Raw genomic sequence first — 60948 nt, forward strand, 5'->3', positions numbered from 1 at the left:
AATATATAATTTGTGTTTATCGAACTACTCATCGCATATAATAGCAATTTATGTTTTTTTTAAAATTACCTTCAATTATGTGAGATTTATAATTCTTACATAACTATCTCATGATTGACCTATAAGTTAATTTTTAAAATTATATATATGATTTCTTGCTAAAGTAATGATCTTTGCTTAAAATTTCTTAACTCTCATATGAACCCTAATTTGATTTGAGTTCCTCTTTTTATTTTTTATTTTAGTGCATTTTTTGAAAAATTTGATATAATCCTTATATGAAAATCTCTCACATCTAAAAATCTTTGTTGAGTCCTAAAGTAGTTCTTGTTAATGATAACTTATAAGAACTCCTAAAAGTTTTTCAATGTTTCTTTTTTGAAAAATTGTTTATGATAAACCATTAGGAAAGATTTTTTAAAAGGAATTTCTCACACTACATAGAGTGCATAGTTCATCTTTTGCATTCTTTTGGTATAAATGATTTCATTTTTCATCTTTATAAACTTGTTGGTTTGTATTTTTCATAAGGTTTCGAAACCTCTTAATAATATCTTTTAAAAATGCCTACATTGGCCATAATATGGTTTTCTTTGTCCTCAATTGCAAGTGTTAAAGTTTGAGAATTTCAAGCATTGCTCTTTTTATAAAGTGCATACTTGCTCACTTTTGTGTATTTTTGTGCTTTGTGCACATTTGTTTCTCAAATATTTGCGCTTGTATGCATTCCCTATTTTTTATGAAATACATGCCTTAGTGCATGTTTGTTTACACCTTGGTGTGTATTTGTTCAAGTATTGTATGAGTGCCTTCGTGCACATCTTTTATAAAGCCTTTTGTGCTCACATGTGTATTGTCTCTTCGTAGACATTTTTGCATTATGGAGCCTTTATGCACATTTATTTTTGTGAAAAATATAATGAATTTAGATATTGAGTCCTTTTTAAATCATTGTAAGTGCTTTTAGCACTTTGAATGTTTCCGCATATCTCATCACAATCAAAGGTTTTTTAAAAATTGTTGTATGGGATTTAATCCCAAATTTATAAATTTTCAAGTGTTTTAAATATTCATTCCTTGAGTATTGTGTTAAAGCCTTCTTTGTGAACCATTACGGTTCTTATGATTTCTTTGATTAAAAGCTTGATTGTCTTGATGAATTCTTTATGTTGTTGTGTTTATTGCTTAATAAGTCCTTTTTGGTATAAATGACTTGTTTGAAGATTAAGCATAATTTGTGTTTATGCAAAATTGTTGTTATAAAGCACATTATTGATTATTAGACCTTTTGATTCAATTTTTTAATCGGTCTTCTTTTCTTTGAAAAATGATTCCTTAAGTGTTTATTGCCTTTTTGTGGCATTTATATTTGTCCATCACATGTTATTTAATGCATCTTTTATTTGGCCTTATTATTGTTATATTAGAGATGTTTGTTGAGGTGAGTTATGGGCACCTCGTGTTATATCATTTTAGTTTGTCCACCTTCCATATTATAGATGGTTGTTGAGGTGAGTTATGGGCACCTTGGGACTCTAAAATGATTTGTTGTATGATCTCTAATTATGAGTGTGTCACTCATTTTTTCTCTTGTGGCCATTGATATTATGAATGCTTCTATGTAAATGTGATGGACATATGGTGTTTTAAAACCTTAAATGTTTTAAGGTATATTAAAAATCAAGGGTTTTGGGATTATTGCCCAACCTTTTCTTGTTTATGAATCTTATGAGTGCATTTGCACATTTATGATTTTGTGTTCTTGTGATTTTGCACAAGTATTCTAAGTGTTCTTGGTGTGTGTATGTTCACACATTTGTTCTCAAGGATTTTATTTTATCGATTATAGTATCTTGTTGAAGATATTTTTTACATGCATGTTATTGTTATGAGAATTCATTTTAAAAGGAGTATTGTTTTATTCGAGGTTTATTTTCATTACAAGTTTATTGCCTCAAAAATCTTTTCCTTTTATGCCCATTATCTAAGTGTCATCATATGTAGACAAGAATTTTATTACACCTTCGTGTGTTTTTAGCCCTTTGTTGGCTTTTGCTCTCTTGGTCTAGTAGCTGAACACACTTGTCTTGAGTGTTTTTATATGTAGACAAGGCACGTTGATTCACACCATGGTGTGTGATTTTTAGCCTATGTTGGCGTTTGTGTCATTGTTCTAGTCGCTTAAGATGTATGCCCATGGTTGGCTTATTTCACTAATTTCAAGTGCTATCATATGTAGACAAGAGATGTATTATGTTTTAGCCCATGGTTGGCTTATTACTCTTGTTCTAGTAGCTGAACATACTTGGTTTTAAGTGTATTTTTTACGTAGACAAGAGATACTTTTTAGTCTATGTTGGCATGTATTCTCTTGTTCTTATCGTAGATGCACTTATTTCAAGTATTATTATATGTAGACAAGAGGTTCTTTTACACACCTTTGTGTGTGTCTTTGGCCTTTAATGGCTTTATATTCTTGATCTAGTAGCTTATACACTTGATTTATGGGTTTTGGAGGACTAATGAGGAAGATGTTTGTAATGGATAAACTATTGTTGAAATTTGCCAAATTTCATTCATGACTTGTGTTTTTCAAGCAAATCATATTTTTGATATGCATATCAAGTTGATTTCTTAGCATTTAATCTATATATTAAGTGCTTATGGTTTTTGCCACCCTTATATGCAAAATGTGTATTAAGTATGTCTTTCATAAATGATTTTAAAACCTTGTGAACTCTTGGGTTTATTTTGCCTAAAGTATGCTTGGAGACTTTGTTTCTCTTGTTTGGCACTTCATTACATGTTTGAAGCATGTTTATTAATGAGTTCTTTGAGTATTAATTCATTTCATGATAAGTATATGCATATGCTCTTTATGGCCTTTTTGGGCTCTCATTCAATAATATTTATGTATATCATGCCTCTTCGTAGGCTTATTGTGGTGTCCCTTAGTGGACCATTTTGTTATTCCCCACTATGGGGTTATATTTGTCAAACGCTGGACCTTATGAATGCATTATGCATTCTTGCAATTTATTTCTGCATAATTTGCTTCCGCTCATTTTGTTTTAAACATGATATATGATTTTGAAACTTTGGGGTCATTTTTGCATAATTTGCATCTCTTCTAACCTGTGCTAGTTAGAAATGTTCCATTTGAATAAAAGTACAAAGATTTGTTTTACTTGTTTCTTTGTTGTTATTTCACAGGATCTTGGAGATAGGACAAAGAGAAGTACCCTGGATAGTTCGGGAAATTTGAAGACAATAGGAGGAAGGCCTTTTCAAGTTCCATTGCATCCTTGCCGGAGCCTCTTGGAGTCTTGCCCTTTGTTCAATCTTTTCGTTTCCCCGCAAAGATTGAGGGGGGGTGTTAAAATATGTTGATCCTTAAATGTACATATATATATTTATATATATATAAAGATACGTATACATATATATATGTATACATATCTCTATTTATATATATATATAAATATATATATTTTATCTTCCTAAAATACCCTCAAGGGTATTCTTGTAAATTAGCATTTTACGCATATTCCAATTGGAATATGCATTGTAATTTTTTGTTTTATTTTTATTTTCTGTTTTTTATATTTTTGGGTTTCGTACCACATTGGGGGCCTCCCAAAAGTGACGTTGGGAGCCCCCAACGGTCACAAATGTGACCGTTGGGGGCTCTCCAACGTCCCCTTTGGGAGCCCCCAAGGTGGTCCCTTTTCATGCTTATAAATAGGGGATTTCCCCTTTGTATTTTGTATTCTTGAGGGAGCTTATGCTCCATTGTAATGGGGTTTTTACCCCTTCTCCATTATTCTTCAATGATATGCAACTTATGACTTTATGTCATATTTTTCCCTTTTTATGGGTTTTATGTGTTTCCCTTTAATGGGTATATTTGCACTCCACGTGCATAAGTATGGGTTCATTATGGAACCCAATGTATTCCAAGTCACTTTCTAACATGTGCCACATGATCTCCAGTCTTTGTCAGGTCCTTGGCTGTTTTCTCCATATTGGCATTATAAGTAGGTCCATCTCTTTAAGCCTCATCTTCAACAAACCTTACTACAAAAAAGAAATAAGATACACTGCATCACCCTAACTCACTCAGGCTTATACCCCTAACCTCGTATGTGAAATGGCTGGGATTTTTTCTCGTATCTAAATTGACACTACTTATATAAGTAGTCAAATGAACTCATCCTGTAATCAAAATTGCTAAATACCAAAATAAAATCTTACATAACTCACAGTTGCGTGCATTATCAAAGCAACAGTTCATTGAACATCATCAAGGTTTATTCAAATATTCATGGTTTTCATCAAAAGTTATGCAAGGTCATACAAAGTATCCAACATAATCAAAGGCCAGTGGAAGGAAATGGTGAAAGATATTAATGGTGGTTTCCTAAGGCTTTGCGGATTCCTGGACGTAGGAACAAAATCCAATAGATTCTAGATTTTGAATGACAGCCCCAGTTTGGCTATCTAAAAGGCAAAAATGCGCTGCATAACCTTTTTGGTCTCTCCATTTTGCATTTTTAAGGTTTTATGTTATTTTTCTACTATAGTACATGGTGTTGTGTTGTTATCTAGTGAATCCTTTTTTTTCTTTTAATCTCTCTCTCCCTTGATTTAGTGTTGTAAATCATACCTGCAGAAAAGTGGTAATAGAATATAGTAATCAAATGAAGTTGCTTGCACAAAGACTGCTTCATTTGATCTCAGAAAGTCTTGGCCTGCCATCCTCATACATTGTAGAAGCAGTTGGAGAAGCATATCAGAATATCACAATCAGCTACTACCCACCTTGTCCCCAGCCAGATCTTGTTCTTGGTTTGCAGGCTCATTCTGATATGGGTGCAGTCACTCTCTTGATACAAGATAATGTTGGGGGGCTCCAAGCTCTAAAGGACGGGGAATGGATCACTGTGCAGCCATTATCTGATGCCATTGTTGTCATTCTAGGTGACCAAACGGAGGTAACTTTCATGTCTTCTGTACTTTTGTTGCACTATTTATTCATTGTGTTATAGGGCTGCCAATAGGGAAACTATCAATTTGTGATGTGGTTGCTTGTTTCCTTGGTTAATAGTTGGGATTTTATGATTTTTTTTTCATCATATATGGGCCTGCTGTTCAGGCTATGTAACATGGGTATTTCTACCAGGTCCCCATACTGGTGTCATAGCCATGCTGGTATTGGGTATTCTTCAGTGCGGGTGAACTTGGTTTTGAACCTAGCTCAATCCATTTTATCCATCTTATGATCCGATCAATGTGTAGTCTATTGGCGACACTACAATTGTCTACTGCTAACTACATGTTTATTAATGATTATTTTTTAGTTAGCTACACATCTTTGACATGCTTTAGACTTTTATTTTCATTTCATCTTGCCTGGTGTAACGGGCGACACTTTTGTGGTCTGGGAATACAAAGGATGAGTTTAGAATTAAGGAGAAGCAGCCCCAGATGATTTTTAATGTGTGAGGTGGCACATCATTAGTTGTGTCTATATTGTAAGACCATATTAGGATTTCATACAACAGCCATTAATACATTTTAAAGTTTTAAACTTACAATATGCTGCTAGCCTGCTACTTGAAAATGTGTTCGAACTTCGAAGTTGAAAGACCAAAAACAATAGATACCCAGATGATCCAAATAGACCCTAGATATGCCTAAATTAGCAACCCCTATTTGGATGATTTAGCTTCTGCTCAATAAAAAATAATTTAGAAAACCTTGTATAGCATCCACTGACTGGTTAGTATCTTCGCCGTCTTCTTCCTTGTCAAGTTTCTGCTCTTCCACAGAAAATGCTGCCTTCAACATCAATGCTACATAGGTTCATTATCAATCTACAGAAATTGATTATTTTCTGTCTTCCCAATTCACATATGACTGTAAAAAATTATTTTTTAACATTCTTTATGCTGTAAAAGGAAAAATAGAAAAAAGTACTTGGATGTGCATTGTCTAGAAAAATTATAAAATGGGTCTGGAAACCACTTTATCCACAGGCCAAGTAATCTTAGTTCTGACTCTGCTTAATTTCGTCTTGTATTGATTTTGGGATAAAGTTTGTTTTCTTACTTGGTGAGCACTTTACTTGCCACTCTTTTCTATTTCCAGGTCATGACTAATGGATTATATATAAGTGCTGTGCATCGTGCTATTGTCAATTCCAACCAAGCGCGTCTTTCTGTTGCAACCTTCTATGATCCCTCGAAGCAGAAGAGAATATCTGCTGCACCAATGCTTGTCACTGAAAGCTCTCCCCTCCGGTATTGTGACGTCTTGTATGGGGATTATGTTTCTGCATGGTATGGGAAAGGCCCTGATGGAAAACGCAATATTGACGTGCTCCGAATTAACCAATGATCCTGTCTTAAATAACTTTCTGATCATGTTCCATATGTCTTGCCATCTTCACTCTAGATGCCTGTCCACTCGATTTGTTTCTGCATGTAATTTTGATGTCGAGGGTGTGACCTATCCAGTATGAGGTTATTGCTGTCAGAGAAGATATATTCAAGCGGGGCATTACAGTGAAACCGCAGGATGAAGATGTATACTCGGGTCATCAATCCATGAACAGAAGCTTTAATGTGATTTTTTAAACATTTGTTTCCTTGTCATTTGTTGCATATCTAAAGGAAATTGGTATCTTGACCCAATTGTGAGCTAGGAGAACAAGTCTTTCAACTTTTTTTTTTGGACAGCCAAGCTGGGGTTTGGCGGACCCCTACCAGTTTATTTGATCAAAATTTAAACAAAAACTGTACATCACTTATGTACACGTAACTACGAAATTGGAGGTATCCAATCTGGAGGCTTGTCCTTCCAGAAGCATCCTTGCTACATCGGTGGCAGGAAGACAAGCGATTAAGCATAACCATTCTCAGCTTTAGAAATCGTTTGAACTGTGAAATGTTCAAACCGAAACAGAAGTCCAGACATTTCCTTCAGATCAGGATCATATCTCCCTCTGCCTTCCATTACCTCTAAAATGGCTCGTTTAATGTCATGCCTTGACTCCTCAATGCATACTTTGGATGTAGTTGGACAAATCCAGCTCCTCCATTCTCTGTCCTGTATAGTGCCTTCATGGCAGTTACACCGTGCAAAGAGAAATGCACCCATATGATTTCGAATTGTAAAGCCGACCCTCCGCTTGTCTGGAAGGAGCAGTTAGTGCAAGTCACCTTGTGTTGGGACGTTGCAAGTTCGAATCCCAATGGTATGATTGTACAACTGGTAGGGGGTCTGCCTAACCCCAGCTTTCTCTGTCGAAAAAAAGAAATAATACCATTCCTTCCTTCACCTCCATATGGCCCAGATTGTGGTTTGGAAGGTCACCAACCATGCTTGCTGAACTCGCTGGTCTTGGAACCTACTCTTTCCCCATTATACAATTGACTCTTGAGTGCCCTCTTTCGGGATTCATCGACGACCAAATCAGTTCACTATTCTTCGCCAGATTAGCTCAGAAACTGGGCACTGGATAAACAAATGATTCACTGACTCTTATCTCTCCAGCATAAAGGGCATATGCTGGGCAATGCATATCCCATTAGTGCTAGACGATCCTAAGTTAGTATCTTCTTGAAAACTGCCATATGGGTTGTGAAAGCGGCTATAGGAAATGCCCCTTCACACCACAAACAACTTGGCCCAAGGAACCTTACTGTTATGCTTTCTAATTAGATCCCAAGCTGCTGTCAAAGAAAAACTGTAAGGAAGCCTTCCAACTGAACACATCTGGCTTGCTAGGATTGAGGTGGACTTCGTCCAATGCTGCCAGAATATGAAGAGGCAAACAGAGGCACTGTCCCACCATAGAGTCCATGTGCTCCCTATTGGAATCAAGCACCTTGGCTACTGTCTTTAACACTAATGTTCTATTTTGACGACAAGTCAAGTTTTTTTTTTTTTTAACAGAGAAAACTGGTGTTAGGCTGACCCCTACCAATTATACAACCATATACCATTAAGATTCGAATTTGCAATGTCCCAACACAATGTGACATGCACTAACTGCTCCCCCCCCCCCCCCCCCCCGTTGGTGACAAGTCAAGTTCCCTAGTGTGTAACTCACCAGCTGTATATGATCCATTCAGGGATCATGCCACCGTATTGATTTTTAGACCACACTGAATCCCTGTGGAGGTATTTTGCCTCCAATAGTTGAGTCCAAGGGTTGTCTTTCCCATTTTGCAATGGCCCATCCTATCTTTAGAGAGACAAGCCACATTCATATCCCTTATTCATCTGATTCCTAGACCACCCTCTTCATGTGGTCGACAAACATCTTCCCGGTTCATCAAATGTATAATATGACGGTTCTCCATCGTATCATGCTGCAAGAAACCTCTTATTATCGTCTCTATCTGATTTATCACCTTCATTGGCAGCATGAAGGTCCACATCCGGTATAAAAGGATAAGAAGATATCACTGATCTTATACAGTGAATCGGTTTCATCAGTCCTGCAAACAAGGGAAAACCCAAATATTTAATGGGAAGAGAAGTAAGTTGCCATGAACAACTGTTACTAATCAAGTGATGTCCAACTTCTCCATTAATCATCACTGCAAACTTTGTTGTTGCGACACAGTCCATGATAAGAATATCCTCTAGGAACTTCCAATCAATTCTATCATATGCTTTCGCTAATTCAGTTTTAAACAAAATTGATGGTCTCGAACTGTGCATTTGGGAATCCACCGATTCATGGGCAATCAAAATACTCTCTTGGATGGTTTTGCTTTCAAGAAAGCCCTTTGATTCTTAGAAATCATACATTGAAGAATACTTCTCATTCTGCTAACCATGCATAAACTAATAGGGCAAAAATGTATCAAAGAAGAAGCCTTCTCAAGCTTCGGTATAAGCACAATGTGTGTACAAACACGCCTTAGCAATATGCTATTAGAGAGAAAAAAAAAACTCGCAACTTTACACACATCTGAGCTAGGGGCACTTTACTACAAAATTTCTGGTAAAAGTTTTCCAGAAAACCATCTGAGCTAGGGGCACTTTCCTTGTACAGCTCAAAGTTTAATTTTCTCATCTGTGACTAGCCACACAAGTTGATCATTTTCTACATCATTGACGGACAGAGACCTAATATCTTCAAAATGTGACCCATCAATCTGCTCCCTAGTGAATAAATTTTTGAAATACATAGTCGCCTCTTGAAAAATCTCACTTTTGGGGAACACAATTGTAACTTCATCCCTAGGAAGTAATATGCATTTTCAGAATAGGAAATGACCATCCTGTACATGTAATTTGACACATTTCTCATAATGCACTATAATTTTTGATATTTTTTTCATGTTCAAAATCACAAATATTTAGATTTAAAAAAACCTTTTTACCCTTCGTATATGCAAACTTCTTTCTATACATACGTACTTCCTCTCAAATATGACTGTTTTTTGCAAAACAGTATCTGTCATCAGATCTGTATCTAACTTCAAAAATGTGTGTATTTATAGTCGTTGGAAAGCTAAGACATAGGCTTATAACTTTATGTTTTGAGTCAAAACGAAAAAATCCTTTAGGATTCTTATTTATAAGTTTCAAAACTGGAATAAAAACATGATTTGCAAACTAGAACAATCAAATAATATATCTTTTAGAGGACGTTTTGACTTAGAAAATGAAGAATTCTGAAAAAAAACAAAAAAACTAAACAAAAATACCTTTCCACTGCCACCAAGATAACCTTGATCTGATGAGCGGTTGGAAAAAAACATCCTCTAGAAGATAGATTGTTCCTCCTAAACATGTGAACAATGAACACTATAGGCGAGGATAAGAAAATTCATATAAAATATATACGGACTTGAGAAAGTTCATATAAAATATAAGTGGACTTAAGGAAGTCCACATAAAATATAGGCGAACTTCCTCATTTTATTCGAGTTTGACAGGATGTTCGCAAATATTATTATGCAAACTTTGAGAAGTCCAAAAAAAATGTTTAGACCTTATTTTAAGTGAGAGTTTGCGGCACTCGATGAACGAGGCGATATTTCACACAAACTTCATAAGTTCTGTGCATGCAAAGGGTAAAAAGGACATTCTGTTATTTATGAGTTTGGACATGGGAAGCATATAAAAAATTATAGTGCATTTCAAAAAATATGTCAAATTACCCTTACAGAATGGTCATTTCTCATTCTCAGAATATTGTGGTTCACCATCAAGTGAAAATAAGTGAAAGTCTTGACAACTTTGGTGCCACTTGTAAGGTTATCAAAGTGGTTTCTCCAAGATCTTTCTTTAAATCCAAATATATCATTGATTCTCATGAAACTACCCCTAAACATGATGGGAACTTAGCACTTATACTATTGCATGTTATCATATCACAGAGACTTTATAAGCATCAACAACATACACGCACACGCAGAGACACACACGAACATGAAGCAACTTAAATTAACCTCGTATTTTTTCCAACATTCTCACGTGAAACGGAAGGAAAGAAGATATATAATTGCATGTAATATTTTACAAAAAAATCCATCCATTTTGGCTTTCTTTGAAGAATAAGAACGAGTCTTTCCTATAACAATGTACTTTAACTATTTCATAGAACATCATTAACTGTCGACACCAACCACACAATATATCATTCATCTAATAAAATAACATGTGAGAAAACACCATTCATATTAAAAAAATAATGAATTCATGCCAAAATTTAAAAAACTAATTGTTTTAACTGTTAATGATCTACTTATCGGAGTATCTTTTCGTCGATGATGTCCCTAACACTCAAAAAGTCGTTGATGAAGTGCCATAGAAAATAGTCACAGGAAGAAGGCCAAAAAAAATTGCCAAGGAAAGCACGGTGGGGCAAAAGCGATTGAGGACCACAAATAAAGCCCTGAAATACAAAAAAAAAACCTAAAACATGAACTATCATTTTTTTAATAAATATCAAAGCATCACATTTAATGTCAGTACAAACATTCACAAAAAGTGAGAGATTCACATTTAAGTCTTCAAAAAATTTGCGAATCTCATGTCCAATGTGCAAATGCTTAGAAAGTCCGCAAATAAGACACAAGATCCGCATATATGCAAATTTAGTGAAATATTTACAAAGTTATGATAAATTTCAGTTATAGGAAGTTCACAAATTTAGTTATAAAAACTTAGTGCTATATATACACATTTAATGGAATATTTACAAAGTTATGACATATTTCAATTACAGGAAGTTTGAAAATTTGGTTGTTCGAATTTTGTACTATGTATGAGAAGTTAGTTTGCGAAATTTTGAGAGGTTTTAGTTATAGAAAATTTGCAGATTTGGTCATGCGAACTTTGTATAATATATGTGAATTTAGTGAAATATTTGAGAAGTTATAATAGGTTTCAATTACATGAAGTTCACAAGTTTGGTCATGCGGAACATCATGAAGTTGGCAAAAAAAATGTGAATCTACCTTTTAGTGAGAGTTTGCGATACTTGAAGATCGTAATGCTATATCGCACAAACTTGAGAAAGTTTGCTTGTGCGAAAGTTAAAATGACCATTTTAAAGTTGGATATTTGCAATCTTGGACATCAGGCTTATTTTAAAAATTATAGGGCATTTCGAGAAACATGTCATTTTTACAATTAGGTATTATCATTTTTATTTAATGGGAAGCGAAGTAAGTTGCCATGAACACGTGTTACTAATCAATTGAGCTCGATGAGGCCTGATATGAAATGGAATAATTTAGGATTTTGCTGGACTAACTGCCCCGCCCAGATTTCCTTTCAAAGTCCTTGAAGATGTAGAAAAAGGACATGATGAAGCTTTCTGGATCTCGAAGAAAGAACTAGGCATCATCGGCAAAAAAAAATGAGACCAAGAAAAGTTTCACATTGTGACAGAACCATTCTGCCTTGAACAAACACCTACTCAATCTTTCCATTACCATAAAAAAGAGGTATGGAGATATGGGATCACTGTGTCTAAGACTTCAGGAGCTACAACTTTTCCATTGATCAATACTACAAACTTTTTAGTTACTACACATTCCATGACAAGTTTGATCAAATTATGATGAAATAGTTTTAAACAAAATTGATGGCCTCCAATTGTGCATTTTCCTACTCATTCGTTACTACTCAATCTTTCAACAAGTTTCCTTACCCCACAACACTGAATGTTGTGAACTTCATGTCCCTAAAGCTGATGCACACCAACTACTTTGGAGGACACAACTACTAGGTCTGATAGAAAGTCAAGATCTTCAGGGGTTTCATAAGCATGACTCGCCCGCCCCGGAGCAGTTTATCATTGACTCAAATGGTGTCCACAATGAAAATTTGGATCTCACTGCTTGGCAAAAATCAGATCGCCTTCTGAGGTACCTTGTCTGAAGAAGTTCTCAGATTTATTGTTGAACTTGACACCACAGCATAAGTCTAGTCAACACTTGAAGAAGCATTCACGTTTGATTCTCAAGAGCACGAATGTTATTTCCTGCAAAAGCTTCAAACATTCCATAAAGGTACCCTCTCACTTTCAAAGTATATAGACGCCTTTAAGAATACATGTGATGATGAGCTTGTCGTCATTGAAAAACTTGTCGACAACAGGACTAAAGTCATCTCTCTCCTCAATGGCTTGAGACAAGGATATGAAGCTTTCGTCATCTCGATGATGAAGCCTCCAGTCCCAAGTTATAAGAAGTTTATTTCTTTGCTCCAGTTCTATGAAACGTTCAAGACCCTTTAGGCCCTTGAATAGGAGCAACATCCCAACCAAAATGTGGCCTTTATGTGCCAACGCCAGAACTGAAATCAAAATCATAGAAGAGGGGGGTTTCAAAATTGCTTCTCATCTAGAGGCCAAGGTTTCTCACAAATGGGAAACCAATCATCTTGTCAGATGAATCAAAACTCTAATGAACAACCCTAGAATAACCAAAACATGCAGAACAAGCAGGGAAATCAACAAAAGGATAAAAATGTGGTCTCTCAAATCTACTTCAAGCCAAATCATACTGTGTTAAAATGCTACCCCATGTTTAATCAAATGTACCAAGCAGGTGACATCCTCAAGCATTGGTAGCAATGACCATCCCAGATAATCAGGATCATGCTTGGTTCTTAGATACCTACCGACACTAGCTCACATGTCACGACCGATTCAGGTGGTTGGAAATGGAGAAAAACTCTCAATTTCTCATATTGGCACTGCTAATCTTCAGATTGGTCAAGAAAAACTTCGACTAGATAATGTCCTAGTTATTCCTGACATGAAAAAGAATTTACTACATGTTAGTCAACTGACTTTTGATAAGCCATTATTTTTTGAGTTCTGTAATGATCAGTTTTTTATAAAGAAAATGGCAACCAAGAGACAGATAGCTTCGAGGCATAGGAGCAGTGACCTCTATATTTTGGAGCCCGTTCAGAAGAGGGTGTTGTTTTTCAATAGACAACGTAGTGTGAGCAGGGATGATTGGTATCACTAGTTGGAGCATCCAAGCATGGATTTAGTAGATTTCTTGCATAATAAAAAGTTGATATTATTTTCTGGTAGTAAAATAAAACTCTTTGTGATAATTGTCTCATGGCTAAATCGAGTCGCCTTCCTTTTACAGTTCATAAAATACTTGTAGCGAACTACTTGAAAAAGTGCATTGTGATATTTGGGGACCAGTCCTGGAGGCCTCCCATTAGGGTTTTAAATATTATGTTATATGGTTGATGATTTTTCAAGATACATTTGGATATGTTTGTTGAAATTAAAATTCATTTTTTTTGTTTTATGAATATCACAAGTTGATATGGAACAAATTTCAAAAGGCCATTAAAAGTTTTCAATCTAATGGTGGTGGAGAATTCATGAGTAATGAATTTCAAAAATACCTATGTGATCATGGGATTCATCACTAAGGTTTGGAATGATGTTTTTCTTACATCAACTTGGTTAATCAACCATCTTCCTGGCTCCATGTTAAACATGATATCACCTTATGAAAAAGCTTTTCAAAAAAGGCCGACATATGATATCACTTGTTCAAACCGTCAACCATAATGCCCCACCGCCACCTCTACCTTCCCTGCCTGGCATCCTATCTCACAATACCCATAGCATGGTAACTTGTGCAAAAGCCTGTGTCATCAAACCCAGCCCAAAATTTTTCCTAGCCAAGTTGGACATCCCTCTTGAACCCAAAAGTGTAAAAGCTGTCCTTGCACACCCTAGATGGTTCCATGAGAAACTCTAGCCCCGAGCCGTGATGATAGAGAAATAGGGGCGACGATGACCAGAGAAATCATGGCCTCCATTTGCAAATGATTGTAAAAACCCTAGCCCCAATCTCTAACTTAGGAAAACCTTAGCCCTAAGACACACAAAGAGAGAGAGAGAGAGAGAGTAGCTTGGGTGAAAGAAGTTTATGATTGGGGTTTACTTATAGGCAAAGTCTTGTCTTGTCTCGTCTTGTGTGTTTCTTGGTTGGACCTTGCTTAAAAAGGTTCATTGGACTGAAAGATGTCACTCTATAACGACAATAATTATATCTATAAAGTAAAACCCTATAACGACGATAGCTAGATCTCACCGTTAATGATTTATAATGGCGAGAGCCAAATCTTGCCATTAAATAAGCCATTAAATATCAATAATGGTGAGATGGAGCCCAACACTGATCACTTTATAACGACGATATAATTGTCGTCGTTATAGAGCCTCATCTTTGTAGTGAGTGATCTAATTCTCATCTTGTGTGTGGGAATGAATCGAAGAAGAGTTCATCTCTTGTGATCAGATCTGGGTAGACGAGCATCATGGAAGAACTTACCTCACTTTGTTTCATCCAATCTACTCATGAAAATGGGGGTTTACCTATGAAACCTTTCATTTTTATATACAGATCAAACAAACATGCAAACTCCATTTTCTTGTGGGACCCACAGTCATGATGAGTTTAAATCCATACATACCACTCCCCTCTAAATGGATTTATATATGCATTTTTTCACGTATGTGATGGCCTTCCATCATGGAGTCTTTTCTTATGGGTGGGAATTAGGGGTTGGGTTTATCTGGATTTGAACCGAACCAAACCCTATAGGGTTCTTGTATGGTGATAAACAAGAAAACCCGATTAAGACCTAAGTCCGGACCTGAAGGTCTGATTAATACATGAACCTGAGTATAGTTTGTGAAATTTTATACCAGACCCGGACCTCACCTGAGTTCCAATTAAGACCTGCAAATTTTCAATGTAAAAATGATAAAAAAATGGTTTTATCTAGTATGGTCTGGGTCTGGTTCATGTAGTTTTTATCGGGTCTATGTATGGTTTTTATTATAGTGGACCCAATTAGACCCGGGTTCAGACCCAGTACCATATCCGAAAATCGGTTCCAAGTCTGGTTCCACCTGGGTCCGAACCAAACCGGATCCGTTGACACACCTAGTGGGAAACAAACGAATCCTAAATAAAAAGTTTTGAGGGTAAATTAGTAAATTTACCTTCAAAACTCAGCGTAGAGTTAAATTGACGGAAACGTGAGTTTGATTAACAGAGCATAATTAAAAAACTTGTGTGTTTTTTATTATTGTTAATAAACTTAGTCGTGTTTTTGAAAATTTCCCTAAAATTAAAATCCCTCCGACTGTGTTTGCATGAATCTGAAATCCGGTTTTCAGGGATCCGCACACCCGTGACTGCCCTCCTTTCCCTCAAACGCCACCGATCTCCGACGCTCCTGGCCTTCCTCCGGCGACCTTCTGCACATATCTGGCAACTGCGTCCGGTACTCCTCTCTCTCTCTCTCCCCCCTTTTCCCTTGCATGCTTCCATTCTTCTTCTTGCCTTCGTCACGTTTTTTTTTATCGGGCATTAGTGGGGCTGCACACCAAGTACTTGATGGGATTGCTGACAAAGATATGGAGATTAGAAACGTCGGGTGTGTGGTGCATTGTGATATTGATGGTAAATAAGAAGTGTTTGATGAAATGCCTAAGAGGGATGTGGTAGCTTGGAATGCTACATATCAGGGTACATCCAATGTGAATCATCTTCAGATGCTCTTGGCCTCTTTGGTAAAATGAAACTGAGGCCCTATGTCATACTTGTTGATGCTACGGTCAGTCTTTCAGCTTACTGGGTCTAACATGATTTATCTACAACACCAAGTTTTTTTGCACAACAGCAATAAGGGATGTAATAAGATTTTTTGATGTAGTAATCTGATCTCCATAATTTTTGTATTGTTCTTTATATGAAGCAATGAAACTTGAAGTTGTGCAGTGTAGAAAACCACATTGTCTATCATTCGTTGTTTTTCTAGCTATGCAATATGGATGCCAAATAATCTCTCAATCTAACGTTTTCATGTTAAAGTTCTATTTCTCTTTGGGTGACTGGAATTTGCAGCACTAGTGGAGATAAAGGACAGATAATGGTTTTTTTTTCTGTGGACTGTAACAGAGTGCCACACAGAAGATCTAGTTAAGGCCTTCCCTGTTATGGGTCAATGATTTGAAGTATTTGTTTACTCACTTTGGATATTCCAACTCTTAAGTTAGTCTCATCTTTTTTTTTATGGCAACTATTATATGTGCCTATTGATGATGTCAGTTCTTTATTTTTGAAGTGGTTGAGTTTTTCTTCACATTAGTATTACTCATGACATGCAGCAAAACTGTGCGAAACTTTGAATGGCATTGTTTCTTAATCAAGGCCATCAACTTCATTAAGGTAACAAAAATAGCAACATATACCAGTATGGCTTATTGAATGTTTGGATGTTTCAAAAGATCGAGTTTATGTGTCACATCAGTCGTCATGCTATTTTTGATGATGCTGTTTTTCTTTATGCTGAAAATGTTTCTCCTTAATCTAGTGTCTCTCATTCTAGTTCATCTACCTTTCTTTCTCCTATCTTGTTTCCCTTTGAATTGTCTCAACCTACACCCCTAGTTCTGTCATAGCACCATTGAGTCCTGTTATAGACTCGAGGGAGGCCTCTTCTCCACCCTCTTCTACTGCTGTCCCTGAACCTCCTCCCACGACTCCTCCTCCCCCACCACCTTTTCGTACTCATACCATCCATAGATGGTACTGTATTCCTAAAGCCTAGCTTGCTATGACCTATCCTATTCCTGAAGTCTTTCTTGCTCAAGCACTTCCCTATGAACCCTCTACCTTCAAGCAAGCCGTTAAGTTTCTTGAGTGGCGTGCTGCTTGGCAGATGGGTTCAATGCTCTTCTAAAGAATAATTCATGGGTGCTAGTCCCTTCCTCTTAAGCCAACAATATTGTTGATTGTAAGTGGGTGTTCAAAATTAAGCACCGGTCAGATGGTTCTATCGAACGGCATAAAGCCAAGCTGGTTGCTCGCGGGTTCAATCAACGTGAAGAATTTGACTATGATGAAACATTCAGCCTGGTTATTAGACTTACCATTGTCCGTTTGCTGTTATCAGTTGCCTTTTCTTGGAATTGGTGCACTAGGAAACTCGATGTTAAAAAAGCCTTTGTACATTTATTTTTTTTGGATCAAGAAGTCTATATGACCAAACCTCATGGCTTTGAACCAAGGTTGTAAGTATTGTATCGTTACCCGTATCGGTCAGGCCCAAAGTAAGTATCATATCGTTACTTGTATCGGTCGGGCTCAAAGTAACACACTATATCGTATCGTAAACATATAGTAAATTTTTAATAAAATTTTTTCAAAAAGTCCAAAAAATTAAGAAAAATCAGAAAAAATAGCAAAATATATAAAAAAATCATATCACATGAAACAATGATGAATTGCATAAAATACAATCATAAAATCACATATGAAGCATTTGTGTCTCTATGAGCTGCATACAACATCATCAAACATCAACTAATATAGAATCATAGATAATATTGCATGCATATCTCACAAGAATAATGCAAAATATTAAATACCTTGCAATTAAGAACATGCCACAAGACTCATACTTTCATACTACATAAAAAATATATTATGGCAATAGTTGCACTCGATTTTCAATCGGTTTTTACTCATTACTTGAGTGCCCTATTGCCATGCCGGATCATCTTATGCCATCTTTGTTGGAAGAGTGTGGATCCTGATGTCTACCTTGATATAAATATTTAATGTTGTTGGATCCAACTTTGTAATTTTACTCGTAATAAAGATTTTTTACCTTAACCCATTTTCTTGAGTGAAAAAATAGTGAAAATGCATTTTTTTACCTTAACCCATTGCTTTGGATGAAAAAATGGTGGACATGCATTTTTAATAGCTTTTAGATAAATGGAGAAGTCAACCCTCAAAAGGTATTTAAAACCCAAAATGAAAAAAGTAACTTTCGGCCTTTTTAAAGTACGTCGAAAGTATATTGTACGATACACCCTGTATCGTACGGCACAATACGATACAAAGGTGTATCGTACGATACACCCAATACGGTTACAATACACACTCATATAGCGATATGAGTGTGTATCGTATCACAAAACCCAAAAGTAATGACACGTATCATATCGTATCGTACGATACAGTACAATACTTACAACATTGCTTTGAACATCCAAACTATCCTAATAATGTTTGTCGTCTTCAACAAGCAGTTTATGGTCTCAAGCAAGCTCCCTGCCAATGGTTCAAGCACTTACGCTATTTTTTTTTTTTGTTGGCTATCGGTTTTGTTGAAAGTTGTGCTGACCCTGTCGTGTTTACTTATCATCATCATGGTGTTTCTTTAGTGCTTCTTCTATATGTTGATGATATTATCTTAACATGCAACACTACTTAAGCTATTGATTCTCTTATTGCTCAGCTTAGCTGTGAGTTTGAGATGAAAGATTTGGGTGATATTCACTATTTTCTTGGCTTAGAGGTTCATCACTCTGTTGAAGATTTACATCTAACTCAAAACAAATATTCAATTCAGTTGTTGGATAAGTTTGGCATGCTTGGTGCTAAGCCCACCTCTGCTCCGGTGGTCTCTGATGGCCAATTATCTGCTCGAGATGGTCTTCACTTGCCTGACTGTTTGGAATATCGTCATATAGTGGGCTCTCTCCAATATCTCACTTTGACACGTCTTGATATCAGTTATGTTGTCAACCAAGTGAGTCATTTTATGCATTCCCCTACACAGACTCATCTTACAGCTGCCAAGTGCATTTTGCGCTATGTTAAGGGTACCCTTGGTCATGTTCTCTGCATGCGTCGGGTTGCTCAGTCATCGCTAAGCATCTATTTAGATGCCAATTGGGCCGGTTGCCTAGATAGTTGTCGATCTACTGCTGGTCATTGCATTTTTTACGGCCCAAATTTGATTGCTTGGTCCGTCAAGAAGCTTCCCACTATTGCTCGATCTAGTGTGGAAGCGGAATATATGTCGATGGCCTTATCTGTTGCTGACTCTCTTTGGGTTCGATATTTGCTTGATGATCTTCAATTTCAATATTCTTTGCCTGCTACACTTTTTTGTGACAATATTAGTGCGTTATATATATGGCTCATAATCTTGTCTTTCACGCATACACTAAACATATTGAGTTGGACTATCACTTTATGTTGCAACCTATGTCACATGGGTGCGGGTGCGGGAGCGGGTGCGGGTGCGGGTACGGGTGCGGGAGCGGGTGCGGGTGCGGGAGCGGGGATTCGACACTTCCAAAAAACCCGGGTGCGGGGGTGCGGCAGGGGCAAAAATGTAAAAAATATATATATATATATATATATATATATATATATATATAATTTTGAAGTTTTAACAGTTTAACATTTAAATGTAAACATTGTCATAAACTCATAATATGATTCATCATGCATGCAGTATATCAACCTAAATATCAAATTATCAATCAAATAAGTAAAGCAATTACATAAATCGACCTAAATATCAATCAAATAAGTATTGCATAAAAGAACTAAATTACATACCAAAGTATATCCTGATGAAGTAATGGATGCTAATAATTTTCTTCTTCATCATCAAATGCATCATTAGAAGGAATACTGGGCTCAGCTAAATCCATGTTTGTTACGTTGAATTCATGTTCTCCCTCGAAGTCACACTCTTCTAGGTTTACATCCCAAAATTTGGATGTTCCTTGTCTGCATTATAAACCAAATTTGAAAATGATAAATACAATACAAGTATATTTAAATGAAAACTAAGAAATAATCAAATAACTAAGAGAGCAAATTAGTACTTGTATTCATCATTGCTTCGCGAAAGTAATCAAAGATTTGAATGAACATATACTAAATCCTCTGCACGCTTGCTGGTGAGTTTGTTTCTCTTCATGTTGTGGATTTGAGAATATGTGCTCCAATTTCTTTCACAAGATGAACTAGCAGGCTGCGATATCAATCTTAATGCAAGACGTTGCAGAAGAGGTGTTTTTGATCCAAATGTTGACCACCATGTGATAGGATCTATATTATCTTCTTCTCTCGCGAATAATGTCGGTGCATATAATCTCGAAGATGAAAATTTTCCAAACTCTTGTGTGACTTGATGTAGAAGATATGCTTCTGGAAAAAGTCTTGTCATACACATATTTCTATGTCTTGATAGCTATGGGTTTAAATTTGGAGGGACATGACCAATACCACCAGCCCGCCACTTATTTGCATAATATTTTAGATTAAGAGAATGTGCCATGCAATGCAAAGGAGTGTTGCTCTTATCCCATCTTCTGACTAAAATTGAATGAATATGATTAAAAAAATCTGAATCATCCAATGCAGGATTTTTTTCTTCATGCATGAAAACTATAGCTTGTATTTTTTCAATCATATTATCCCACATTTCATAAACTCTGTGAAGCATGGGCTCATCCTTATCAACTTCTCTTAACATTTCCCAAATAGGTTGCGTAAATTGAAGGAATTATACCACTTTGTCCCAAAACTCATCATCAAGAATGAATTTCTTAATTTCTTGAGCCTTCATATCATCATCAACACGATAGAATGTCCAATTTTCATCAGTCACCATGTTAATCAAAGCATTCTTCACTCTTTTAATCCTCTTCATCATCACAATGATGGACGCAAAACGTGTTTCAGCGACCTTCAACAATTTCAAATCAGAATGCCTATTAAATATAGCATTAGCACGATGGTGGTTAACAACAAAATTCCTAATGCTTTTGACATTTCTTTCTAAATCTTCAATCCATGAACATAAAGCATATGCTTGTGAATTTTCTTCTTCTTTGGGATTGCATATGCTCTTTAGGGCTAGATTTAAGTTGTGTGCTACACAGGGAGTCCAAAAAATATGAGGGTACTCACTCTCCAAACTCAACGCTGCACTTTTACAAACCGGAGCGTTGTCTGTAATGATTTGTACCACTTTCTGATCACTCACTTCTTTTATCACTTCTATAAACAATCCCTTCAAATACTCTGCATTTTTATATTTCCCAGATGCATCAACTGCTTTCAAGAATATTGGGTCACTAAGTGAACAAGTAATGAAATTGATTAATGGACGCCTTTGAATATCTGTCCATCCATCAGACACAATGGAAACTCCATTTTGCTCCCATGAATATTTTTTAATTTCTAGCAACCTCTCCACGTTTGCCCTCTCTTCTGCAAGAAGTGTGGTTCGTATTTTTTCTGAACTTGGAGGCACATAACGACTCAAATTACAATTTGCCAAGGATGTTACTAAATCATTCCAATAAGGATTTCTAGCCGCATTAAATGGGAGTGAACCAGAATAAAAATACCTCCCAACTTTTCTATCCAATTCTTCTCTTCCATATGTATTGAATGTTGCTTGTATCGTTCCTCTACCTCCTAGATTGACTTTTCTTTTCTTTTCAGCATCTTCTTTGTGGCTTGCAAACGACACACTGACTGCAGAAGAATCGGCCATTGCCTTTCTCTTCTCATATTCTTCTTGTATTTTCTTGTATTACCTTCGCATTGCCTCATCAACTTTTCTGCAAGCTGAAATGCCATGTCCTGGTATCTTCAACAAATGAGCCTTCACTCTTGTGTAAGACCCAACAAAATCTCTTTCGCAGAGCTTGCATCGAAATCTTTTGTTTCCACCACCTCCTTCTTCAGTTTTTGCAAGTTTATCTACATGTATCCATAGTGGCCCCACATCATCAATCCCACTGCAACTATCAGCAAAACTAGCAGCAGAACTCACATGTTGGGATGAGGATGACGCAAGTCCTTTCCCTTTATCCGTCATTTTTATCTTGAAAACACAAAAAAAAAATACATTACAATTTTCAAATCAATTCGAAAACACGGGGAGAAGGGGGGGTTCAGCCCCTCCCCTGCCAACCCAACAAGAGAGCGAGAGCGAGGGGGGATCGGCCCTCCCCTGTCGACCCAAAAAAAAAAACAGATGGGGGAGGGGCTTGGCCCCTCCCCTGTCGACCCAAAAAAAAAACAAATGGGGGAGGGGCTCGGCCCCTCCCCTGTTGACCCAAAAAAAAAACATATGGGGGAGGGGCTCGGCCCCTCCCCTGTTGACCCAAAAAAAAAAAAACAGATGGGGGAGGGGCTCTCCCCTGTCCACCCAAAGAAAAAAAAAAACAGATGGGGGGAGGGGCTCGGCCCCTCCCCTGTCGACCCAAAAACGAAAAACATAAAGGGGAGGTGCTCGGCCCCTCCCCTGTCGACCCAAAAAAGAAAAACATAAAGGGGAGGGGCTCGGCCCCTCCCCTGTCGACTCAAAAAAAGAGCTAGATGGGGGAGGGGCTCGGCCCCTCCTGTGCCGAAAAACGAGGGAGCAGGGGAGGCTCAGCCCCTCCCCTACCGACCCAACAAGAGACCGAGAGAGGGGGGGGGGGGGTGCTCGGCCCCTCCCCAGCCGACCCAAGAAGAGAGTGAGAGACATACCTGCGAAAGGAGAGGAGGAGCCGAGAGGAGGAGCCTGGGAGGCGGAGCTGGGGCGGCGGCGCTGGGGGCGGCAGAGCTGGGGCGGCGATGGGAGAGCTCGAGCTCAGGGGGAGAGAGAGGAGAGATTAGGGCAAAAAATTTTTTTTGCCCTAATCCTCCTCCTTTTCATCGGGGGGATTTTTTTTTTTTACGCCCAAAGTATGGACAAAAATGACCCTAGGTGCGTTGACCGCACCCAGGGTCGTGTTGACCGCACTCGCACGCGAACCCGCGTCGCGTCGCGTCGACGCGGGTGCGGCATCTGTTTTGCCGAGTCCCTGTGACATAGGTTGCAACTTAAAAAACATTTGTAGAATTCATTTGATGATGAAGTTGTTGATAAATAAGGAAATATTTTGAAAAATGTACATCGTGAGTTCTCAAGTTTGGTTTTCACCTTGAATTGTTATTGTTTAAAAAATTCATGTTTAAAATAAAGCTGTAACGTTGATTGGTTTTCACCTTGAATTCTTATTGTTTCAAAATTTCTTCTTTGAAATAAAGCTGTAATTCTGATTGGAGTTTAGCCTTCAATTCTTATTATTTAAAAATAGTTGTGATTGAAATAAAGCTGTAATTATGAGTAATAGGTTGTGCTTTGCACCATAAGTATTTGAAGGTTTAATATTTCGATTCCTGCTTGTTCCTATGGTATTTGTTGATTTTTTGTAGTTTCTTTTCTACTGATTTGTCTTTCTATATTATTTTACCAAGAATTGTCTGGTTTCTTGCTTCATCAATCTTAGGTATCTCCTACTTTTTTATTTTTGCAAAGGGAAGGATTTTTTAAACCCTATGCCAGTAATTTTATTTTGATGTTTGAATCCAGGTCCTTTTGTTCAATACCAAGACTTAATTGAACCTGATATTGACCTGTCAGCTTAATCAAAGATGTGGAAGGGAACATATCTTTCATTGTGACAAAATGGGTGTCTGTTTTCCATCAAATTCTGTAATTTCCTTAGTTGCAAAAGTAGTAAGACTGGAAACTGAGCTGGTCTGCTTGTGACCCCAGTTTTTGTGCTCTAGCACAATCAAAGTCAGAGCCATGATCTGCTCTTTACAAAATGGCATGCAGCCCACGGGCCATACATGGCAGGCCTGGGCTGGGCCAATCAGTTGCCCACTTCTTAAAATAAGGAACTTGTTACTTCATCTTCAACTGATCTCTCTCTCTCTCTCTCTCTCTCTCAGAAGACACAATGAAGCAGCAAGCAAAGGATCCTTTTGAGGTTGCATTTGTTGATCAGGACTCACCACCTGATTCACCTGTAGCCGATGTTCCAGCTACAAATACTGAGGATCAAACAACTGCTGCAGAAAATCCAGTGATGGAAAAAGCCAAAGAAGAAGAGGAGGAGGAGGAAGAAGAAAATGTCGATGCTGAACTGGGGAAGTTCCAGTCTGGAGATCCTGACAAAACGGCTAAGATGCAGTAAGTATGACTGTCATCATCATCATCAATTTATCTCATCTAGGCGTTGTAATTGGTGTTAACGCCAGTCCTTTTGTTGAACCATTTGCAGTTGAGCTCATCATCAGTTTGATCGACTTTATTAAGTTGCCCATTTTTTCCCTCTTTTTGATGATGCCCATATTTAATTAAGATTTTACTATATAAAATAAGGGCTAAGGTTTCTGTTATATTGTAGAAGGTACTAGGTTTAACAGTTGTCAATGGGTATATCTATAGTTCTGATAACATTATTTTTACCTGATGTTCCTTGCATCTCTATTATGCTTTCTAATCACCGTTCTGTCTTGCTGAAGCTCAAAGTAATTAATATATTGGAATCATATTTTGCACCTGAACGTGATTTGCAGAATTTGACACAGTTGTCTTCCATTATTTAGTTTTAGACTGAATTACTAGGAGGCAGGGGCGTAGCTAGGATTCATGTGAGGGGGGGGGGCAAACAGGGGTGTAGAAAGAAAAATGTATTTGTGTGATAGTTGGGGGTTCGGGGGCAGCGGCCCCGAATTTTTTTTTTGAGATAAAATAAAAAATGGCTACAATTATTAATAAAAATCTATTTCATATGGACAAATCAAACTATTTGCTGCAGTCAGGGCTGGGCTAGGACTGGGCTGGGCTAAAAAATGGATAAAAATCTATTTCATATGGAATCAGGGCAGGGCTAGGACTGGGCTTTTTAAAAAAAAAATTAACTGTTTGGGGAGGCAGGACTGGGCTACAGCCCAGTCCTGCCCCCCCCCCCCCCCCCCTAGCTACGCCCCTGCTAGGAGGTATTTCAGTTCATTAAGCATTAGTACACTTTATTTAGTAAGTTGGATTAGTAGTTTATGCCAATACTTTTAATGCACAAACAATTGATGGCTGATTTCTTGTAAATCGATCTTGCTCAGAAGACACATGAATACTGGCATCCTTTTGATGACAAGCTGAAGTTTCAATGACAATAGACCCCTGGTTCTTCATGAATCCACATATGAAATATAGAAAAGGAACATTGGTCAAGAAATAGTATCTATGAAGCACAAACAGGACCCAATGGATTAGGAAAGAATATGGTTCTGCCATCTCTCAATCCATTCTTCAAAACGAAAAAAAAATGTAATTTGATAAAATCTTATTTATAAGTTTATTTTATCTTTCCTCACATCTTGAAGAAAATAACTGACGTAAATTATTATTTGGATGATTTCTGAAATTCCTAGTATGTTTTCTGCACTAATCATCCTTGAATTATTTCTTGTGTATTTAATTGAACTGCCACAAACAGCACGTTATAATTATTTCTTGTGTATTTAAATTCCCTCTTTTTCTCCAAAGTCCTTAGGAGGCTAACAAGCACCTCTCTCTCTCTCTCTCAATCACCTCTCCAAAGTCTTTAGTGCACACGGGCTGAGCTTGATCTGAGCTTGCCTTGTATGAGCTAGGTTTGTCCAAAAAACTTAGTGCTCAGGCTCGTCTTGAGCCTGAGCTAGCCCTGCTTAAACTCGACTTATATCGAATACTGAGCTTGGCCTGGCTAGACTCGTTGAGAGTGATGGTTGCAATAATATTTTTGAAAAAGGCATACAAGACCAACATAATAAGATCCCAAAACAAGCATCAGAATACCAATAAAAGAAATGCAAGTAACTTGATATAGAAATGAATTATCCGAAATCAGAAAATCAATTATATCACCAAAGTGCATAAGTTTCCAAAAAAGTTTCAAATGGTAGATTAATTAAAACCCTAAACGATCAAAGACAAAAATAAAATCACTCAATCCATCTAAGCAAGTTATTCGATGGAACTGTTGAACCCAATTCGGACTCCCGTTCTCCCAGCCAAAATTATCAAGCGATAACAACTGAAACCAAACCGTTTGGATCAAAGAGGAATACATTCAAAATTTAATAAAAATTAAGATAACAAAAAAGAAAAGTAGAAATAAACATATTTGTCCATATCTTTGAAGTTTGTTCAAAGGTGCAATAGAGAATTCTGCTAGGGTCAATGATTTATAGAGATATTTGCAGAGCAAGGGAGAAAAAAACAGGGCAAGAAAGGGGATGACCAAGGGGTTGGAGGAGCAGAGGGACAGAGAGGGTAAAGGAAGTGAGGAAAAAAATATAAGCGAATTCTAACTCGACTAAGTCACAGTGAATGATCCCTTTGCAGTCTCGCAAAGGAGCTGGATGCCTTCCCTGCCAGTATTGCAGCTTCGTTGGGTCATTGCGTGCTGCCGGAAGCCAGTGTCTCAACCTCACACTTGTAGGGTCATAGTCTCGCAGAACTATTGAAATGGGTTGCACTCACAGGGTTTCATCCTCACACTTGCAAGGTCCGGAGGTGGCGAGGAGGATGGAACAACCCTGAAACATTTGCAGAGCAGAGATGCAGAGAAAGTGAGAAACCCTAGCCCCCCCCCCCCCCTTCTTTAAAGATCCCTTATATAGGCTATATCTGAACCCTTGATCAATTTATGATGAATGATTCAGATCAAATCATTATAAAAATGTTATATAGATGAAAGTATTATTTATGTTATTGTATATTTAATTCTTCACCAAGCTTAATCGAGCTCATCGAGGTCATTGGGCTGACCGAGCTCTACTCGACCGGGCCTAGTGACGCTGTCCGGATTCGACTCTTTTATCGTTTTGGATGAGCCTCGAGCCAAGCCGGGGCTGAAGTCAAGCCAGTCCAGTTTGTTGTGCAGCCCTACCTATCAATGTGATCAACAGGGTTTGGTTAGTAGAAATGAGTTTTGTATTATGTAATTGTGACGAGTAAGCAGGTTTTTAAGGGTTTCAAAAATCAATGGTCTGCAATGTGACAAAATTTACAAGTCAAAAACATGATCTGAGTTTTGATCCTTAGCAAACAAACCATGATGAGCACATTTATGTTGTCACATTAAGTTGATACACCTTGAATCTATGATTTCCAGCTCAATAATTCCATACCATCATTAGTACCAAGTATAAAACATATATATATATATATATATATGTGTGTGTGTGTGTGTGTGTGTGTGTGTGTGCATCCTCACGCCCCATGTAACCATCATAATAGCTAGGGGTGGCAATCGGGTCGGGTTGGCGGGTTGGCGTGTCAGCATACCTCAACCCGAACCCGACCCGTTTATTAAACGGGTCGGCTGTGGCAAACACGAACCCGACCCGTTTAATAAACGGGTAACCCGACACGACCCGCCAACCCATTTAATAAATGGGTTGGGTCGGGTAAACGGGTTTTCAGGTTCGCGGGTCAGGTTGGCGGGTTGACGGATCGGATTGGCAGGTAGGCAGGTTGACGGGTCGGGCAGACGGGTTGACCCACCCGCCTAACCCGTTTATTAAACGGGTCAGCCGGGTTGGCGGGTTGGCATACCCCCAACCCGAACCCGACCTGTTTAATAAACGGGTTACGCGGGTCTCAACCCGTTTATTAAACCCAACCCGAACCCGCCTAAGAGGCGGGTTGGCGGGTCGTGTCAGAAATTGCCACCCCTAATAATAGCGATGAAAAGGGTAGGGTATGGTCACAGCATAATACTCTATTTTTTGCCAAAGCAGATAATGTCCTTATTCTGGAACTAACTTTGTGATAGACTGGATCAGAATTAAATTGTATTCTTGGTTGTAAAAAGGTTATCATTGAGTGCAATCTCACCTACTCATGTGTTGAAGTAGGTCAGACTGCATGGATGACTTTAACATAGTTCATTTAGCATAAATCATGTTTCCCATTGTTACAATTTGGATGTGAAAAAACCTTTTTATTTTGGGATAGGCGAAAGGCCTTTTTTATAGTTTTGTTTTGGTGCAAACTATGTTCTCACTGTTCTTTAAAATATATCTAACTGTCAGACTTGTTTGTTCAATATATGTTGTAAAGTAAACAAGCCATGTTATTTACGCTGCTGTGCTTAAAAATTGATGACTAATGTCATTTTACTGATTGATATCGAATTTGTGGAGCACATATCGGTATGAAATATGTGTGTGAGAGAGAGAGATGGTGTACTGGGTCAATAAAAAATGAGTAAAAGTGGGTCAGTTAGACCTGATTCCAATCCAGATCATGTTTATCTGCCTTCCCCATTCTGACCTGAATCCAAACATACCCAAGCATCTTTGTTCTGGATCCGAATTAGATTAAGATACATACTATCTGGATGCCAGTGTGGTTCGTATTTAGATCAGACTGGGCTGGAGCTCCAGCCATTTAAATCCCTAGCTAGGAATGTGTAGAAATTATCTGCACAAGTTGAAGAAATTTCCAACATTCCATCACCTGTCTAATTTGGTTTTATTTCTGTAATTGGCTGTGCCTAGATTATAAACCAGATGAGCTAAGTAGTGTTTGAAGGGAGTCCTGCTCGAACTGTCTTACATGCTGTACATATATGACTGAAGTGACGACATTTGAGTTGCTGTGGGGTTCTGTATCATTACGGGATCAGGATCTTCACTTCCAATTTATGTCTTAACTATGGTGCATACTTTTTGGTTTTGGACAGCAATAGATGTGCTTATACGTGTTCTGCATATAATTTTTTCTGCTGATAGGAATTTGCTCGGAGTTATTGTCCTGTCTTAATGTTTGTAAGATTTGGTTGACAATTTGTACCATCTCAGGGCAATTTTATCACAATTTACAGAGGAACAAATGAGTCGATATGAATCATTTAGAAGATCTGGTTTTCAAAAAGCTACCATGAGAAAGGTATGCACTCTCTGAGTTACTATTTATTAGGTTATGGTTTATGTTTCTTTACCCGCAAAATATGAATTCATTTGTCTCATTGACCATCATCATTTAAATTGCTGAAGTACATGACAATTGGTTTTCTTTTTACCGACTCTTATTTCTCCCTGGAAATATAAATCTTATGAAATGTTGTTTCATGTCATTTATGTATGTAATCTTCCAATTTCATTGCCAACACAATCCTAACTTCTAGGGGGGTCTCAAGATTTAAAGGAGCTGTTCTTGGACTAGGAGACCCTGCATAGTAACATATGGTTTCAACTTCACTCAACTCACAAGTACAGACTATCCAAAAAGAAAACAGAAAAAAAAAAGCCTCATGAATAATGCCTTGTTTATAATGGGCATGATCCTGGTCAATCTACATTTTAGTCATTAGGTAATGTCCTCATCTAAAAGACCCTGATTGCAATCTTGATCCTACCGTGGCTCTCAATCTTAGACTTGGTTAAAGTTGTTTGAATATTAAGTATATTTGACTGAAGAGTTTTCTAATGCGGGCCTGTAGCTTTTCGTTCTTTCCAGTTATTAGTTCTGAGACATTCAGTTTGTTTTGCAGTTACTGATGAGCATTGCTGGATGCCCGATATCCATGCCGATGACGATTGTGATGTCAGGGATTGCTAAGATGTTCGTTGGTGAGCTCGTGGAAACAGGCATGTGAAGTGTTTTCCATGCTCATTCTTATAAATCATCTTTCTTTGGTTGACAATGAAAGCCATCTTTCTTCTTTTGTTGCAGGCAGAATGGTAATGAATGAGCGTAAGGAGAGTGGTCCGATCCGGCCATGCCATATCCGGGAATCATACAGGAGACTCAAGTTAGAAGGGAAGGTACCTCAGCGAACTCGGTCAAGGCTGTTTCGATAAGTTTCAGGTTTCATAAGTACTGTTTGTTTCAAGGCATGAAAGTCATTGCAACAGACTTTCATCAGAAAGTTCTCAGTAACATGTTCATGTTATGTCCATATAAACAGCTTTTTCATCTGTTCTAACGATTGCCTTCATGCACAAGTTCTGTACCAAGGTTAGTACGGTTTGTGAGATCAGCCCCAGTGTTGGTGACACGACCTGACCTTGACCGCAGATTGATTGAAATTGAATCCATGTTTGGCTGAATGCCATATTGGTGATACCTAAAGCACTGAACTGAAGGCCTAAAACAGGTCAAGCAACTAGGAATGAGGTTATTGAAACTATGGCATATTGGAAGATCGATCGGCCAAAATAATGAACAAATCTGGGCTGATCATAGCCTAGTGAATTTACCTACTTTGGCCAGGCCTTGAGCAAATCTGACTGAGTTGCTGACGATGTGTAGGGGTGTCAATAGGTCGGACGTTCACTAGACCTGGGTGGGTCCAAATTTTGAATGTTTTTTACATTGAAAAAAATTCAGATCTTAATCAGAACTTTGGTCAGACCTGAGTCTGGTGTGAAATTTCAGACCATACCTGGATCTGTATGCTAATTTGTCTTTAAGGGCCCAACCCAAACAATCGGATCCCTTCCTTTTGTGCCCAACCCTGACCCCTATCAGAATCAGTACGGGTCAAGATCAGGACATACCCGATCCATTTACACCCGTAACCATGTGCAATCAGGCCGGGCAGGCTCCATCCTTTATTACTTATCTGGCTGGGTTGAGTTCATGGTCCTCTTCCTACAAAAGTTTTGACTCAACCTAACCCCAACTTTTCCTCTCTTCCTGGAGCCGGTTACCCTGTATCCTACATAATGTCCAGCTCCAACTCTATGGTTCTTCCAGGTTATTTTCCAAGTGTAATAAACCTTGCACATTGTTTCTACTGTAGAAGTGATCCTTGTCATTATGTTCCATTAGGGCATCATTTTAAATTTTTCTTATTTTTTATATTTTCAAAATAATGCCATATTATTAAATTTGCTCATTTATTCGAACAGTGTTAAATCAGATCAAGTGAATAATACCCTTTGACCATTCTGCAAAGGACTTGAAAAAAAAATTGCTGATTGTCTTCCTCAAAAGGAAGGCGTCAATTTTTGTCCCCCCTCATTTTTTAACCTTTTGAAAGAAAATGGCTTGTTTGGATGTGGTCTTTGGATCCAAGTGCCTTCCCCTTGGGTGGATAATGGCAATTGTTGGTGGAAATGGATCAGATATGGGCTGGATCATAATTGATCCAAATATGAAATGCATATTTTAAGAACTAAAATCTGGATCTGGATCTAAATTAGGTATGATGAACTAGAGTTGAGTAATGGGCCCGAATTTCACTCGCAATACTGGATCTGCCAGAAAAAGTCTGAAAATGGGTGTTTCACATGCAAAAAGAACGGATGGGTTGGACTTGACCCAAACCTGAATATAGAGATCTGATAGAAAATGTTGATCCAAGTATGGCCCAAATCTAAAAATCTGATCCAACAAGTCCTAATCCAATATTTTGAGATCCATGTGTCGTGTAACGTGGGTCAGAGGTCTGACTGAATTTGGTCACATTAGTGTCAATCTTCTATCTGCCCTGGAATAAGGAATCCAGGATCTGAGCAGAATTGGCATTTCTGCATGAAATGTTGTCTTTCCAAACATATGCGTTGGTGTTCTCTAATACCGTTGGTTATGTGGGCTAGGATGCATAAATGAAAGTCTCTTTTCTCTTGGCCCCTCCAGGAGCAGCTAAGCGCCATAGCTTCACATGACTGCATTTCATGTGGGGCCTCCACTCTTTAGCTGTGGGACCCATGCAATGCTGTCAAGTGATTGGCCAGTGTCACATAGCCATGGCACTTAGCTGCTCCTTTGATCTCAACTCTCCGACAGAGGCACCAACTTAGCTTGAGGTGGAGCTAGCCCCGTGTCATGAGTTTGAACCTCAAAGGGATATCTTTGTTGTGCAAGCTGAAGCAGCAAGCTCCCTAGGGTTTTGGGGGTTGGGGACAGCTGTTAGACCCTCCAAAAATTCTGAAGTTGGTGGTTCGGAAAAAGACCCATAAGGTAGGTTCAGATTTTCGATGGACGAATATTGCAATTTGAGCTTGACACTCAAGAGGATCGAAATGAGATTTTTAGATCGGGAGACCTGTGAAACACGTATCGGGGGTACAGAACCCTGCTGGATACGATGAAGAAGAAGTCTAAGATTTCTCGTGGTTGTGGATTTAACAAAACAGTAAAAACAAGGTTAAATGGTTAAATCGGGTAAGTGCAATTTGGACTCAGTAAGCATTTCAAGTGCAGTTTCGGTCTAAAACTGAGAGAACCTGGTTCAGTGGTTCTAAGGCCACCTAGGGACATATATGAGAGTCTGGAATATGATTTAAACACATGAAAAGATTGCTGACGGTCAAGGGTTGTCGGTTTAGGGAATTCGGGTATTTCGGGTACCCGACATGATGTAGTTTGGGTTTGGGGATTTAAGAAACTAACAAAAGCTATTTTAAGGTCAGTGAAGATTAGTTGTAGAGATACCTTGAAGGTTTATGATAAGCTGGGAAGGAGTTTTACACGTTCTGAAACTCGGATCTACAACGCAAAGGCATCACTTGGCTCACCGAAATAACTAAAACACACGGTCCGAGACACTGAAGGAGCTTGAGCTCTTGAACGGGGTTGGACGTCCAACCTTTGAAAGCCTAATATGCTGATAATCGGGAATGACCAAAGAAGTCGTGAGAGAAGGTAGTGAAAGTAAAGAGAGAAGAGAGAGAAAGTTGTTAGAGAGAGATAAAGAGAGACGACTAGAGCGGGTGTTCTGAGAACTTCAATGCATTATTAAATTATCAATAAAGCTCTACGAGACCTCCTTAAATAGAGAGTTGGGGTTGAGTCTTAATTACTCAAAACTTCATCTAATTAAAAATCCAATAATCCAACTAAGCTAAGACTCCTACTTACTAAAGACTTCACACTAATTAATAATTAAGAAATTTTAATTAAAAATAATTAAATAAATTTAATTAACTTCTAGAAGAGAGGACATCTCTTAGAACTCTCCTAAATGCACACCCTCCTCATATAAGCTCCTCTGCTAATTGGTCTGCCTCTTGGTGATGCCATGTATCCAACTCATCTTCTTGGTTGGGACTCTCAATAATTAACTTTTTCTTAATTAGAAAAGTCACATCAACTGCTACATCATCAACCTGAGACCCACATTGTGCTGGTCAATTCTCATGGGGCTCTAGAGGTAGGCATACACACAAGTCAAGTTTGAGTTGAGCATGGGCTGTTCAGCTCGCTTCAAAATGTATGTGTTCAAGCTTGACTCGAGCTCAAAGCCGAGCTTGAATACCATTGTCTAGACACAGCTCGGGTATGAGCTCAAGCCGACCCAAGCTTGACCGTTATTCCAAAAAGACTATCAAAGAAAAATGTGCTGCAAAGGTGGGATTCGATCTCTAATCTATCTAGATTGGTACACAAATAACCCACCATTTTGCCAGACTCTGTCTTATGAATCTTATGACCCAAAAAAATTATATATACTGAAAAGCTACTAGATTATTGAAGAGAGAAAAAATTATATGGTATGAAATTTGAACTCAACACCTCCTGAAACAGAGAGTAACACCCTACCCACTATAGAGACAATGACTTCTAGGTTTTATTTTGCAAATATATTATTTATATACTCCTATGTGAGCCTTATTAAGCTTTTCGAGCTTAATCAAGCTCAACGACTTGATCAAGCTCATCTCGTTTATCCACACTGAGCCTGAACTTGTGTTCAAACTCAACTCATTTATTTTTCGAACAAGTTCAAGCTAAACTTAATTGGGTCGAGCCCAAGCTATCTCAACTCATTGTGCATCCATATCTGGAGGTGGTCTTTGCTTGCACAACTATATCCTCATTCTCCTCCAACTCTGCATCTTTATAGGGGCACCACTTTACCTACATATCGAAGCCTTATTCATGGTTAGTCCTATATTGTATTACTTATAAATAAGCATGAAATATTATAAAAAAAATACACATTTGTCCTAGTCAACCTTCACAATAATTTTAAATAATAGGTGTGGATAATATCATGACTAAACACTTTTTGATCAATCCCCTTTTCATTGCTTGACCGACTCCATATTGCAACACATGATAATTTAGGGAGAATGTGACACCTCAAGGGCCTTCTAATAGATATGTGCTCTCATATCCAAACTTGCAGGATTCATACAAGGATTGACACATATCAATACACAATATATTATATCATTCATGTTAAATAATATTTTAGTTTAAATCAATAGTTTAGGTACAAATGAAGGAGTATCTGCCTTCAGTAATACCATGTTGGTGATGTTTATTCTTCTAGTCTTTGCACTACTCAGACTTGCATAGAGGTGTGTAAGTGTGACTACTCTTCATGCGTATTAGTCGACACGATTCAAGTCTCCCACCAGTTCAATATATGAAATATAGATTGGCTTCCCACCACCATTGATAAATACATATGACCTTAAGAAGTAGAGCAAGAATGCTCTCAAATCCTTATTCTAGATATTATTGACCTTTCCTCCAATACACGATAGTTTTTCTTTCATTCTTTTTGCCCCATCGGGGTCAAAGTGATTTATCAATCATGACAACTTCAATAGTTTTTCTATGAATGAATCATCCTTCGCTCCCAAATAAATATCACACATGTGCTTGAAATCTCTCTACCGATGTCCACTCATCGGTTTCCCGTGACACTAAAATCCAGTGATTCGTGCTATGTCCTCCAACGTTATGGTCATCTCAATATCTCCAAACTAAAAAATATTGGTTGCCATATTTTAAAACTGCATAATGGCCTCTAAAAGGAGGTGTATGATGTTTCATGGTGTGATCTTTAAGAATTTTCAAAAATACATACAATCAAGCCTATCATTTGCATCCTCCAATAGAGATATGAACAACAAGTGTGCTTGGAACTAGTAAAATTGGTGCATGTGGTATGTTGGATCACTCTCCTCACCTTGAGGTTCCTATAATATATATATATATATATATATATATATATATATATATATATATATATATATATATATATATATATGATAATTTAATAAATAATTGAATAAAAAATAATTGCTAACATTTTAGAAAAATGTATATACAAAATATCAATTATTCATATCTAGAAGCACTAGACATTTTTTCCTGCTTCGGTCACTTTCTCAAAGCTTGCACTTTCTTCTCCACATCCTCCCCGTACTGAGGTGCCTCCTCTACCTCTCTATCATCCATATTCTTCGTAGCCATATCTTCAACTTCATCTATCTCGCAACAACCTCAAAGTACATGTGTTAAACTTCTTGTTTGTTGAGTATCCCTCTACCTCCACCTCTTTAGTTTCTCCTGAGGATGAGAGATATGATTGTGACAACAAACTCTTCATCCTTTTTTTGCACATTCTACTCCAATTTTGTGCAAAGCAAGAGTTATTAACTACAAATTAACTAATATTTCAAGTGTTTTTTGCTTTTTCTTTGTGGGTGACTGATAATTGAGCCTGTATTTTTATGGTAAATGTCAGACAACTAGCATTTTGGATACGTCGAAGGCTCCCTCTCTATCTATGTGTCAAGCTTATTACATACATCATAGTATATAGAATAATCAAATATATAGTTTTTCTTCTTTAGCAATTCTTGATGTGCTCTAATACTACCGAACGATATGGGTGTGGGCTCGTCAAACACAAACTTCTCAATCGCTATATTATGTCAAACTCTACATGTAATAGAAGCTAAGTAACTTACAAAACCTTTCATGTAATAAATAGGCCTTTAGAAGGTTCAAATTGATATCTTGCAACAGATATAAAATCACTATATTTGATATTAAAGTATACACAATACTAATAAGCACCAAATTTATTCATCAATGAGAATAAATTGTTAGTTGTAACTGCCATTACTATATCAGCAACACCACCACTGCATACAAAATAACTTCAAGAAAATTAAGCATTCTAGGAAAGCTAACTAAAAAACATGCTTAAAAAGCATCAAATAATATTTAATTGTATTAAATAAGAAAAAAATTCGCAATGCCTCTAAACATTAGAAGATGAAAGTGCTCATAGCCATCACCAATGTGTGGTTAACTCATTGTCTCACTATAAAAGCAAGAGCCTCGAGCCATTAAACCAAACAATTGAACCACTATTCAGTTGTGCCAATAAAACCCAACATTTAGGAAGGTAAACTAATATTACTATAATTTTTTACAAATTTCAATGTATTGGTTTTTGGCATATTTTTTGTATGAAAGATAAAGAGAGGTACAAGAGAGAATATGTAACAATATAGAAAAATGTTGAAATATGTAAGCTTAGTGTTCTCTGTATTTTATAAATATTGAGGAAAAGTGTTGCCAAAAAAATCATCAAAAATATTGTTCTTACCAAAAAAACTCATCGTTAAAAATATGCTTTCCAAAAAAAACTCGTCGTTAAGAATGTGCTTACCGAAAAACTCACTATCGATGAATATGAAAAACTCAACGATGAAGTGTCGCAGATGAATAGCTAAGAAAAAAATGGTCAAAAAAGTTGTCAGATTTTTTGCATAGGATAAAGAAAGTTAGGGACTATAAAAAAACCTTAGAATATGCGAAAATAACCCTGGGGTGCGGACAATTGCTTTTTATAACCTCAGAGAGTCATATTTATTCTAATAGAAAAATTACAAACATCAAAAAACATCTTACATTTAGATATGTAGTCTTATTGTGGTATTTACGTAGTTAGTAACATATTTGCACCTCCCCGCATAATTAGATATGTGGTATTCTTATAAAATATGTAATTTTACTCTATTATTTGTGAAGTTATGATTAAAGAAGGTTCACATAAGTTATATTTGTGTGCTTCGTGAGGACCTCAAAAAACAAGATGTATATATACATTTAAGTGAAGGTTATAGAAATGAAGTTCGTACGGTATCCAATAACTTTTGTATAAAATATGTAATTTTACTATAGTATTTACGAAGTTATGATCCTAATCATAAGGTGGCTTTAAAAACTTATTTTTGTGTACTTCATAAAGGCCACAAAAAATGAGTGTGAACATACATTTAAGTGGCAATTAAAAAAAAGGAGAAAAGAGGTTTGCACCATTTTTCATAACTTTGGTGTAAAATATGTGATTTTAGTAAGGTATTTATGATTTTATGATTAATATAGAAGACCACAAAAAATATATGCAAATATAAGATTTAAATGAGGTTTTGCTTTAGCGAAACAATATATCGCATGAACTTTGTGAGGTTAGCTTCTGCAAAGGGTAAAAAGGTTCTAAAAAGTTTTCTATTTGCAGTTTTGGGCAGTGGGCAAATTTTGGAAATTTTAGGGTATTTTAAGAAAACACGTCATATTTATCGTACAATCATTTTTTAAAACAAAAAGATGTAAGAAAATAAAAAAAATTAAAGTTTTACAAGAATTTGGCTATAATTCTTTTTCTATATTAGAGCTTTGTCAATATGAACCCTGACCCTTTTTTACTTGTCCGAGAACCACCAACGCAACCCCGTGACCCATACTGCCAGTTTAGAATACAAATTAGGCGTGTCAATGTGTCAGTTCTGATTTGAACCCAAGTATGAACCCAGATCCAACTTTGAGGTGCAAGTATCGGGTCTGGATCTGGGTTCAATCAGGTCTGCCATAAAAAAATATACCTGGGTCCTATAAGGAACGAGACTCAGTCCACACCTGGTAAAATAGTTTGTTTGTTTTTTATTGAAAAATCACAGGCTTTAATCAGAACTTGGGTTGGCCCCACTCCATATACTAATTGGACCCTTTGGGTCAGACCAGATTTCTAATCGGACCTTCTTTTTTATTACCAAACCCTGAGTTTGGTACGAGTCTGACCCGTTGATACCTGTAATGAAAATGGTTCAGACATGGTCTTTTTTTACAGAAGTATGGATGCACATTGGTTAGAGTTTTGACCCAGGGCAAAACCAAAACAGGTCCATATTGTAAAAACCAAGCTTTATATATTCGAATATAGGTCAGATTCAGAACAAAATTTGTAGGGTCTAGTTGGATCCATGTCGGAATTGGGGAGACATGTGTGATCTGATCCAATCAGGGTAGTTAATCGGGTTTAAAACCTTAGCTGTTTTACCTTGTTCACGTGAAAAATGAATAGGTTTTACCCGTTTCGAATGGACGCAGTACGGCAAGGACACATACCATAACTGCATCCGAGCCTTGTCAATCTGAATCTGGTACATGTGGATCCGATCCGATCGGATCATACCTAGATCCAGTCCAAATCGAACAAAGAAAAGCACTTTGTATTTTCGAGTATTCTGCCAGGGCATTTTCACCATCCTGATAAAGTGACGTTAAAGAATATTCTCCGTGCTCACTCCCCCATCGAAGGGTGTTAACCGGAACCAGACCTGACCCCAATTTTCGGGTATGGTATCGAGTCCAGATTCGGGTTTAATCAGACCTATCATAAAAGAAACTATACCAGGACCCAATAAAAAACTACATGAACCAGACCCAGGCCATACCCGATAAAATACTATTTTTTAGCATTTTTATGTTGAAAATTATGGGTCTTAATCAAAACTCGGGTTGGGCCTAGGTATGGTATAAAATTTCACAAACAATATCAGGATCCATAATCTCCGGTCCTCATATTTATCACCATACCGGGACCCCTATAGGGTTTGGTACGGGTCCTGTTCGGGTAAACCCGACCTCTACCCCCATCCAATCATTTGTTCTCACCGAAATACAACCATCTGGTTGCCGGAATACCGCTTTTCGAGGTGGTAGGGGGCATTCCTTCAACGGTATTCGTCCCACACCCTTTGCTTGAACACAGGTGGGAAAGGGCGTCATGGTCAAGTGTTCCGTACCTAAAATGCAGAAAAGGACGGATTTAGTGTTTGACTCGATCGGTAGACGGAGAGATTCTCTCCGAGGGTGTTCTGGTCATTTGGTTGGGGATCACCCGGTAAACGTTAAAAAAAAAAAAGGCTTGATGTAGAATGACTAAAATGTCCTCGGGCTTCAGGTTGATTGGGGCGGGTCACTGACCCGTCCTGCCAGGATCTGAGCCCTGTAAAGTCCCCTTTGTCAAGATTGTTGCTTGGGACTTGCCCCTGGGTTTGTGCCTACCCATGACATATTTGCTTGATAGGGTGGACCTTTGAGGAGCCCCATCCGTACGGATGGACCTCAATTGGATCCATTTTTATCATATTTGGATTTAGAATCTAAAACTGGATCTAACCCGTTCAGATAATTGGAACCGAGAGGTAACTTGGTTTTGGAGCCAAACCCTAATTTGTTGGCCTTTGTCTTTCTTGTCAAGTGCAGAAAAACTTGAGCTTGTGTGTGAATCTAGTTCCTTGGAATTCATTTCCACTGAATCCGTTGTTTGGTCGATGCAGCAGGTGGGTACCACAGAATTTGTTTTCTCCAGATGGTTGCTGTTGCTGGAATTTGACAGCCACCTAAAAAAGGTGGCCGTTTTACGTTGCAGGTTCAAATCCCAATGGTATGGTTCTGGTAGAGTCTGCCTAACCTCAGCATGCATATAAAAAAAAATCAAAGAAATGGGCATTGAGTTATGCCAAATATGAATTTCTTTCTTTTAGAATTTCTTTTCACTTGTACCAAACGCAACTATATATAGGTTCCCAGCCAAAGATTGTAGAGATATTGAGACAAAAATTCCCTTCAGCAATTGATTGCTTCCACTTAAAGGCATGTTTGGAGGCTTGAAAATTTCTCATAGGAATTCTTTTTTATTATCAGCCTCCTCTTAGAGAGAGAGAGGTGGTTCAAGCATAAGAGAGAGAGACTTGGTAACATGAAGTTGAAGATGGTCTTTTTGTGGCAACCCATGAGATGAGATGTTTTATTGGTGAATGACTAGAAAGCAAGAAAAACTCTCATAGAAAAAGAAATCTTTACCTATAAGAAATTTTGATATGATAAATTTTTTAAATGAAAAATTTTCACTTGTTTAGATAGCATGAGAAAAACAAAATGAAAAATCTTAGAAAAAATGAGAAGGGGTGGTGGAGCTTTAGGGTTTTCTAAGAGATGGGTGGTAATGGTGGATGTGAAAAATCATCATATGGAGTGGTGGTGGTGGTGATGGTGGTAGAAAATCATCGTAAGAGGTATTGGTGGAATGGAGGAGCTTCTTCGGCATGGTTTTATGAATAGTAGGTGACGGTGAAATGGATAGTGGTGATGAATAGTGGGAAATCATAATGGGAAAGGCAGTTTTTTAAGAGGTGGTGGTGGTAAAAAATCATGGTAAGAGGTGGTGGTGGTGTTGCTTCTTTGGTGAGATTTTTTGAGAGGTAGGTGATGGTGGATGATAGTGGTGGTGATGGATGGTGAAAAATCAGTGAGAACGGCGGTTTTTTGGGATGTGGGTGATGGTGATGAAATGTGGTGGGGGAGTGAATTACAATTTTTTCTCAATAGAAGACATTCTTTCACTTCTCCTAGAGGAATGTTTTTTATCAAAAAAATATAACTTTTTTAGAAAACTCTCTCAAAGCGAAAGTCTCGTTTCCGAGGGCCAATTAAAAATAAACAGTACAATTTTCCTACCTCCTATCACTTTTCTTACAACTTTCTCACTTCCAAACATATATCTTTCCTACAAAATTTTTGATAGAAAAAATTATTTCACCCTTCTTAGGTGGAAGAATTTTCCTATAAAAAAGCATACATTTAAAAAAACTTTCTTTTCAAAATTTATGAAAGATTGAAAAAATTGCCAATTTTCTTTCCTACTTGTTTTTTCCTGTCATTTTCTGGCTCCTAAACCAGTTGAGCATCTGAAAATGAAATTCCCATCTGGGAAAGGGTAGACTTGAAATAACCATTATTAAAAATAACAGCAGCGGCTAGAACTACAAGAGAAGGCCGTAAGGCATAAAGGAAAGACGTTTTTGCCTCATGATTTCTTCCTTTTATTAAAAAAAAAAAAAACCTGGTGTGGGGGAGGGACTCAAGGCTCAACCCCTCCTTATAGGTAGTCTCACCTCTCTCTCTCTCTGTTGATTCTTCCGCATCTCGTTAGTTGATGGCTGCTTCCCCGCTTCTTTCTTTCTATTCACCTTACCATAACTACTCTCTCTCTCTGTTAGTTAGTCTCTTTTGATCTTTACACAACTCTCTCTCTCTCTCTCTCTCTCTCTCTCTCTCTCTCTCTCTCTCGTTTCTTCGACAAGTCATTGGTTTTTCTCTGCTCCCCTCACCCCTTCTTTCTTGATTCTTCCATTAACTCTCTCTCTCTCTCTCTCTCTCTCTCTCTCTCTCTCTCTCTCTCTCTCTCTCCCCGTTCTGATCATGAACAGGGCTGCGGACGAGCTGCCTGGCCTGTTGAATGGCTCACCCTCCAACCACAACAGCCGTCCGATCTCCCGATCGACTGAAAAGCGCTCTTCTTCAGTGTCGCCGGAGAAGGCAGAGAAGCCTCCTCCGCCACCATCCTCCTCCCGGACGAACAACAGCATCAACAACAACGCCAACACCAACAAGCCGCTCGACTCCGGCGGTCCGACGCCAGCAGCCGAGCTGGGGCTGGACGCTGCGGTGCCGGAGAAGTTGAACATGGATCTCTTCGAGTGGCCGAGGATCTACTTCTCCTTGTCGAGGAAGGAGAAGGAAGACGAGCTCCTCGCCATCAAGAGCACCAAGATCCCTCAGGGCCCCAAGAAGAGGCCCAAGTTAGCGGACAAGAATGGCCTTCAGGTATAAAATCAGCCACACTCTCTCCCTTCTGCTTCCCTCCTTTTCTTCATCTCTTCCTCTTCATGGGGTGTTTCTGATGCACCCTCTTCTCCATAAAAAAACTGGGATAAGTTTTCATGCAAAAAAAATTAACACGGATCAGAACACAAAATCCCAACTTGTCCCACTTTTTCTGAATAAGTGGGTGCCATTCAGTGACAGATAAACAATATCCTAACTTATCTCAGCTTTCTGGATAAGTGGGTACATCCAAATTCCAATCACCGGCTATAGACCCAAATTACACGGTAAGAGTAAAATCCATGAGCCTATATTCTCCATGTAATTTTGGGTTTTGGGGGGCCTTTGTTATGATAAACTTCTGGCTTTTGGGGAAATGGTGTGGAAAGATCTCTTGTGATTTCAAGATGGGTGTAAAATTGCCTCCTTTCTCTGTGTCAGCACCCAGAATCCACCATCACCACCACCATCACTAACAACAAAAATAGTTCTAGCAAGAATCACGGCATCTGCGAGAACTCGGCGGTGGCCGCACCAGGAGGAGGGGACGTGCTGCTGCAGTGGGGGCAGAAGAAGAGGTCCAGAGGGTCGAGGTCCGAGGGTGGCTTGTCCCAGGCGAGGCAGGTGATCAAGATCCCTCGGAGGGCGGTGGTCGCCGGCTCCGACAAGCCCGGCGCCGCACCACATCAGAGTCACCAGGCGATGATGGCCGCCGGATACACGCGTGGGGGCAATATCCGGCCGTGCACTCCCGTCCGGGAGGCGCTGAGCAGGTCAGAGGCCTCTTACCTCATCTTTCTTGGTTGTTTTAGGGTTTGCTAGGCTGGGGTGCCGCCCTTGATTCTTATTCTAAAGTGACCACTATGGCCTTGTCAATAATACAATGACCAATATTCAATATCCCAACTTATCCCGGTTTTTTCTCGATAAGTTGGACCGTCCAAAATCCCCGGGTTGGTTGGTATGATCATTGCTCTTTTGCTTTCTTCCGAGCGAATTGACTACTATGCGCTGTTAATATAGGAATGACCAATATATCCTCGCACTCCCTCTGCTCTTTTCCTAGACAATGCCCGCTTATCCAGATACCGGGATAAATTGGGATATTCTATTACTGTCCTGGATCCATTCGTCTCATCCGTGTTATGTAGAATCGTAGATAAGTGGGTGCATCATGCCCTGTTAATATTGGAATCACCAATATGGAGTATGGACTCCCTCTGTTGTTATTTGATTTCCTAGATAAGCCCACCTGTCCAGCAAACCGGGATAAAGTAGGATATTCTGTTACTCTCCACAATCCAATTGCCCCACTTATCCGAGTTTTGTGGATGAGTGGGTGCATCAAAACACCCATTAGGGTTTTGGCCGTGATTTTTTTTTCCAGGTGCTATGTCAACGCTTGACAGGGTCACGGAATGAGCTCCATGTCCTCAAACCCCTCTCTAGAAGGAATCGACGCAATATCCCGACTTATCCCACTTTTCTTGACAAGTGACACTGAAAACACCCCCAACATCATCCTTTTCTTCCACTGGAACTACGGTACAAGTCTGATGGTGGTTGGTAACAAGTATCCAAGTTTTGGATTAGGGAATTGGGTTTATCAGAAAGTATGGTTTGAAATAGGCTATGGCTTAAGCTCTAGGACTATGGGATGTGAATATTTGAAATTGGTCTGGGATCAAAATTGATTATGGTAGCCCTGTTTCAGTGGAGTGCACTTGGGGGACATTTGGAACGTCTGGGAGGGCCTGAGTTTCTGTTGGTGTTTGGTGTTTTGAAAACCAAACAAGAGTAGATAATATACGGGTGAAGTTCTTTTGAATCCTCAAGAACAGTCCTGGATTAAGGTCAGGGAAGGGGTTCCGATGGCCAACCCTCCTTGGATTGTATAGGTCACTCCTTTCCCAGATTTTCAACATGGAGCTGCCTCTGATCATCTTTTATGAAATTTCTGATTGACCCCTTCAGTATGTGGAAAGGCCGTACTGTAAGTGTAGGGGTAGTTTGGTCATCCGAAAAAAGTATGGACTCTGGCTCGGTTGCCTTCGTTGCATCTGCTTTGCTAATTTTGGGTATCTGACTTTTGAGAAGTAAATGGGTGGCTTGATTGTAGTTTTGCTTTGCAGAATACCTCTCTCTCGAATCTTCTTTTGCACGGTTGTAGTTTTCACTCTCTTCTGATTTTTTTTTTCTTTAGTAATTTGGCTTTAGCAAGTCTCTCTCTCTCTCTCTCTCTCTCTCTCTCTCTCTGGTGTGGCCCTCGTGGGGCTGTTGCTGTGTTCTACTTTAAACGTCTGTTTTTCCTGTCTGCCTCCATCTCCCTTCTCACCTCCCACCCATCTCTTTCTCTGGCTTTGACCATGAGCAGGAACCTGGATGAGCTGCCCATTCTGCTAAATGGCTCCCCATCAAGCAACAGCAGCCGTCTGATCTCCAGACCAACGGATAAGCACACGTCGGCATCACCTGACAAGGCAGAGAAGCATCCTGCAGCTTGCCCACCGTTGCCTGCCCCGACCAACAATACACACCAGCCGGACTCCAGTGGTCTGGTGCCTGCGGCAGAGCCTAGTGCCGCCGCTGCGCCACCGCCGCCGCCGGAGAAGTTGAACATGGACCTGTTTGAGTGGCCGAAGATCTACATTTCATTGTCGAGGAAGGAGAAGGAAGACGATTTCCTTGCCATGAAGGGCACCAAGCTCCCCCAGAGACCAAAGAGGAGGGCCAAGATAGTGGACAAGAGCCTCCAGGTATCTCTGGCTACAGCCTTTTCTTTTGCTTCTTCTTTCCTATACTTAGTCTCTGTTTCTTGCGTTGAGAATAGATTGCACAAATGCTAAAGCAAAAAGCATACCAGTATGGAAAATATCATATTGGATTGGACTCGTGATTTTCTGGGGCATGTTTTGGTCAGAAGGTTGCCCCTGGCTTTGGGAAAATTATTCCACATGGTTTGTAAATGACCCACTTTTTCCTTTATGGTCTTTGGTAACCTGTCCCTGTAATGAAGACCCTAACAGGGCAGGCCCTGGTTTCTTCTATATACCCTGTGCTACCCTTGTCAACTAAGAAGCAACATGATTCTGGTGAATCCATCAGTAGTAGTGTTTTCTGTCTTATTCACAGGATGTGTGTTTGTTGACGCTTCTCATTGGGGTTTTACCAAGGGAATCATGGATATTGCTTTTCATGAGGCGTCTGTTTGGTGGTTGCCCTGTGTGGGTCATCTCTTGGTTGGCTTTAAGCAAAGTTGCACCAAAATGCTTCTTTAGCACAGGAAAGCCACAGTTAACATTATTATATCTTTTGGGGTTCTCTTGCTGTCATGGAGGGCCACTGTAGCATCATGCTTGGCCCCTACCTCCCCTCCCATTTCATTTCATTTCATTTCATTTCATGTTGGTAAATCACATTTATGCCTCCTTCTCTCCACTCTTGCCGTTGACAACACAAGAGAGGAGTATGATGGTTGTGGGGATTTAATGTGATGGAAGCGTGTGCAGAGAGCAGGACAAGGTTGCTTAGTCCCTTTGCTTCTTTAATCCCGGTGCTGAATCTTGGTAGTGACTGGTGAGGTTGTGTTGGTAGTTGTGGCTTCGTCTTTGATGTGTGCCTCGTTCATTGTTTTGCTTGGCAGTATTGCTTTCCTGGAATGTGGCTGTGCGACTTATCCAGAGGTCGATACGAAGTCAGGGAGAAGAAGTGTGTGAAGAAGGTACCTCTCCCTCTCCTTTGAGTTTTTTTTTCTCTTGGTATATTATATCATTTCAACTAAATTTTTTTTTACTGCTAGACTATGGTGAGGCAATTGAGAGAACTGCTTGGTCAAGGCTGTGTGTGGGAGCCGTAGTTGAGTGCGGGGGATAGGCGATTCATTAAATCCCCATCATCTCCATTGATTGGGAACACCCCTTTGGGAGGGTAAATGGAGTTGAGAACAGCGTTGGGAGGGGTGGCCACATTAAAAAACAGTGGATTTCAACAAGTCCTTATGAGGATGTTGCCAAATCCGCCCATCCAACAATGGCTCCCAAAACAGAGTCCAAGTGTAGTTGGCTCTCGATTTCTAAAAGCCAAGGAGGGAGGTTCTCAGCTTCTTAAATGACCAAAATGGCCATGTTGGGAGTCGCCAACTTTCATTCCTTGGCCAAAATAATTGGCACCATCTTGGTATATCTAATGACCCGTTTGATTAGTAGGCTCGTCTGCTGGGATCAGTGTGTCCCATCCCACTTGTTAATCAAATGCAGTACCCCGTTTTCCTTGGAAAACCATTTCTTGCATATGCATTTTGTTCAAGAGTTGGAAACAACAAAGGGAAATTTTCAAATATCCTTCAAACTTTTAGGTCTAGTTCATTTGCACACCAAACTTTCGGGAGTTTGCAAATGCCTACCAAAGTAAGTTTTTACCTGGATTAATCAAATGACCCTCAATTTTGTTACCTCTAATAAATTTTGTTTTAAATTTATTAGAATGACAGTGCTACTACTCACATGCCTCCCTATATGAGGAGGTCTAGCTTTTAAGAAACTTTTATTTTATTTTTTTCATTTAACACACGAGTGGTGAGTCGTGACCTCTCTCTCTCTCTCTCTGTCTCTCTTATTGTAGGTGTGATTAGACTTGAGTTGGGCCGATACCAACATCTTAAATCAAATTTAAATTTGGTCCCACTTAGGTCGGAATCAAACCTGCCCCATTGAAACATATATGGTGTAGTGGTTAGTATCTTGTTTTTTGTTCACCAGGTCGAGTTCAAGTATCATTGTAGTTAGTAGTAAACCTTTTACATTAAGAACATTTTGTTGTGGGTTACGGTCAAACTTACTTTGTTCATACTTTTAGAATATGGTCAAGTTATAATTCTATTTTCACCATTTATAGGAGTAAAATGGTAACTTTTAAACGTGAACTAGTGTTAACCCAAGAACAATCCAACGTCAGTGAATTTGATTAAACAATAAAAAAAAACTTTGGCGGGCATTTGTAAACTTTGAAACTTTGGGTGTGCAAATGAATTAGACCAATAAGTTTGGGGATATTTGAAAAATTCCTTAAAAAAAAAAAAAAAAAGAGAGTTGGAAACAGACAAAACCCCGTTCCGGACAAAAGAAACCCGTCGGGCCCCATTAAATGGAAGAGCAAAGCTGTATCGAAACCAAACATGGGTAGCGAATGATTAAACTTCGGATCATGTGTTCTTTTGATTAATAGTGGGAGCGTAAGTTAGGTTTGGTTTTGACAGTTCCCCGTTCATTCGGTATATGTACGTCTTTGGGAAATCTCAAAGTTTAGCCAACCCCTTTCAAATGTCAAAAATGATGAATTTAACCTCGTAAAAAAAAGTAATTAGTTTTTTTTTTCTTTTAAAGACCAGCTGGAGTTAGGCAGACCCCTCCCAGTTATACAACTATACCATTGGGTTTTGAATCTGCAACGTCCCAACACAAGGTGATGTGCACTAGCTGTTCCTACCAGACAAGTGGAGCCCACAGTGGTTAATGAGAGGTTTTTTGCCACTTGTAAAACTAAGCAGTTTTTTTTTCCTTTCACTAAAACAACAGAATATCTCCGACTTCTACTACCAACAGCTTGTAAAATGATGGAACCTGACTTTTTTTTTTGTTTTTACTCCGAGAAACCGCTCTAGGCACATAGACCTAGCCGTGCTGGCTCAGCCTTTCGTACTTACGGTGTCTGTTCATGTTAGTGTAAAACTCCAAGGGCTGACCCCTCAACCCTAAAGAGTTGCCAAGCTTCAGCTTATGCATGGGGTGATGCCCATGAAATTTGAACCTAGACTTCCCGTCAAACGGTCTAGGCCCCATCCCACTACACCAAACCCCCTTGGGTCCAATTAAACTCAACTTTTGGGTTGCATACACAATCTCTCTCTCACAAGAAATATAAGGTACAGTTAGTGTTCATTTTTTTTGATAGACAAGGGTTTTGGGGGGAGGAAGAGACAGCTGCCACTCAAATGAAACAGTAGCCATGCCATGTGTTGGACGAGCCCTTGTCCATTAGTAGGTGGTGATAAAAATGAGAGCCATTGGTTCCATCTTGACATTTTTCCTCATTTGATGTTTGTTTCACTCATGATGAGAAAGGAAAGGGTGATGTCAGCTCAACAATTGCCCATGAAAATTAAACACTCTTAGAATCCCATTGAATAGGAAGAGCACCAATTTTTCACTCATGGGATGGTGCCTGTTTGAACGCTTGGATCTCAAATTGTTCTACAGCATTAAAGATCTCATGGTGGGTCCGAAATCCAGAGTTTGTTTTACCTCAGATCTCATTGTGGGCTCTACACGACATAATTTGAGATCCATAAAAAATAGCCATATTTCGTGTTGTTGATGTCCATTTTGTTTTAGATAGGCAAGCTGGAGTTAGGCAGACCCCCACCAGTTATGCATCATACCATTGGGATTTGAACTTACAACGTCCCAACACAATGTAACATCCTCTAACAGCTCCTACCAAACAAGCATTTTATGGTCATCCAAACAATGCCGAAGAATTTGTCTTAAGAATGCCTTTTAAGAAGCACAAAAGATCAGGTGCAACGTAATTGCACACTTTTAGTGTTGCGCTTCATCTCACCAAATGCGGCGCTTCTGCACTACTAAATTAGTCCCAACATAGCTTAAAGATTTTCAGCCTTGTGGAGCTAGGGGTGAACATTGGACCAGGTCAGCCCAGGCTCGCCAGATAGAACAAGTGAGCCAAGCCTGGCCATCAAGCCCAGGCTTAGCGTTGTGAACAAGAAGGGCTTGATCAAGCCCAGTAAGCCTGATTAGTTCTTGCAATCTTATTGTGTGCACACGCGCGCTCGTGTGTGTGTGTGTGTGTGTGTGTGTGTGTGTGTGTGTGTGTGTGTCATATAGGTTGCATAATCAAGGAGAGTGCCCTGTCCCTTGACCATGCATGTGAAATTCTACGGGTTCAAATCCCGACCTATCAAAGTTAAAGTAAAGCCAAGCTGGGCTTGAGCTCAGCTCAAGCTTCATCTGAGCCAAGCTCGGCTTGCCCGATGTGCACTTCCTATGCTGAGCTTAAGTGGATTTGATAGGATGCTTAGTATCAAAGGACACTTGATTGACTATTTTGCATGAAAAGTTTGTAGTTTTGTAGATTTTTTCTTCTTTTAAACTGGGGTTGTGCTTTTGATAATGCTTTTGAATTGCTGAAATAGTGTTTAGAATGTTTGTTTTGTGACTGTTTGCTCATTGAACGTGTGTTTGGTATTGCAGAAGAGGAGGGGACTCAAGGGCCTGGAGATCATGGAGAGTGATTCTGATTAGTTCAGAGGTTACAGCAGAATCATGAGTATGCAGTGCATAATTGATGGGTCTTAGAAGGAGAGCTAATGGAGATGAAAAAAAATGGTTACCTCAATGTGCTGTAGTAGTTCATTCTCACCTTTATCATTATGCATGCTTGTGATATTGTTGTCTGTGCTTTAGCTGCATCACTAGAATTCCAGTGTCTTGGTGGGGTGGGTGTAGGTAGGGATTCGGAACACCAACTTGGGGAGTTGTGGCCCCCAAAGCTTGACTAACAAAACCAAGAACTAAACCGTCTGCCTGTATTATGGCACTCACTGTTGTGCACACGTGCGGAAGCAGGTCGTGTGCTTTCCCCTTGATCCAATCCTTTTTTTTTGTGCTAAGAGTTTCTTGAGTTCTTGTACAAAAGCACTTTGGTCAATGAGAAATATGTTCATGTTTACTCTCTCTCTCTCTCTCTCTCTCTCTCTCTCTCTCTCTCTCTCTCTCTCTTAGGGATGGCAATGGACCGGGGTGGGGGACAGGGTCTCCACCCCCACATGGGGATGGATTTTAACCTCCACCCCCGCCTTCATCCCCGTTTCATGTCCTCCACCCCGGTTCAAACAGGGATGAAGCGGGGCCTGTTTCCCCGTAGTCTATTGCCATCCTTTAAAAGGACTAGGGATGGGACGGGGATCATGGTGGGGACAGGGCGGGGCGGGGAAAAGTGTAAGTCCATCCCCGCCTCCATCCCCGAACGGGGATCGATTTTAACCTTTGTCCCCACCTCCATCCCCGTTTCATACCCTTCATCCCCGGTCCAAACGGAGCGAGGCGAGTCCCGCTTTCCCCCGGTCCACTGCCATCCTACTGTGTGTGTGTGTGAAGAAAAAATGTCTTCTGTATGAACTAGCAAATCACATTTCATAATTGAATCAAAATTTCAACCCGGTTGTTTATTCCACAGCAGTGCATGTATAAATGACCGAACTCCAAGATTTGAACTCAGAAAGGTTTGGAGTTTTGCAGCCCTTGATTTCAGCGCAATGAATTGATATCTGTGTTTGGGACTTTAGGGTGCGCCTGAATCGTGGACGTGCATGGACAGGTGGTGCTGAGACATCCACACTTCTGCAAACAGGACAGGATGCACTGTCCTGCCCTGTCCATACATCCCAAACAAAACATTTTTTTTGTTTTTTGTTTGTCCGAGAGTGTCCATCCACCAATATGCGTCTGCGGGCGGATGCGTGTGGGGCCTGTGCTTGGTGCATCCTGCCGACAGGGATAGGGATGGCAGTGGGGCGGGCCGGGGCGGGGCGAGGCAGGGGACAAGGTCTCCACCCCCGCCCCGCCTCAAGATTAGAACCTCCATCCCCGGCGGGGATGGATTTTAACATCCACCCCCGCCTTCATCCCCGTTTCATGTCCTCCATCCCCGGTTCAAACAGGGATGATGCGGGGCGGGGATATTGCGGGGAAAAGTGATGGGGACGGGTCGGGGCGGGGATGAGGCGGGGATCGTGGCGGGGACAGGGCGGGGAAAAGTGTACGTCCATCCCCGAACGGGGATGGATTTTAACCTTTGTCCCCGCCTCCATCCCTGTTTCATACCCTTCATCCCCGGTCCAAATGGGGCGAGGCGGGGCGGGGCCCCGCTTTCCCCCGGTCCACTGCCATCCCTAGACAGGGACAGGCACGGGCGATGATTCAAACGTGCCCTTAGGGTGTTTTTCTGTACTTAGGGTCATTTGCCTGTCACAGAAAAGGGAGGCTTTCCTCAAAATGGTGCGAAATCCCATACCTTTTCCATGGGAGCCACAAGTGCATGCAAACAAAGTCTCCCGCTTACCGCAGTAACGTTTCCTGGGGATGGGGGATGGGGTTCGGCCTCGTCTACCGTGGAAGGAGACTTGGCGCGGAGTCCTCTTGGGCATGAGGCAAACACACCCTTATGGGAAGAATTCTCATTCCAAAGAATTCTCTAGCTTGAGAATTCTGGTGTTTAGGTTTATAAAAACAGCCAAAGGGGAAAAAAATCCTTGGAGAGAGAGAGAGAGAGGCAAGGGTGTAAATGGGCATCTGGGCCTGGGCCAACTTCGCAAGTATTCGCCACTTCTTGTGCTTATCTGGTAGGAGCAGCTAGCGCACGTCACCTTGTGTTGGGACGTTGCTGGTTCAAAACCCAAAGGTATAGTTGTATAACTGGTAGGGGTCTGCCTAACCCCAGCTTGCCTTTCAAAAAGAAAAGATGCTCCTGCATTCACAGTAATTGGTGGTTAGGATCACAGATATCCATCTGTCCAAGCTCAATGCCAGTGCCGAGATCGGCATTCTCAGTGACACCCTCTTATCTTACCCTCCTATCTACATCTCTACTGATCAAGACCAAGGTGTTTCTCTCTCTCTCTCTCTCTCTCTCTCTCTCTCTCTCTCTCTCTCTCTCTCTCTCTCTCTCTCTCTCTCTCTCTCTCTCTGTACATTTGCTTCTTCATAATATTTGCTTGAGAGAGAGAGAGAGAGAGTATGCCACTCTGGGAGATGATCCTTGGGAACCCTACCACTTTCAAGAGAACCGAAATTCTTAAGTTCAAATTCCTACCTGGGAAGTTGGCAACTTAGAAAGTCTGAGAATTCTCCAATCGAATTCTCAAAAGCATCCAAATGTGAGAATCCAGTTGTGGCATCTCTTTCTCTAAAAATTCCATCGTATCCAAACACATCCTTAATGTCTTGGGATTCTCAACTTGATGGAGTTCTGGCTCAAATAATGAAACACACCCTTATTATGCTCATGGGTGTAATTGCAAACCATAAATGCTTGAAACTTGCCATCCAAGTTGCATGAACTTCTTAATGTCATAAATAAGTCATAATGCGAGAGAGAAAAGAATATTAGTTGTCTAAAGATTAGTTAAATATATGACAGCTTTCCATCTGCAAAAATTGGTCACCAACAACCAGTCATGTATTTAAAACATCAGACCTATTAGCTTGTTGGTTGCTCCAGAAGAGAGGCCATTGGGATTATTTTTTAATTAGTTTTTTTTTTGAAAGGCAAGCTGGGGTTAGGCGGACCCCTACCAGAACAACAGCCGTCCCATGTGGTAGAGGGATTCGATCCTGGGCCTTCGGCTTGGCACGGGACCCGCTTACCACATGGGATACCACCTCGGTGGTTATTTTTTAATTAGTTCAGTTAAGCTGGATTTTGTCCTCCCTTACCGAGCCAATCCATAGCTAAATCTTTGGATTGGCTTCGTCTTATAAAGTCTGAAAAAATTTAAAGCGCTATAGAGTAATGCAGCTCAAGTCTCATTTTCAAAATTTGAAAAGGGGTCTAGAACCATTGATGAATACATCTAACAAGCAAAAGCTGTTGCTCAGTTTCAGAAGATGGCATCATTATGCAAGTCTCGAAAGGATTGCCCAAAGAGTATCTCCCATTCAAGATCTTTATTGAGACATGTTTGGATTCTACCACATTGAGTAAGTTGCATGGTCTCCTTCTAGCTCAGGAGGCTCACCTTGCTTGCAGACGAGTCTATGGAAGTTTTAGCCCATCAGCTAATCCTGCCAGCAAACCCCAAGGTAGTTTTCAAAACCAACCCTATAATAGTGAAGGAGGAAGAAGTAATAAGGGGATGTTTTAGCCAAGGTATACGAATCATGGTGGTAGGTCAAGAAATTAAGCTCGCTCATGTCACTAGTATACAAATCTTATTCATGGCAATTCCAATTTGCCACAAGCTTACCATGAAACACCTTATTCAACTCCAAGTACCGATGGTGATAATTAGTATCCTGATTCAGGATCTACACATCACGTTACCAGTGATCTCAATAATCTTGCCATTAATTTTGAGTACCAGGGAGCAGCAGATTCAATAAAAATCAGTGGTGAAACATGTTTGGATATCAAAATATTAGATTCTTTAGTATTTTTCCAAAACTTGAACTTATTTTGCTCTTTTTTGGTTGGAAAGCTTGAAACTTTAGTTTTTCATGAAAATATTTTGAAGGATACTGTTTTGAAAACCAAATACGGTGAAAACTGAGTTTTGGTCCAAAAACATTTTAAAATAAACTTGACTCTTCGTGGGGTTTTATGAAAAGGTTCTTTTTCATGATTTGAAGAAATTGTGCCTGAAGTACTCAATCAAATTTACGCAAAAGAATCCTTCATGAAGTATTTCATTCATTGTATACAAGAATACTTCAAGTTCACATCCCAAATCCTTGGCAATTGAACAAACCATCCCATTTTCGAAGACTCATCGTGGTGACTCGTGTCGGGGCCAACATTTATGTTGATTGGGAACTCAAAAAAAATTGGGTGTCAACATATTCCAAATTGTTTTCAAACAGCAAAAGATCATATCTTCTGTTAACAATGGAGCTGATAATGAACAACCTCATAAATAACATCATAATGGCCAACCTCAAGGCTGCATCACTTAGACCTTACGTATTTAAAGATAGGCCCCTCTCAACTCAATGCAAAAGAAATGCATGAAGAACCATAAAACAAAATGCACTGAATTGTCCTGAAAACTAGTAAGATCATCAGTTGCCTCTCCACTGAATATAAGCAACAACAAACTAACATCAATGAAGAGCAGTAATTATAAGCAAACGGATGTTGTATACAGTTACACGGTACAACTGATCATAAAAGCACCATTTTTAAATACTAAAAAAGTTCAAGCAACTAAAATTTTATGCAATATTTGAAGTGCAATACACCTCTGTGCTGATGGTAAACCACTTTTGTTGCTCGAAGACTCATCAGTTCCACCTCTGACTGGGTGTGAAAATGTGCCAAAAATGTAAGAAGCGAGATATAGTAGCAAGTTGTGAGTGTGTCTCTATGTGAAGTCTAGATAGTGTATTTTCCAGTACCTACATGAAAACAATACACACAGAAGGCTACTGCACAAATTGTATGACCATTAACCAGTAGAAAAGTTCATTCACCGTGTTAATGAAACTGCCATCAACAAAAAGTGAACTAATCAATTGTAACAGCACATACCATCATTGCTCCAGTTCTCCTAACCATACTTAGATTCCTTAACTCTCTTATGAATTACTGTACAAACATCACTACCTGAAAATAGATGCTGAACAGTGAATAAAGTAACTATAGGATATGTTGTGAAAACAAAAAATCATGTTGGCAGATATAAGGTTCGAATTACCTGACTGAATGGAGCTTTCCCATCCATAACATACAGACTTACTACTCATGTTTTGATTGTCTTTCAAGAAATCAAGAATGGTTATCATGCTCTTAACGATATCCACTAGACCATCCAAGAGTTTGGTAGGGATCCCCATTTGAACATGTTGAGAAGAGGTTGAGGATGCCTGATTATTTCAAAATAGTGCATAACCAGCTTATTTTTATCATCCAGATAAGTTCTGATCATGATAAATGCCACAAACAATATGATGGCATCCAATCAACTAGCAATATTTCGTGTTCCCATAGTAGCTGAACTCAGACCCATACGAAGGCAAAACCATCTAGAACATAATCTGGAAAGCTTTTTATAATTTAGATAGAACCTTAACATGTACAGCTGATTATGAGCTTACACAATTTTTGAATATATATATATAGAGAGAGAGAGAGAGAGAGAGCATAAATAAAAAACAGTTAATATACAATCGAAGTTACTTAAAAAACTATATATATATATATATATATATATATATATTAGAGAGAGAGAACATGGTATAAATAAAAAACAGTTTACATAAAATCAAATTTACATTTCATTAAGAAAAATTAGACAAATACAAAGCCTTTAATATATATATATAATGAGATTTGATAACATATTAAAAATTAAATTTAATAAAACAGAATATATCAAAATTGTCCTTTAAATCAAATTTGTCTTTTTATTCATGTGAATTTTGCATGATGGGTTTATTAAAGATAGAATTTAACTTTGTTCTAAAAAAAATTTGAATTACAAAATTTTGATATAAAATATAATAATTTGATCAATCACAATATATTATATAGTCTCTTAATCATAATTAGTTTAAAAATTGACCTAATAATGGTTGACCAATTACTTACAAATAATCATGATTGTTATTCGATTTATCAAGGATTTCAAACGCCAAGGTTGGCCGATTGTTTTCGTCGATTAATCACGATTTGACGATAAGAACACTTCCCGAGGAATTGCTGAGGACGAGTTTGGCTACTATGCTAGTTTTGTTGTCCTCGGCAATATTTATCACCGAGGCGTCGCGATTAAAGGCCAAGCCGAGGGAGAACTCTCGATTTTGTGCATAAATTGCCTCAACGGCAACTCTGCGATAAATCGGACTCCAAAAGTCGCGATTTATTACCATTCACACCAAAAGCTGTTTTCTCTAAAAAAAAGTATGAAAATCATAAGTTTATTGATCGAGAAATCACGTTTTTAAGTGTTTTTTTCCTAAAATGTTGAATGGACGTGAAAACAGTCATTGCTTCCCAAAATAATTAGATTTTGCTTTGTTCTTTTTTATGGAAAGTAGCATATGTACAAAGAAATACCGATGTGCTTTTCTCTGTGATTTGTTTATTTATGAATGCTTTTTCTTTCTTTTGGCCAATGTTGCTAGTATAGTATCGGCGCGAATAGGCTGATTGCGTATCTTATTGGAAGGTTTTCAATTTTCAATATGCTACAAGCCCTGAATCGGCCCTTTAAAAAATAGGCCCATTCAAGCCGATATGATTCGGCAGGATCGATTCAGCGAATCTGTCCTGCCTGAATCGACATTTTTTTTCACGGAATTGAGCATTCGAGCACGATTCGAAGCCTTGAACGGTCAAAACCCTACCCCTCCTCCGTTGCTGCACTCGCCCGATCGCCTCTCCCATCATTCAATTTTCGGGAGGCATCCATCCTCGGTAACCTCTCTCTCTCTCTCTCTCTCTCTCTCTCTCTCTCTCTCTCTCTCTCTCTCTCTCTTTCTCTCTCTCTCTCTTGCTCTTGCTTAGTTCACGGGTACAAAACTTTATTCAAATGAACCGGTTGTACCACGTTCCCCATGTAGGTGAAGCTTTCTCGTGGACCAATCGGCGATCTAGATCATGCTTTCGTCTGCTAGACAAGGTGCTTGTTTCGTCAGATCTGTTGAGTTCTATTAATGACATTTTATGTTACCTACTTCCACCGTCTGTCTCGGACCATAGTCAGATTGTTATCCGATGGGACAAGGCTTCACTGGCGACAGATCCTTTAGATTTGAGCAATGGTGGCTTAAGGAGGCGGGTTTCGAGTCATTAGTCCAACAATCTTGGAATAGACCTTGCTATGCGGTCTGGGTGGCTACTAGATGCATGGTTAAGCTTTTTCGCTTATTCTGCGATATCAAATCTTGGTTTATCTCCAAAAAAATAAGCAAATTTCATAATATGGAGGATTGGGAGCGTGAGTTGTCTTATATCAATCAGTCTCTCCTGGACACGACCTATATGAATGCATCAGATATTGAAAGCCTCAATGCTAGATCGGTCGAGCTGACTCTTCTAGTGCAATCTTGGCGTCTAAAGGATAAGATTCGTTGGAAGCAGCGGTCAAGGGTGACTTGGCTTAAAGCGGGTGATGGGAATACAAGGTTCTTTCATTCTTTAGCGTCGCACAGGCATCGAAGACATGTGATTCATTCTATGTATATCAATGGTGTCTCCTTTTCGGGCGATCAGGTAATCAATGTTGTCACCAACTATTTCTCTAACCTGTATTCCTGCAACCAAGCTGCAGGTGGCAATATGGGTACGACTTTATTTTTGTCCTTGGATCGAGCGCTCTCCAACTCAATTCAAGGATTATTCACTGAAGAAGAAATCGTCTCGGCGGTGCAAGATTCGTCTGAGTGAAAAGCTTCAGGTTTTGATGGGTATTCAGTGGATTTCTTTCGCATATTCTGGTAATGCATTAAGAGTGACATTCTTAGTGTCTTCGCTGAGTTTCATCGCAATGGCAGATTGTCGGTTCATTCTCACCTAGCAATTGTGTCACTTATTCCTAAGGAGGAAGCCGCATCGGATATCTCGCGGTTTCGCCCTATATCAGTGTTAGGGAGCTTATATCGCATTATCGCCAAGGTATTGGCTAATAGGATGCGGTCAGTCGCCCCTAGGATTTTTTCGGAGGCTCAGTTTGCCTTCATTCCTAATAGAAGGCTTCAACATTCCTTCATTTTGGCCACAGAAGTGTTGCACTCTCTCAAGATCATTGGGGGGCCTTCTTCACTCTTAAACTTGACTTTCATAAAGCCTACGACTCGGTTCATTGGCCGTTCCTCTTCAACATGTTGGCGAACCTGGGCTTCGGTAGGCGTTTCTCTAGTTGGGTGCATGAGCTGATAACCAATGCTCAGTCACAGATTCGGATCAATGGGGTCAAGGGAAATCAGTTCAAACTTGGTTGTGGTCTTCGACAAGGATGTCCTCTGTCTCCGTTACTCTTTAACGTCGTCTCTGAAGGCCTTGTAATTTTGGTTAATAGAGCAGTGGAGGATGGTCGAATTGAGTCTCTTGGTATACAGGAGTGTCGTAGTCAGATCCTGACCTTCGCTGATGACATAATTATCTTCGGAAGGGCTTTCATCCAACAAATGTTAAGATTCAAGCTTGTCCTTCTTTTTTTCCTATCGATGTCAAAGCTATCCATGAACTACGATAAGTGTTGTTTATCCATGATCAATGCCCCTACGTCAATGTTAGACATGGGCCAACGGATATTCGGGTGCTTGGTATCAGAAAACTCCTTTTTTTACCTGGGTCTGCCGCTTCAAATCAGTCATGTAACAACGGCAGCCTGGAGCGCTACTATTCAAAGGGTTCAGAACAAAATATTGGGCTGACAAGCTTCCTACCTTTCTATCGCGGGTAGACTGACTCTCATCAAGCACGTTCTTTCTGCTATGCCAAAATTTTTTATGTCTATGTTCCTGATGCCTATGGGGGTTAGTAAGAAGCTAGCTCGGGTAGTGGCGAACTTCCTGTGGTCTGGGCGAGGTACCAACAACAAACGCCACCTCATAGGATGGGACACACTTCGACTTCCCCTATATAGGGGGGGGGGGGTGGGAATCAAGGATCCAAGGCTGAGGAGTATGATTCTCATCGTGAAGCAGAGCTAGTTTGCACACTAACCTGGGTCCCCGTGTGCAAGCGTGCTTCTTGCTAAATACAGAGGTGTGAAATCCTTGGTGGGGGCCACAAGTGTGTGTCAGCGAACAATGTCAAAGCTTCGTCGATCATGGATCCAAGCTTGGTCTGCGGTTCTGTTACATAATGGTAATGTTGACTCGCAGTCTCAGTTCGTTGGATGCATCTTTGCTTCGAACGGATCTTTCTGCTCAAAAGAAGGCTACCTCGCTCTCCTTCCATCGGGGGTGGACCAGTTTCCGACGAGCCTGCTTTGGGGCAAGGGTCCGACTCCGAGATCATGTTTCCTGGCTTGGCTAATCTTACACGATCGGGTGCAGACTGACAACTTCCTCAAATCCATCGGATTCCATCTGCCGAGTAAATGTGTGTTGTGCGAGGCAACCAAAGAATCTGCGTTTCACCTTTTTTGGGAGTGCTTTGTCTTTCAAAACATCTTCAAGGTGACTTGGAATAAGTCGGGGGTCAGCGTGCGCGAGGAATCGTTTGCTAGCGATTTGTTATGGGGTCCTAAGCAAGTTCATCATTGCAACTATTGGCGGATTATTTGGCGAACCTGGCTTCTCTCGTCATGGTGGGCCGTATGGATGACTCGCAACAACGCTATTTTTCGGCATATTTCGGTAGTGTTCAACAAAATGGTAAACCTTATTTTGGCGGACGTGTACGCCATTCTACGCAACATCTCTGATCTACAACACAATCTGCCTATAAGTACCACTCATGATCCAGGGTGATGCTCGCCGACTAACTGTAGTTGTTTCGTGTTTTCTCTGTTATCTTTTTTTCATTTCTCTTTTTCTTCTTTCTTCCTTTTTTTTTGGGGCTCCTTGGCATGTCTTGGGCCTGGTGGGTTATCCGGTAGGTTCAATGTTGGTTGAACTTGTTTCGTAATGTTGATGGTTATAGTTCAGCTCTCTCTCTCTCTCTCTCTCTCTCTCTCTCTCTCTCTCTCTCTCTCTCTCTCAAGCCAGAAACGGGAAAAGAGCGGCTTGACCCTTTTAGTTGTGACTTCTTCACAATCAAGCTCGAACCCTACCCTCTCCCTAGACGCTGCATTCGTTGGTCGCCTCGCCCCTCATCCATTTTTTTGGCGGCATCCATCGTCGGTAATCTCTCTCTCTCTCTCTCTCTCTCTCTCTCTCTCTCTCTCTCTCTCTCTCTCTCTCTCTCTCTCTCTCTCTCTCTTTGCTTCAAGCCAAAAAACCGAAAACGAGAAAAAAATTGGCCCTTTTTCGGACCAGATCTTTTGCTGGAGAAGGGCCTCCGACTGGCCCTTCTTTGGCCGTTTTTCCTCTCTATCTCTCCTTCTTTCGATCTTCTTCTTCCCTTCCCCTTTTTTGTTTGTTGTCCCTCCTTCTTTCTCTTTAAGCCGCAAAAAAACTGGCCCTTTTTCGACCAGCTACTCTAGTCGAAGAAAGGCCTCCCGACTGTTTATTTTAAGGTATTGTCATGTACTCTAGATTTTATGACGTGTTGTGAACGTATGCCATTATTTACTTTAAATGCTATAAATTGTTTATTTTTTATATTTTTGACATATTGATTTTTCATTTTTTTATTTTTAAAACTTTTTGATATTTTTTTTTTTTAAACTTTTTGATATTTTTTATTTTTTAACTTTTTTTTATTTTTTATAATTTTTTTATTAAAAAAGTCAATTTTAAATAGATTGATATTAATCGATACAAGTCTGATAGAATATGGCCTGATATGGGCATTTTATGAAAAAATGATACAAGTCTGATTCCTATACGACAACAATGCTTTTGGCAAATGATTGTTGATTTTTAAGATTGAAAATGTCATTTTTGAAAAACTTTTACAGTTGTTTATAGCACCAGAGTTAGAATTTTGGTGCAGAGGACAAGAGGATCTCTTCTAAGCCTTGCAAGATTTGAAAGGGAAGTACGCTAATCAACTATGAAAATAAAAGAATAACTAAAAAATATAAGAAAATGCGAGGAAAAAAAAGAAATAACTAAATTCAATATCTCAAATCAACTTCATTTTTTTGACTCTTATTCAAGATCCTTAATCCATAAATAGATGAGATTTTTTTTTAATTTTAATTCAAGTAAACTACTTACCCTGATAACCATCTAAAAATATAAAACTTATCCTACCTTATAGATTTTGGATCTAATATATAAATCCAATATTCCTTACAAATGAACCAAATAAAAAAACAGTTAGAATACAAAATATCTAAATGCTTAAAGTTCAATATATTAAGCAGATTCAAATGGATCCTTATGGGCCTACCTACATCATAAATCAACTTCACTTTTTTACTCTCATCCACAGAAATCCCCCAATCCAATCTATAAATAGATCAAATTTTTCTTAATTCTAATTCAAATAAATTACCTACCATGATAACTCTCTAAAAACATAAAACTTATCCTACCTTATGGATTTTGAATATAATATATAAATTCAATATCCATTACAAATGAATCAAATACCAAATTAATCTGAATACAAAAGATCCAAATGATAAAAATCTAAAATATGAATCAAATTCAAATGGATCCTTATGGGATTGTGTCTTCTGCTACGCTCCTGCATCATTCTTCCCAGGTTGAAGAA

At 39.2% G+C, this 60948-nt stretch overlaps 3 protein-coding genes across 8 annotated transcripts in view; all 3 read left to right on the forward strand.

The window, feature by feature from the left end:
- LOC149814644 (2-oxoglutarate (2OG) and Fe(II)-dependent oxygenase superfamily protein) overlaps positions 1-6656 on the forward strand; it is a 12014-nt gene extending 5358 nt beyond the window's left edge. The window contains exons 2-3 of the mRNA XM_089988990.1: positions 4673-4994; positions 6151-6656. Coding sequence (XP_089845116.1) covers positions 4673-4994; positions 6151-6399 — 571 coding nt within the window. The 3' untranslated portion in view covers positions 6400-6656. The remainder of the gene's footprint in view (positions 1-4672; positions 4995-6150) is intronic.
- Positions 6657-15607: 8951 nt separating this feature from the next.
- On the forward strand, positions 15608-30292 carry LOC149814645 (transcription initiation factor TFIID subunit 11b-like). Of its 6 annotated transcripts, none has more exons than XM_089989758.1 (7): positions 15608-15810; positions 16697-16757; positions 23758-23880; positions 24123-24363; positions 29028-29115; positions 29720-29820; positions 29906-30292. In XM_089989758.1, the coding sequence occupies exons 4-7, from the start codon at positions 24131-24133 to the stop codon at positions 30027-30029; spliced, it is 546 nt and encodes a 181-aa protein (XP_089845884.1). In that variant the 5' UTR covers positions 15608-15810; positions 16697-16757; positions 23758-23880; positions 24123-24130; the 3' UTR covers positions 30030-30292. The 6 variants fall into 6 exon arrangements, with proteins under 6 accessions (XP_089845884.1, XP_089845882.1, XP_089845885.1 ...); XM_089989756.1 differs by having other exon boundaries at positions 23758-23857; XM_089989759.1 differs by lacking the exon at positions 23758-23880.
- Positions 30293-41207: 10915 nt separating this feature from the next.
- Positions 41208-49461, forward strand: LOC149814646 (uncharacterized). Its single transcript, XM_089989733.1, has 5 exons — positions 41208-41880; positions 42322-42653; positions 44255-44636; positions 45524-45601; positions 49149-49461. Exons 1-5 carry the CDS (start codon positions 41476-41478, stop codon positions 49197-49199), a joined length of 1248 nt encoding a protein of 415 aa, XP_089845859.1. The 5' UTR covers positions 41208-41475; the 3' UTR covers positions 49200-49461.
- Positions 49462-60948: the final 11487 nt, after the last annotated feature.

This window comes from Nuphar pumila, chromosome 15 (genome assembly GCF_984573655.1).
Source record: "Nuphar pumila chromosome 15, dmNupPumi1.hap1.1, whole genome shotgun sequence".
Lineage (NCBI taxonomy): Eukaryota > Viridiplantae > Streptophyta > Magnoliopsida > Nymphaeales > Nymphaeaceae > Nuphar > Nuphar pumila.

What these genes read in the sequence shown, in the direction of transcription:
- LOC149814645 (XM_089989756.1), top strand. An exon ending in GACAAAACGGCTAAGATGCA is followed by an intron (nt 24,364 to 29,027) that starts GTAAGTATGACT and finishes GTACCATCTCAG; the next exon opens with GGCAATTTTATCACAATTTA. An exon ending in GAGCTCGTGGAAACAGGCAT is followed by an intron (nt 29,821 to 29,905) that starts GTGAAGTGTTTT and finishes TGTTGCAGGCAG; the next exon opens with AATGGTAATGAATGAGCGTA.
- LOC149814646 (XM_089989733.1), top strand. Translation starts at nt 41,476, where the DNA reads ATGAACAGGGCTGCGGACGAGCTGCCTGGCCTGTTGAATGGCTCACCC. An exon ending in GTCCGGGAGGCGCTGAGCAG is followed by an intron (nt 42,654 to 44,254) that starts GTCAGAGGCCTC and finishes GACCATGAGCAG; the next exon opens with GAACCTGGATGAGCTGCCCA. An exon ending in TAGTGGACAAGAGCCTCCAG is followed by an intron (nt 44,637 to 45,523) that starts GTATCTCTGGCT and finishes TTTGCTTGGCAG; the next exon opens with TATTGCTTTCCTGGAATGTG.